This window comes from Perca flavescens, chromosome 23 (assembly GCF_004354835.1).
Source record: "Perca flavescens isolate YP-PL-M2 chromosome 23, PFLA_1.0, whole genome shotgun sequence".
In the NCBI taxonomy this organism is placed as follows: domain Eukaryota; kingdom Metazoa; phylum Chordata; class Actinopteri; order Perciformes; family Percidae; genus Perca; species Perca flavescens.
In genome coordinates this window covers 15,505,438-15,566,385 of record NC_041353.1, presented here as the reverse complement: position 1 = coordinate 15,566,385, position 60,948 = coordinate 15,505,438, and the positions used below count along the sequence as shown (strand labels likewise).

The 60,948-nt window shown below is 39.7% G+C and overlaps 2 protein-coding genes across 2 annotated transcripts in view; both read right to left on the bottom strand.

The window, feature by feature from the left end:
• Positions 1-4,146: 4,146 nt before the first annotated feature.
• tmem168a (transmembrane protein 168a) lies at positions 4,147-14,849 on the bottom strand. The gene is made up of 6 exons (XM_028570436.1): positions 14,772-14,849; positions 12,868-13,820; positions 12,429-12,704; positions 10,728-10,870; positions 7,732-8,009; positions 4,147-5,256 (listed from the first exon to the last, which is right to left on the bottom strand). Exons 2-6 carry the CDS (start codon positions 13,693-13,695, stop codon positions 4,706-4,708), a joined length of 2,076 nt encoding a protein of 691 aa, XP_028426237.1. The 5' UTR covers positions 13,696-13,820; positions 14,772-14,849; the 3' UTR covers positions 4,147-4,705.
• A 45,532-nt stretch (positions 14,850-60,381) lies between these two features.
• Positions 60,382-60,948, bottom strand: part of gpr85 (G protein-coupled receptor 85) — a 2,206-nt gene continuing 1,639 nt past the window's right edge. The window contains exon 1 of the mRNA XM_028571069.1: positions 60,382-60,948. This exon is cut by the window's right edge and continues 1,639 nt beyond it. The gene's annotated coding sequence lies outside the window, so the exon portion shown is untranslated.

Here is a 60,948-nt window from a genome sequence, read left to right as displayed (position 1 = left end):
GTGAATGTTGATCAGATCAAATCTTTTGCCTTCCAGTCCAAGTAGTTCTTGATTCAAGCTGGAAAAGCCTGACCATGCTCATATGCACCAGACATTTTGCAACAGATCAACATTTTTGGGAAAATGCTTATTTGCTTCGAGTCAAATATGTAGCTGGAGGCAGCTGGTTAGCTTAGCACAATTTGAAAATAAGCAGAAACAAGTCCCCTTTCCTTGTCCCATTGTAACACAATCTGCCAACCAGCACCTCTAAAGCTCACTATTTAGAACAATATGTCTTGTTAGTTTAATACTCACAAAAAACAGACTGCAAAAATGACAATTTGTCGTTTTACGGCTATTTCGTGACCAGGTTCAGCAACTTCCTGGGATCTCCGTGGTTGCCTGGCAACTGTAGATATACTGTCCAAGTAGATAAAACCAGGCTAGCTTTTTCAGCTACATACCATACAAGCAGTATGAGAGGTATTAATCTTCTCTTCTAATTCTCAGCAAGAAATCGAATAAGCCAATTTTCCAACACGTCAAACTATTCCTTGAACTATCCTTGAGCATTGTTCTCTGATAACCATAAGTAAGATACAGATCCATAATGGCATCCTGACAGGAAGTTAATCGTGTGCAGGTTCCTGCCAAATAATGTATAGTTTGCATCAGACACTTGTCTGATGCAAACTATTGGAGATGAAATGACCATGTGGGTCTGGGAGAAAGTGCTATGTTGAAAGAGAAGCGTGAGAGTGGGCAGATTTTGGCAGCCTCCTCCAAATCATTGTCTGCATAGTAGGGAGTGTTGCACGGTTAAACGGCCACTAAACGCATCCTCAGCCCTTGTAATTTGAGATAATGGCTTTGACATTTCAATGTCAGGCCTACTGCGAGCCACAGCAAGCAGGCCTGCTGTAAAACAGGGCACAATAGTTGAAACGGTGCTGCTGCTGAATCTGTAATCTCTCATCCCGTTATTGCTTCTGCTTGAGGAGAAACTAGTACTGGTTCTAGTACATTTAACTTAAAGAGTTGTAGTGGTGATGGAGGATGCCTAGGTTGAAAATGGCTGCACACTAAGCTCAATTAGCTTGAACATCCCAGAAAGTTAATTATCTCATATTAAACTAAGTTGTCCCTTCAGAGTTCAGACACCCTTATCCATAATAGTGAATAGACCAGTGGTTAAACACCAAACAACTGACACAAAACATGATTTAAGGAAGTTTAAATTGTATTTAAAAAGGCACAAAATTGCCACCCCCACACAATGCTTTCAGGTGAATTTGAATAAACAGTAATAGAGGAACAGCCGATGTATTTGCTGCTCCATTCTCTTTGCTAAGATGCAACTTGGGCTATAAAAGCACATTTATTCCCCCAAATAAATTGCAGGCAAGCGTCAGGCACATCACTTTGCCTGTATTAGGAGGTAATGCCCCATGACAGGCTGTAATTACCCACAGACGAGATACTCAGCTGTAGAGAAACAGGAAAAAAGAAAGGCAGTAGAGAACGTGTGTGCGGTTGTACGTAAGAATGCATTTGAGTTGATGGGTTTGTTTGAGAGTGTGTGCGGCAGGCTCTGACTCAGCACATCCTCATGGGCCTCAGAGGCGGCTGACTCTTTTATTACCTAATCCAGTTTAGGAGATGAATCCGGCCCGTAATCTAATATAACTGTTATATACATGAATCCCTGACTTTAGCTATAACCACAGCTTGCAGGCAGGGTATGCAGCAATGAAAAGAACGCCCACACAAGACAGCATTTATCTCTTTTTCACTAATTGCCACGGTGAATACTCATTTTATATCTCATACCTGCAATTTGACATTTACAGCACCTAAGCACAGCAAGTTAAGAGTGGTGAAAGGTTGCTCTGGTTCATGCCATTTTTCTCTTCTGCTCTCCCTGTTACGTGTTATAAATAAAAGCCGATATGAAACGTTGCATCGAATGTCAGCTTTCGTTTTTCCAAAGTCTCCCCCAAACCTTGCTCTGTGCCTAATAGCAGCCTTCAGGCATGAGCCAGGCCACAGCCCTGCTTTCTGAGACCCAGCAGCGCCTCGGACACACGTCCAGCCAGGCACCGGGACTAACCAAGGTGAAAGCTCAGTGAACAAATCCCTCAGAGATAGTGTGCCACGTATGGTTTCATTTTCCCTTCACACTCAGTTCACACTCCTAATATTTGCCAGGCAATGCTTGCGTTTCTACAGCCAGCCATGTTAAATGAGCCTGACTGATTGTCTACCACCATGTCTTGCTTTCTCATTTTTATCCCCCGTTTTTCTCTTCCATTTCCATGTACTGTTATCAAACTCGTTTGTATCTATATTCCCTCCTCATACAACTACATACATCAGACAGCAATGTTTAAATTGGTTTATTATCCAAGTTTAGTTTTGAAATTGTCAAGCATAACTTCAATGAGGCATAGGGGGAATTAACGTGGAAAAGGCCACTTGACCTAGGGCTGGGTGATATGGCCAACGTTTTCTATCCCGATATAGGTCATTTCATCTTGATAACCACATATATCACGATGTAGCATGTTTTCTGCTTACTCAATAAAGTATATATAAAATAACCACATGGTAAAGGCTTTTTTGTCAACTCCCGTTGAATTAAAAACTTGACAAATGAAAAGAGTATTTTCCCCATTTTATTAAGAACTTAATTGCAAAATGAACATCTGGTTTTTTCGACATCAAGGATAGAAACTATATTGAAAAATATATACAATAGAATTTTAATAATTTTGACAATATATATATCGTCATACGACCCAGCCCTAACTTGACCTCTTGGAAAAGTCACAGTGACACACACTTTAAGGCAGCAATCCACTCCAGAGATTAGGGTTGTGTGGGAGAGGGATCCAACACAGCTAATAAAGTAGGAAATAAAGGATGGTCAATATGACTTCTTAAGGTCAGTGCACCAATAAAAAGCATTGGCTGCTTCTTGATTTGTCGTTTTGCATGACACATCACTTTTTCACAGCATGGCAAGGACAACTTTGTTTGTACAGAGCACTGGAATGACTTCTTCGACTTGAATTAATTTGCACAATAAAGGGCCTGTGTCTAGAGATTACACACTGCCTCACAGCAGATGCATCTGTCTTGGTTCAATTCAGGAATAAATGCATATCTGAAATGTTTGAAAGTGACAAGGAAAAGATCCCACAGCAAGAGTGGCAGGTTGCCCTCGTGGTTAGACAGTTCCGTAAGCAGAGGGTCACAGAGTTCAGCCCCACAACAGTCAATGTTTTTGTCTATCCTGTTGAAAGAGTTTAGGAAGACACTGAGCCCATCCCTGCTCACACGGTGAAAGTGTAAGCTGAATCCCCAGATGTAAGTAAGAGGCTAGGAGATATATATATATATATATATATATATATATATATATATATATATATATATATATATATATATATATATATATATATATATATATATATATATATATATATATATATATATATATATATATATATATATATATATATATACATATATATATATATATATATATATATATATATATATATATATATATATATATATATATATATATATATATATATATATATATATATATATATATATATATATATATATATATATATATATATATATATATATATATATATATATATATATATATATATATATATATATATATATATATATATATATATATATATATATATATATATATATATATATATATATATATATATATATATATATATATATATATATATATATATATATATATATATATATATATATATATATATATATATATATATATATATATATATATATATATATATATATATATATATATATATATATATATATATATATATATATATATATATATATATATATATATATATATATATATATATATATATATATATATATATATATATATATATATATATATATATATATATATATATATATATATATATATATATATATATATATATATATATATATATATATATATATATATATATATATATATATATATATATATATATATATATATATATATATATATATATATATATATATACATACATACATACATACATACATACATACATACATATATATATATATATATATGTAGATATACACAAACAAACCAAAAAAAACAAAAAGAAATTAGGCATCTCCATTAAAGATGATACCACATCCATCCTTAAGGCACTTTAAGGCACTATCATATTGAAAAAAAAAATTACATGAAACCAGAAAAGCTTTCCAAAAAAATAATTATGATAATGGGAAAATAGTATTCAAAAACACAATATCACACAGTCCCAAAACAAAAACACACAATTTGGTCTTTTACCTCATCATATTTGAAGAAACGATAGGTGTGTACTTCATATGGATTCATCCACTGTTATTGTGGAATATTTTACCATTAAAAGAAGTTATTTTTTTTTTCACTCCCTCTTTTTGGGTTATACAATATAATATATTATTGAGCTGGTGTTTTGCTATGAAATTACCAGCACAACTGCTCTGCATCATAGCATTTAAACATGCAGAAATACATATGGGAGGAGTTGAACATGTGTGCATGTTTGTGTAGAGCATTATTTTTCCTTTCTATAAACGTACGTACCTACGCAGAAAAACAAACTTCCAGAGTCAAAATGTACATTTCAACTTCCCTTATTATCTAAGAGTGCACCAGTTTAATGCCTTGGCCAGTGTCCAATACAGCTGGTGGGAACCAAGCTAGTTTACATCTCCTGAAGCAGCGCAGAAACACACTACATAACCAGAACAGGTTGAGGCCACAGCACCAGTTGGAAAGGTGCACCATGGGATATGTAGCCTTTGGAAAGTGTGTCTTCCAATGCTTGGCCACATCACTTCCAGTGGGCAGGTGAAGCGTGTAGTCACTCCAGCGCTTGGACACGCCGTACGCAGCCGTCACAGTCCTTCCCTTTTCTGACCACTGGGTGTCGCTGTCTGGGTTGCAGTTGAACTCCACCCATTCGGAAGTGAAGTCCCCGAGGATGGGGGTGTCTCCAGCCTCTGGGTCCACCCGGGTGGCGGACAGCTCAGCACCCTGCACGGCTACATAGATGCCGTCCACCCTGCGTATCTCCTTCACCCACGGGAGGGAGTTTTCAGTATCCAAGACGAGGATGAGACGGGAGAAGTGGCCGGCGTTCTTCTCCTTCCACAACTCCAGCAACTGTGCCATGTGGAGGCTCTCACCTCCTGCAGGAGAGGAGGTTAGATAGTGAGATGGGAGAAGGGAGTGATAGAAAGAGGAATAGAGAAAGGCAAGTTCAGTGAGGTAGTGTTGCGGGACAAAAAGAGAGGGGAAAAGGAAGGGAGATAATGATAAATCATTGTTCAAGTCCATGCTGTATCCCTATGTTTTGTACTGTATATTAAAAGGTCTTTTTGAACTACATATTTGCATTTTTATGTTTTTAAATAAAACTCAAACTCTGCACCAAACTTGCTTATAGAGATTAACGGTGGTGGTTATAGGGTTACTGTCGTGTTCAAGGACATTTCAACAGGACACAGGCTGTTGATGGACACAGTGGCTTTGCAGGGATCAAACCTGTCAACTTTCACTTGCGGGACTGTCTGTCTAACTGCTGTCATCCCAACCACACACATTGCACAAAGATGCTGTTTTCCAGATGGCAGATCCAAAGTACAAAGGTCAGAGCCGTGGTACCTCGCCAACAGATGTACCAAAATTATTTCCTTTACCTCAAAATGATCATTTACTGCAAAGAAAAGTGCAAGGTAAGTAAATAAGAACGGAGGAGAAAAATGACTCATACTCTTGGCCACAGAGCAACTCCACCAAGGACTGATTTATATTTGGAGATGAAAATGGGCTCCTTCCACATGCCTAAAAATCTACAACAAGCCAATTCAGAGACACCGCTGTCACATTACTAAATGGCATGTATCCGCTGTAATAAACAGAGTAAAGACAAACTTCTTTCATGGATGACTGTATAATTTACAGTCTGGATTTCTGCCTAAACAAGCCCCCTTTTTCAAAAAGCACGCAATTATCCACCGAACACGTCCCTTAAGGATGGGGACACAGGAAGTGATTATCTTTTCAATGGGGATTTTTCTTCCTCTTGTTCGCAGCAGCACGCAGAGATAATGTGTCAAGTCATCGCTGAACAGAGGCGCTGGAGCTGACACGGTGTTAACCTTCTGTGATTCTCATTTCTGCGGAGGGAATGCTCGTGTCACAGCAGACCGTCTGAAACTTTCACAAAATCTTCTCCACTGGAAAAAAAACTTCTGTGCCGAGTCCTTCACAGCAATTTTCAATCTTTTGGCTTACTTGTCTGATCTGTGCAAATCGGAATCTGATTGACAGAGAGGAGGGGAAACCAAAGAATGGAAATCAGACTGTAATGCAAATTCAGTTTGCAGGGAGAATACAAGATCTACATAATGCCACCCGGCAGCAGCTCTGCAGTAAATACATCTTTTGTGTTAAATGTTGGTTGTATGGAACTCTGAGTCAAGTCTTTAGTTGATTACAAACTGTTAATTTGTGATAGCTACAAGCCAACTTTGAAGAGATTAAACTGATATACAACTCGCTGTTCATTGTGATGATTGACAGTGGCAAATTTTAATCTTTCTGAAGTTTACAAATACAGTTTTCACTTGAGGCAACGGAATGGCTCTCGTCATCCTGCAGGAAAGCTTTCTTAGATACATCTGCTGTGAAAGAATGCAACAGCAAAAGCTAAAATAAAATGATTTTTGTTCTACATGAAAGTTAAAGTCACTGTGCTTATCTCCTTTAGTGAATCAAGATACTCGGAACATTCAATGTTCAATAATAAATCATGATGAATATTAATAAAGCAGTGGCTTTTAGACAGCTGTTATCGTGTAATAATCCACGGGTTCCCAACCTTTTTTGTCTGATGTAACTCCACAGCTCTGTCCGATGAACTCAACTCCCCCTTCATGGACACCACCCGTCACATCCAAAATGTGTTCATTTAGATTCATTTTAAACTGGATGTTATTAACATTGTTCGTTATGCAAAAGTGGTCATGTTACAATATTTCTTCATTCAATTGAACTGTCAATGTTTAGGTCAGGTTTGTTCAAATTTGCATTTTACTACTAGCACTTGGGGTGACAGCAGGTAGACATTTCAGCCATTTATCCATTATTTTATTTTACACGATTTCAACTTTACAACCGTTTTATTTGTAACTTTAGGCTAACTTTATACTTCTCTACTTCTTTTCACACACTCTCGATCTTAACATTTTGTATGTTGCACCTCACTTAATAGGTTTATGTTTATATATATATATATATATATATATATATATATATATATATATATATATATATATATATATATATATATATATATATATATATATATAAAAAATAAGACTATTGTAATCTCATGTTACATATTGCTGTATGCACTTTAATGTTAGGCACATTGAGTTTATCTGGAATGAAAATGCTATGTAAATAAAATTGCCTTGCCTAGAATGATAAGCACATGGTGGTATTGCAGTAAAATAGAAAAAATAGCTGAAATAAGCATGAAGATTACCAGTCTATGTTTCAAGATTGCATCCCTAATACATTCACATTCACATTAACTGTGAAGACTGATCATTTTCCAGAAAGGGAAAGAAAAAAAAAAAACTTTGAGGGGATCTTACCGGCCAGAGCCCAAGCCCCAGTGCCTTTGTGTGTGTGCCCACTGTAGAAAATCAGATATGTGTCATGACGGGGCCCGTCTGCTGTACGAAGCTCCAGAAAGTTGCGTAGCTTTGACTGCACGGCCTCCAGCGTGACACCACTGGTGGAGTAGTCACAACCAAACGTCTGGATCATGTGGTGGGAGAAGAGGCGCTGCACGTTGTTCAGCATACCTGTTGAGCGCAGGTTCAGCTGTTGTACCTGCTCAGGTGGTAGGAGCGTGGGCTGGCCATCAGCACTGGATGGAAGAGAGAGATGAGAGCATGTGAGAAAAAAAAACAACATTCTTTTAAATCTACTCCGAGGGAGATTCAAGTTAGGTGGCTTGTCAGAAGCGGAGAGACAGGGCGCAAGCAAACAAGAGATGAACGAGTGAGAAGTTGATAGTTTGACACACCGGGGAGAGGAGAGAGGAGGAGTAGCAGTCTGCATCACCGGGGAGAGAGGAGACAGAGGGCAGACGATGAGAAGAGATCGGGAAAAGGAGATGGAAAGAGTGGGAGTGGTGGATCACTGTTTAAGGAAATGACATTAGCCTCAGGGATGTAAAGGAAGTCAAGAATGAAAGGAACGTCAGAAAATTAAAGCAGGGTGTCAAGAAAATGAGAATGGGAACTGAGGTTGTTGAGGGCAAAGTGATTTTATAAAAGTGTGTGTGACTGATAATAACAAGTGGATGATAACTAGAGGGGGCACCCACAAAGTCAAGGCTAGCAGCTACTCGGTGCACCCATACATTTCCTTTCTATCTCTGGACTTGATGTTATTCATGGCCAATCAGATGGCAAAGCCATACTTCACTCTTATAGACATCTGCAAGACACTGCCATCACATTATGCTGTGCACCCATTATCACCTTGAACCTCACGTTGAGGAGGAAAGGTCTCAATGCAGACACTCCTTGTGTTAAGCTAGCTTTCCATTTTATGTTCTTCTGTGTGCGTTTGGAGAGTCAGATAAACAAACAATCTTCTTCATATTTTGAAGTAAAGACAACATTTTTGGCATAACGTTAACGCCTGATATAAAGATACACTAAACTTGGTCAGAAAATGATATGCTGCAACTTTTGCATGGCTTGCCAAGCTCACCGTTCACCTAAACCCATCTAATCTTTTCAGATCTCGCCCAGGGGAGTGAAGGCTTGTAGTTTGAGAATTCAAAACACATCTTCCCCTGTTACACTCTCTCTTTCATCCTTAAAAAAAAAAAAAAATAAAAATCCTGTCCTTTTCTCCACATCTCTCTCAGAAATCCACCCCTCCTTCACAATTCCTCACCTTCCTTTGCTCCTTTTAGTTGTTTTTTTTTACCACCACCGCTCCTTACTGTTTACAATCTCAGCCCTCTCCTTGTGTTTTCTCTCCGTCACCCTCACAGTTTTACCCTACGTGCCTCTCCTTCACCCCTATCTCTCCAATCTCCCTGTGGGGCTCTCGTCATTGTGAAAACATGATCTGCAGCCATCAAACAGCCCATTATACACTGCTGCATTCTCATCAGGCTCTCAGTCCTCCCTATGGACCCTGCACATACAGCCTCACATACAGAGCGTCTACAGCTCCAATAGGACATGGGCTTGCATCCAAAATCACCTGGGGTTACACACTAAGGCTGGCCTCCCCTCTGAATGGAAAATCTAACATTCAGCTAAAACGTTCAATATACAGAGTGGTCATAAACATAAAAACCTGCCCAAAATCTTCAGGGGCCAGATTTAAAGACCTGCGAGGGGCTCTCGAAGATGGAGAAACAAATGTATAACTCATGGCTATAGCTCTCGCTGTTTAGGAGGAGGAGACGTGTCGGCATCATCAAAACTACCTAGTCTATTTCAAAAAACGCTTGGCCAACTAAGAGGGCACTGGGAGAGGCAGCAGAAGCAGCAGCAGCAGCTAATGGCTAACTGCTCCAGCTGAACAACTTAGTATGCTGCGGAGAGAGCACTGGAATAATCCCTTAAGGGCCCAAACATTAGCGGCATGTTTATGCATAGTTATTGGCCTATTTATCCAGTTGGTTTTGTGTTAACTGAGGTGGGAGTTGGAATGAGTGATCATATTTAGCAGTGCCTGTGATGCCATGAAAGGCTTCGACTTGGGGCAAGGGCGGTCCAGTGTGTGTTTATGTTAGTAAAGGAGATAAGATAGATAAGTGAGGTGTGTTTTGCTGCTATGTAGTCTATTTGTGTTATGATTGTGTTGAGTTGTTATACTTGTGACAGAGACCTAAAAAAAAAATATAAATCATTCAACAGATCTGAAAATGTTACTAATTTAGTCAATAGACAGTAGTGCTGAAAATATGAATAGACAGATTCATTAGTTGATTGACAGTTATTTTGATAAATCGATTAATCTTTGAAGTATTTTTTTGCAGCAAAAACACAAAATGTTCTTGATTATTTGTGGGCATTTGTCTTTCCTTTGTGTTATGTAATAGTAAACTGTATATATTTGGGTTTTGGACTTTTGGCCAGACAGGACAGAACCTTGGGCTTTATGGAATAGTGACAGGCATTTTCCACTATTTTCTGACATTTTACAGACAAGAGAGACAAATCATTTTTTAATCAGAAGATCACTTAACATTAAAAATAATTGTTCGTTGCAGCCCTAATTGACAGAAAATTAAATTACAACAATTTTGATAATTGATTGTTATCAAGCAAAAATGTCAAACCTTTTTACTTTTCAAATGAAAGGATTTTATTTTCTATTTCTCGGTTTATTTTTGTGGTTGTCAAGCTTTTGGGGGGCTTTTTGCCTTCAATATAAAGTAGAGAGATAGTGGATGGCATTTTGACTGTTAGACAAAACAAGCAATTTAAAGTTGTAACCTTGAGCATGAGAAATTGTGGTGTTCACTGCTACTGCTACTTTCAGTTAAAGTCTGTGCAAGTTTGTCTGTGTACGTCTGTATGCATCTCTATATTGCTGTGTCTCCGTTCAGTACCTGCAGTAAGCAGTAGGTATTACCAGGGCGTAGCCAACACAAGTTCCCCCAAGGCAGCTGCCCAGCTCGTGGAACAAGCCGTGGGTCAGAGACTCCAAAGGCAGCACCACCAGCAGAGCGCTGAGAAAAAGGCCGTTGGAAGGCTGCAAAAAGCAAAAGAACCAGAGTCACTTTCATTCATCACTTACAGCTTGTTTTGAAGCAATCAGACCCAGCTAATTGGTGGTGACACTTAGCAAGACAGTTATACAATACAGAACTAACACAGTGTTATTGTCGCAGGACAAAACATGACAGGATCTAACTAAATGGAGACACAAAGCAGCAGCCTAAACATACATCACACGGATCCGTTCAAAACAGAATATCTACTGCAGAGAATGAGCCTGCACTTTGTGGGTTGCCTTGGGTCAGTAGAATAAAACTATTATAATTCTGTCATCTACTTAAAGTGTCTTTTCTCTAGATCTTTACACACACACACACACACACACACACACACACACACACACACACACACACACACACACACACACACACACACACACACACACACACACACACACACACACACACACACACACACACACACACACACACACACACACACACACACACACACACACACACACACACAGAGAGAGAATTGATTTGCAGTAGTCAACCCCAAGCAATGAGAGTCGGGGGATATTTATGAGCAGCTCCGCACTTAACAGTGTTGCATTCACAAGCTGACTCCCGGTTAGAAAGGTTGTTTCTATGCAATTGCACAAAGGCACTATTCCGCTCTTCAGTTGCTCTACACTGATGCACTCAAATGTACTTCTTTGTACACAGATTTTTTAAAGATATAATACATACAATATTAGCAATAACAACAACTTCTAGGCTATATAAATTAAATGGAAATGGGTGGATCCAATGGAACACAACCAACTATTGTATGTCCTTAAACATTTGCATGGAGTTGAATCAACACCTCTCGGACTATGGTTAGTTCCAAAGGCTGTATTTATTGCTGAGACTTCGTTAAATTGTATTGACGTTGCCGTTATTTGGGGTGTGTGTAAGTTAAGTAGATTTAGGTGGTTGACCATATATAATACTGTATTTCAACAGCACGGGCAAATAAAAAGATACACAACATCAGAAACCACACACTAACTGTCTCATATGCGAGTGCAGACAGCTCCCACTTTCTCAGGCAAATTTGCAACTGACATCAACAATGTGCAGATCTTAAATTAGGACTCAGGCCCATGAGACTCTTACAAAGGTAAACGTCTAATAAGGCTAAATAAGTTATTGCTGCCCTTTATGCAAGTAGATAGGGATATTAAAGTGCTAATTAAATTGGTTCTGCATGAGAGCAGAAGTGCCTCCGCTTGGGGAGCAACTACTAACTACACACCGCCACTAGCATCCCTCTACAGAGTTTATAACATGGGTGTATGATATGTTTATAGAGGCCTTGTCATCAAACTCAAGTGCTGCAAAGTGAGGTAGAGTTAGAGCAGGACTCTTGCCATCATAAGACGTTTTCTATGTAATTCTTATATGACTATGATGATGCTTGCATAAAAAAAAAAAACAATAGGACAGTGAATGCCTTTTCATCTTTAGATGCTTTGCAAACTTGGCTATAATAGTTTCTAAATTCTGATGAGTTTAAGTAGCAGTAACCTCTTTAGTGTCTCCTACCTGCCAGGACACAGCCCCCAGTATGACCGTTGACAGCATACTAAAGAACACTAGCCGTTCTGAAATAAGGCAGAAGTGTCGGATGCCCCTGGAAGCCATAACTTTGTCGAGACTCCGGCTACTGGATCGCTGGGCCCGCCAGGCCTTCTGACATTCACTCAACTTGGTGTGGAAGCCCCATATTGTCATCAGCAGAATTATGTGGCAGATGAACCAGAAAAGGCCAAACAGGCAGAAGCCCGGGATCACCAGATACCAGAGCTCCAAGTGGCCAAGCTAAGTAAGGCAAGGGAAAAATGTCATTAAACACAGCCTTACAATTCAAAATAGAAAGAAATACAAAACACTGTATCGACATTCACAAATACTGTTTCAAAAGTCACACAGAAGCCCCTAAAGACTTACATAATGGAAATGTCAATTTTTTGCTTGAGTGTACCTTTAAGGCAGCCAGGACAAAAAAGGCCAGCTCAGTCAGACTCAGGGGCAGCAGGGACAGCATCCTCCACACCCTCCCCAGGGAGAGCACTGGTATCCAGCGCTCGCTGGGCCCCAGCACACTGAAGTAAACATCTAGCACAGGTTCGCACAGCAGCCTGCCCATGTAGCAGCCTAAAGCATAAGGGTTGGCTGGAATGCCTAAGGCCTGGAAAAACACAAGAGAAGTAACCAAGGCAAAACTGACAAGGTTAGGCAAGGCCAGGAGGGATTTCATCCTTAGGTCCACAATGAGAGCCCCCAGGGCCACCATCAAGCCTATTATGGCCACTGAATTGTGAAGAAGCATGGTAGTGCTGGCAATGCTAAATCCCAGAAGTTCCAGTAGCTCAGTTGCTGTTATCAAGGTGGGTTTGTAACGGATGGAGCTGCATATTCGCTCAGTTAAAGCCCATACTGCTTTCATGATTACGCTGGCTAACAGGAGATAGTTGGCGACCAGTTCCTTGACATTTAAATTCAAGGTGGTGCTGTTGAGGAAGCACTGAAGGCCGAGCAAAAAGCCAAACCACAAATGGAACAAGCTGAGACTGGCCTTCTCCATAGCAAAGTAGTAATGGAGGATGCTGGCTATCCCCATGACAAAGAGGCCCAGGATGAAGATGACCAGAATCATCGGTTCACTTGTCACCTCCCAGCGTACGTACATGCCAACGCATACCGCCACCAGGAGGTTGACGCTGGACAGGTAACCCAGGCAACGCACTGATGTAAACATGTCCACCTCCTTGGGTCCATCGACTGTCAGCTCCTCTTCTTCCCGAGCCATGGCTGATTTGTAAAAAAGCTTAATTAACAAAATACAGTCAATTTCTTCCAGTCACCTTCTCTAGACTTGCACACTTTTGCAAATGGAGGACTTCGCCTCTAGATGACATTCTCCAAAATCAGCCCCTGTGAACAATTCAAAAGGTAGAGTTACTCAAGTAACAGTGTGTCCATTAATCATCCAAACCAAACTATATATGTTACACTTCTTAGCTACTTAGCTTAGGGCTGGGCAATAGGGAGAAAATCAAATATCATGATATTCTTGACCAAATACCTCAATATCGATATTGCGGCGATATTCTAGGGTTGACAATTGGTGCTCTAACAAAATATCTTCACACTTAGATTTTAGATAAATAATCATCAGTAATGTGGACATAATGTCTAAGTGGGGAAAAGGCAAATAATAGAACAGCTAGAACAGTCTGGTAAGTTAAGAAAAGTACATCCCTTTACTGTAATGCAGCCTGTAAAACCAGGAAAAGACAACACTATGTCATATCACCATATTACAATGTCGAAAACCTAAGACGATATCTAGTCTCATATCACAATATCGATATAGCTAATATAGATATATTGCCCAGCCCTAACTTAGCTCCAGACGAATTTTAGTTAATACTGTTGTGAGCTTCATTCTTGTTTTATAACCGGTTTTTACGTTATTTACAAATTTCTGACCTTATAAAATGGCTTAATAGGAGGATACAAATGGGCTAAGGTTATAGTATTATATACTAGACGTAATGATAATTATAATAATAATGGTTAAAACAAAATACGCAGCAAAACAGTCGAGATAAACTTATAAAATTGCTAAACAACGTATCAACCAAATGAAACCGCGGCCCTGCTGTCAGTGTGTGACGATGTGGCAAATCGGGAACTTTGCTAACTTGCATGGCCTTCCTGCTGACTTTTCGTTAACGGTTAGCTAGCTAACTTGCCGGTTCACGTGTTAATGCTGTGTCTTTAACTGTCAAAAGAACAAGTAGAAGCCCATGCACAAACGTCCAAGTGAGAACTTTCTAAATGAACAGTAGATAATGTGTTTATCGTCAAAATGTTGCTTACATGTTGTTTGTTTGGATGACAGCAGCTATGCTTCCGGATTCCAAAGTACGGCGTCTCGCAAGTGTCAAAACACTCAAGCATTCGCTTTTCAGGCTGGGACTATCGACGTAATTTTAAACACGAATCACCGAAAACTTCACTTGACTTCAAGCAGTACAAACACAAAAAGCGTTACCTCGGTCCAACATTAATGCGGTGCCGGAAAAATTAAAGTCTTATTTCTTTTGATGAGGCTTCCTCCAGTTTTATAACATCCTGCTTTGTTGATTTCACGTGAAGAAAGTAGCCTATGCTGTATGAACAATAATCAGATTAGTTTATTGATATATTTCACAATACTGTATCTGCTTAGGTTTAAAGTCACATAGATTGGTATGATGTTCATGGAATATGTGATGATAAACTGCAGCTAACATTCTGCTACTGTACTTGAAAATTACACTTTAATTGCTTTGCATTTTTTATTTGCATTTGTTAAAAAAACCTATACAGATTTATATGAAAAATAAAATTATATTGGTATTAAATTGGCAGGCACAGTCATAATATATTTAAACATAAACATAATTATATTTCTTTCACCTTGTCATTTTGCAAGCGCAAACTTCTAATAGCAAAGGCATTATTTTTTACATGTTTGATAGATTGTGAAAAGTTCATCACTGTATTTGCTGTTTAGTGGGAAAAAAAATCCTGTTCTTCAGCTGATGAAAAGTCACACGGTGATAAATGACAGAAGGGAACTTAAAGTAAGCCTATCGCTTGGACTCTCCAGAAGAGGTAATTATCTTCACTGAAGTTTCTACCATCAAGCTCTGGACAGATTGCAAAAAAAAACACAAAATTGTCATCAATAATTTTCTTTCTATACACTGTTAGGCTTTGATTATGATATTTTTGATTAAAGAAACCTCATGATTTTACTAAGGAAATACAATATTCATGAATCAACATTTCAGAAATCTACAAAATAAGTCATAAATGCTGGCTGTTGGGTTACATGAGGAGCTTCAGTTTGACTACACTACTGATGTTTTTTTTTTGGTAAAAATGAATTGCCTGAAATATATTGTTGATATTATCCCTGTTTTGAGTGGATGAAACTTTAAAACACATTACATTGTTATTATTATTATTATTATTATTATTATAAAAAACTCACTGTTTCAGGAGTAGCATCTGGATAAATCAAATTGGCTCTGAAATTATTTGTTAAATGTTCACAATAGTAAAATTCCTGTTTGTGACTGTATATTCCTACCATTGAAAAACCTTTTGCTGGTTCCAATCCTGCAACTCGCACCACAAAAGTCTGTATCATGGGCTTTGTAGATTGAAATAAAGCCATTGGCCTCTTGGATCAGAAGCCTATTTACTGCATTACTGAGGAGAAGCCTGTTAAAAGGTTTATTTAGGATTTTCTACTGATGCAATGTGATAAATGTAACGATCAGGGGAATATCAAGAAGCAGGCTTACTCAATACCCTGAGGCTATACGAAAGCAACCCAATGCATGCATGTGTTGGCATTTTTTATGCTTGTGATTTTCTAAGTGTGTGTGTGTGTGTGTGTGTGTGTGTGTGTGTGTGTTTGTGTGTGTGTGTGTGTGTGTGTGTGTGTGTGTGTGTGTGTGTGTGTGTGTGTGTGTGTGTGTGTATGTGTGTGTGTGTGTGTGTGTGTGTGAGCGTGCTGCTTTGATCAGATGTTGACATAACTGGGAACACAGTGCTTTAGCCCCCTTGACTGCTTACGCTCACAGCCCTCTTTTCCTACAATGTTAATGGCTGAGAATAAGATGTAAACACTGAAATGCACAATGATATACAATATATTTGTCCTGAGCAACAATCTTTAAATTTTAATTTACCAGAAAAATGAAACTGAATCCATTTTGGATCGAGGATTCTCATGGAATATTGCTAATGCTAAAAGAGTATTGTGTTTTTTTCTTTTTTTTGTCCAGTAAAAGCTTGTGTAAAATCAAGGCAGATCAAGAGCGGTGATGTTGTACAAGAAGGGCAGCAATTTCATAATGTAAAATTCACACTTCTTTGCTTCCTGTTCCTGTTTAGAAATGAATGTGTTTAACACATAAATTGACAGGGAATGCAACAAATGGCAATAATACAAATGAGATGGTGCAACTCTTGTACTTCCTGGACAACAATGTCAGTTTCCTCTTGGGATTGGATTTTGTGGTGCAGCTACAGAAGTTTGTATGCCTGTATGTTTTTAAAGAGAACAAGAGTAGAGCTGATTAATTGATCCTAATCCAATCCCTATTACATCTATGCAGGAGTATTACAGTACCGTGCCTGTTGGTAATGTGGAAATGTAGTTCCTTTGGTCCCAAGATTACAATGAATCTATTGATACACCTGTGAACACACACCAGGAGTTGCAACTTTATTGCACAAAAGAAGAGGTCTACAGTATGTGTGTAAATGTATGTCCACTGAGATATAGAGCAGGTGGATAACATCACACTCATAAAGAGAAGGCAGCTACTTACAGAAGCTTTTAGTTGATGATAACCAAGAAGTCATTAGAGTTCTGTTAATTCCTTCCAACATCCATGTATTACCGGTAAAGAACAAGATAAGTTATACGAAGAAGAAGTCACCACATTTATTTAATTAGGGCCCTAACGTTGCATCCATGCATAATTGAAGAATCCAGTGTTCAAATAATTTCCCAAAACTGTGGTGTGTGTGCAGGCCCGGTATACTGAGCTATCACTAAGGAGAAGGGCACACAGCCTGATCAGAGCTCATGAATGGTGCAGATCTCGAGAAGGTTAAAGCGCTGAAAGGTCTTCATAAATACACAAACACACATACAGAGAGGGAGAGGAAGAGAGAGAGAGTTACATTTAAAATGAGGAGGTTTACATGAGGATATGAGTGAGAGTAAGAGAGAGAGAGGAGAGGGATACAGGAGACTAAAGGAGACAATTTCATCTGAATTATGCAGAGGCTACCTTCATTCTGATGTCAGACACACCTCCACATCACCTGCATGTGTCTGACTGTGCAACACTAGCAAATTCAAACACACACACACACACACACACACACACACACACACACACACACACACACACTATTGCCAGCCTGAATTATAAATATTAATTTACATTTGTATTCTAATGTCAAATCAGTATTCAGAAGCTGTTCGCTACTGTTTGGGTACGGAAAATACTTTTAAGGTTGAGGTTAGCGAAGGTTGAACACATGCACCACCCCAACCTCGACACCCTTAGTTGGTTCATTACATAGAGGACCCACCGCTTCCTGCATTTGGCACTGAATGTTGGCATCCAAAGCAAATCGCTTGCTGTAGAATCATCCAAGTACAAAGAGTCCTGTGCGAAAACATGAGCTGTGATTTGAAAAGCCTTCAAAGAGGGGAGGACAAAATGAAAAAAATAAATCTATTTCTACTCTTTGGGTCACTTGGGATTTTTATCTATCAGACTTTGTAAGCATCACTGAGCAAATGTCTGAGATGTACTGTAGCCACCTAATTACACACTAGTTTCTGCATCCTTCATCTCGACGGTGCATAGTTTGGTTCAGAGGAGTTGAGATAGAAGTCATTTTACAAAAAAGAGTCATCTTTGAATGTAGGTCATACATTATAAGGTGCAGCGGATGTTTGGCCTCACGTCCTTTGCCAGTCCGGTGATGTGGTGCATCAGCGTCGTCCTTTATGTGCTGTTACAGTGCAAGACACACGGCCGCCAGGAGAGGTCTGTTCAATCACAGTTTCATCTTCAGAGAAATCAATGTGATGAAGCGCTGCACCCAAAGTGGATGTTAGGAGAGGCAGACAGCATCAGAAGCCTAAATCAAAAGTCGACCGGTGCTTAGTATATCCATCAGGGCTGAAATGAATCTCGGAAATAAAGGCCTGTCACTTGAGTTCGAGGGAAAGTAATGGGTAAAGAGGTTGATGAGGAAGAGACAGAAGGAATAAATATAAGCAGATAAGGCCACAAGACTTGTTGACTTTTTCTTCTTCTGAAGGGGAAGCAAATGTTCTTCCTTTTGAAACAGATTCAAAGATAAAGCTTTATCGGATGGTAGTGTCAAAGCAATTATGACAGAGACAAGGAGAGAATAAGAACAAGAAGACAAAGGGTAATGCAGAAAAAATTTAAGAATAATGTTCGTAAGGGTCTGGGACTTTTTTTTTCTTCCTGGGAAGACAGGAGGCACATCTATATTGCACAGAGAGGATGTAAAAATAAATCCCCCTCTGCTGATTATTGCTTAAAGGAAGTAAAATTCACCACTCACAGTCACTTCCTGCTCAAAAGGCACACGATCTACGCGGGAGAAGGACAATGTCTCATCTGCCAAGACGTTGTGTCATTTTGCAGGGATCAATTCAAACAGCTATTACGCTGCTTTATCCCCTGACACGATGCCAGCATTGAAGATGAGACACACAGAGATGTCTTCATGTGACAGTAGTAGATGAGGAAATTATTTGGATGAAACAGGATTTCATATGTGAAAAGGTTTCTTTAATAAGAGGTTTCATAAGAAAGTGAAGGTTTGCTAGTTGCTCTCTATTGACGCTCTCAGCTTGATATTAGCTGACACCTGAAAAGTACAGAGACATTCTGCTTCTCTATGAACATGAACTTTGAATATAATGACCAGTTAAGGGCAATCACACGTTACCAATCTAATGTGGTCCTTTTCCTGAAATCGCAGAGTGAAGCCGCAATGACTATTTAATAACCCAACCTGTTCAGTCCCACTGTAATGCAACAATAAAAAGTCTGATTCATTAATTGTGTTGAAAGGGGAAAAGTTATGATATAAAATAAATAATTAATCTGTTTGTGCCATTGTGAGAAATACTGAAAGTCGCCTGTGCACCTCCTCCAAATGGATTTTCAGTCTGTGATCAGCGGTGCTGATGATAATGGCGTTGTTTATTAAGCACACACAGCTTCACAAATGAGGGATTTGACTTCTACCTCTATTGGCGAGCTTTAATGTGCTTGTGTTGTAATTTGCCTGGATTACTCAGCAGTTTGTCAAGTGTGAACGCAGTCCAGTTGCGCTCGCCTCCTCTCGGCAGATGGATATGAGACAAAGATTTGGCCACTTGATTTCCCTCTACTCTGTTCTGCAGTACACCCACACCAGCACAAAGTGGGCTTGCAGAGGAAGGTATGCCAGAGAATTGGAGTCTCACTGTGCTTTCTCAGGTTTAACAAATCAGCATCTGTTGGCCAGTCTGCCAGCCAAAAACCTACTGACTCCAACCTATATAACAGAAAGAGAGGAGGAAAGGGGGCTAAGGGCTGGGAAATAGAGAGGAATCATCACAGTGCTGAAATGTTATATACTGTAATGTAAGATAAAAAAAAAAGCACTGTACGTTTGGCCTAGGAGTGATTCTGCTTGACCTGTCTTGATTTAATTTTTTAGTTTTAGTTATACTAGCAGTTCTGAGGATGACAATGTTGGTTGGTCGTACCACCACTTGGATCCACATTGAAATATCTCAACAACTATTGGATGAATTGCCATGAAATGTGCAGATTTTCAGATGTTTCAGTTTCCAGAAGATGAAGCATAGTGACGTTTCGGCTAGCAACACTGTGAGATTGACAATACTTGATTGAAATGTGCTATAGATATTTAAGGTCCGGAGAGGATGAATTCTAATGACTGGTGATTCCTTAACTTATCATGTAGCGTCATCATCAGGTTCAATACTTTGTTTATGAAAAATTGTTATATTCTGTGTTTAGTGCTAATTGTAGCTGCTAAAACCAAATTATTTTAATTATTGATAATTCGGTAACTGTTAAAATCTCAGAAAAAGTGCATGTCTATCACAAGGTCCTAAAGCTGAAGGGGATGTCTTCAGATTGCTCATTTAGTCTGGTCACTATAACATAAGACAAAGACAAGCAGAAATCATCACAGCTGAGAAGCTACAATAGGCATATTTGCTTAAAAATGACTTAAACAATCAATTGATTATCAAAATAGTTGTTTCCGTCAATTGACTACTCAATTAATTCACTGTTTCAGCCCTTGTGTTAGCATGCTAAAAGGCCAAACAAAAATAGTGAACATAGTAAACATCACACCTGCTACACATCAGTATGTTAGCATTGTTACTGTGAGCATGTGAGCATGCTGACGTTAGCATTTACCTCAAAGCGTTGCTAAGTACAACCTCACAGAGATGCTAGCTTGGCTGTAGACTCTTGTTTGAATACAGTTGATGCTCAGAGTGACTGTAACTAGGTAAGCAGAGTCAGGCATCTGTATGTACAAATATAGTATTCTGTCATGTATTACTGAAAGAAAAATCTAGTCACATAAGGCCATATAGTTTAACACCCTTGAGCGCTTGCGGTTACCCCCGCAGTTCTCCCCACGCCACTGTTACACAAATCTTCCCAGGAAATGCTGTTTGCCCGATCATCTGAGGTGGGATAACTGAGCAATGAGTGACTCATATATTCATAAGAGTAAGTAATAAGTGTCGACACTCACACAGGATTTGTCTTGGTGTGAAGAGGGTTGGAGTCATATTCAGGACTGTTGATGAATATGGTTAGTGTTTTTGTCTGGCAGAAACCAAACAATTAGAACACATTATCTGCAAACAAATGTAAACATATGTTTATTGTTAGAGACATAGGCTACACAAATTGTTGTTTTTTGAATGTGAGTGCAAATGGTATGAAAATGCTGCTGTAAATGTTTCATCCACGACTAGTGGCGGCGTTAGGGTTAGGACACCTTCTGTGCACTAGCTGACGATTCACTTCTCGGAGTGCAACTTCACGGAAGATACGTGCAGTACTTATCATCATCTCTCTGTCTCTCTCTATCACACACTCTTTTATTGTGTCACTCGCAGACACTCGCATCTCGCGCTTCAAATCATTGGCTCACTCTCTCCATCTTTAATATAGCACACGTATACATGCGCTTACACAGTGTCAAGGTGAGTGAGTTAAGCACTTTCATGCATCATTAGAGCACAGACATAAAGAGAGAGAGATGCCCTATTGGCCTGAAAATTACTTCTAAAATGCAATAGATTATTATTAAGGACATTTGGTGTAGGTGTGTGCACACAGTATAAGCCTGTTCTAGATATGAGAATTAGTAAATGAGTGTGAGCAGGCCTGTGTTAGGTAATTAGTAGTCATTAATTCACTAAAGCTAGATGCATCTTGGTAACATTCAACTGACAGGAACCTTCTATACTAAAATGATGATGAAATGTAGGTGACAAAATAACCTGCCCAGACACAGGTGCAACAGTAGTTTATAACGACTACACTCCTGGCAGAGGTTACTCACACACCTAAATGCAAGTGAGCAACCGTTAACGTGATCACGTGATTGCTTGCCCTGATCTGACAGGTCAAAATGTCTGCTGTGAAAATGGCCTGACTGAGGTATTTTTTTTAAATACATTCTGTACATACAAATTCTGCTGTCACTTGATGTTCTCCTATCCACATCCATATGAATTTAAAATAAACCACTGGTACAGCAATCCTTGTACAAGTGTGTCCTTATATCCAGCATATAATAAGTTATAGCTTGGAAGTTACATAAACTGATTGTTACCACTGTACAGTACAGTACAAAACACACACACGCACGCACGCACACACATACACACACACACACACACACACACACACACACACACACACACACACACACACACACCTAGACCGAAATCATTTCATGGACAGCACCTGTGTAATCTGCTGTGGTACAGAAATAGTCCTCTCTGCTGTAGCCATGGAACATCAAGTTCCATCAAATCAGTGATGAACTCAGTTATACAACATGAGACACTACCACTGATGTACAGCTACATATAGAATTATCTTGTTGCATTGCTGTGAACAAATGCCAATAATGTCTATATTTGTTGACAATTGTATCTTCTTTTGATATGATCTATCAATTAAATGAGATGTGTTGTCATGTAGTCATGGAGATGTCAATCAAACCCAGTCTGTACATGCACACACAGCCCTGAGAAGCCATTTAAGTAAAAACACCTGTGTGGGAGAACAGAGTAATCAATATGCCTATAGTATTTTGAGGATTTAACCGTATGTATTAAATGTCAGCCCTACTGACTCCAGAGTCTGACAGCCAAATAAAATATGCACCTCACTTGCACACTCAGGTACAACACAATGACAGGAACGTAATATCTAGAAATTACAGGCTATACTGAAGCATTTGAAATACAATGTAAATAATAGCTATTGACTCAAAAGCTACATAGGATTAATATGTTCCATCAGCTCTCCCATCAGCATTTCTCTAATCTAAAAGTGCTACAGAAAATGAGCTTTTAAGGCGCTCTTAATTCCAGACGTGTGCTTTGCTTGAACCTTGCGGCTCACATGTCATCAAGCAGTTACTTTTAAAAACAAGATTAATGTTAGTTGACTTATATCAAGGGAGTTTAGTCCCCTTTGCTGAGTCTAAACATTCCAACACATGCGTATAGTGCATCATTTTCCAATTTTTGTGGAAAGTCATTATAAACATCAAGACCAAAATGCTTACTGCTCTATTTAGGCCTTACATCATGAAGATTCAGAGAGAATGCTTAATAAGGTAATTAGGCTTGGCAACGGGCTATTGAGTGTTATTATTTCATAAGAGGACTAACATTTTAAAGAAGCCAAATTACTAGATGTGTGCTGTCTGATACAGTATGTAGCTATCATCTGCAGACAGGCAGCTGGGTTGTAAATAAATGCAAGAAATTCCTCATGCTTCCCCACATGTTTTTTGGATTGAATCAAAAAAACACTTTAATTGTTGTTTAATTGTCTGTTCCCGGTTGTATGCATTCATGCAGGTACTGTATGCATAATTTAAAGTCCTACATGATACCGGTGTGCAACCTCCTTTCCTCTGAGTCACCAGCACATCATAAAATGCTCAGATGTGCTGTCAGAGCCATTTGCGGTGACACACGGAACTGTACTGAGTCATTCGCATTATAAAAGGCACGGCAATCACCACAGAGAGAGGGAGAGAGCAAGGGACATGTTGAGTCGTCGCCACGGCAACCTTCTATCACGTAAAACCTTCCTGAAACAGCTGTTGTGATATTGTGTGATTAAGCATGTGTTTTAGTCATCGTGAGCTCTCAGCCTAATAGCAAGAGGTAGAGGGAAGGGTGAGGAGGAGGAGGATGGAGGAAAAAGTAGGAAACATTTTTTTGTGTCAACTGCAAGATCCCTTCTCTTGGACTAGATTAGGGGAACACTTAAAAGAGAACAGGGATTTTGCCAGAGTGTGACAGAAAGAGAGGGATGGGGGCGTCTGGAAGAAAAGAAAAGCAAAGAAATAAAAGAAAAATATATGACAAGCCCCGAAGCTATATGAGGATTTATTATTCATTTTATTATTTATTATATATTATAAGTCCAACACAAGTGAGCAAATATGAAACTGCAGTTAAAAAAGAACGCTTGGTGTATTACCTCATATACTGAAGGTACTTTGAATATTACATTCCACTGTATTGCTGAGTCGGAGCATTCAGGAAAATGCACAAACCAAATATTAGTCTGCATAAAAATAGCTTGGGAGGCTTTGAGAGAGAGAGAGAGAGAGAGAGAGAGAGAAAGAGAGAGAGAGAGAGAGAGAGAGAGAGGTTGCATTAACAGCCCATTATGAAAAGTCTTTTCTGGAGGGTGAAACAGTAAAATCAAGCCTCACCATTATTCAGTGTTTGGTTTCCCTCTTTCTCTCTGTATCTCCATTTTCCAGCAGATCTATTACTGGCACGGTTCATCTGCTGCAGAGTTTACAGTCGTAAAACAGCACAGTGTTTATTCAGACCCGGATTTCTTACTTTTCAGGAGAAGCTTCCATTATATATAATGAACCAGCAAGATACACAAGTTTGCCCCCCCATCCACGACAAAAAAGGAACATAAGCATTATACTGTGCTGCTTCATTGACAAACTCTTGACTGATGAATTAGGAGTGATTGCATGAAAAAGAGCAGTTTATTTCTTTTAACTTTTTGATGAAACCTTTTCAATTGGACACAAATGGCCAAGGGCATTACGGCTGGCTCCAGTTGTGGGTTTCTAACGTGATCATGTTTTTTGGGTGCCAAATGAAATAGGCATATCAAAAACTGTAAAGTCACTGTGTGTCAGTGCTGGATAAGGTCTGGCTACATCACATATAAATCCTGGGTTAGGAGAAAAAAACGCTCTGGCTTGTTTGCATTTCTTTAAACCAATCACAACCGTCTTGGGTGGCATTAAGCTCCGGACAAAGCGATGGTGCCTCTCAAATAGTCTCAGGAAGGAACTTGTTTTTCTTATTTGCTTTTTTGCACATTAGCACTTAGGGAGGCGAGCACTGGAATGGCTAATTCCCTGAAAAAGAAAACGCCACATAAAATATTAAACAAAGTTAACAGATCACACAATACAGTCTCTTACCAGTGTATTGCTGTATGTACTCTGTCCACAGCAAACCCCACCAATCGGTCCAGAAAGTTAGGCATCATAGCTCTCCATCTATTGTTGCCAAATGTTTTTGGTGATCTATATACGATGGAGAACTGGCCAGCAGCTATATTTACATCAATGTCTTTATCTTGCCCAGTGTACCCCCTTGACTGCTGGGTTTTCACCTGGTCCTCTGTTATCGCGAGTGGGACACAACATAAACCATGGCATTTTTACAACATGTCTCTGTGTTTAATGTTACCCCCCTCTGGCTCACTGAAGACAATAGGCCATGCTTCGAAAATAATACTATTCCCATAACCAGTTGGCAAACATGCTAGCACATCCCTGTTAAATAGTAAATGCCGTAAAAACATATTCTTTGTAAATCTTTACAATCATTTACCAAAAGAACCAAGTAGGGACTTCCTTATTGCATGATTCCAAACTTTTGAAAAACTTGCCATTTTTAGCATGTAGCTTGCTAGCTCAGAGGTTGTTGTTGTTGTACTGAAGGGATTTTGAGAACGGTGACTCACAGATAGCGGAAGTGGAGGGGCAAAGCCTGACATCCGGCAAGGTTTGGGTTAGGTTACATCTCGTTACTTATAAGGTGAGTCACCTCTTCATTGATAATGAATTATTAAGTAGATTATTGTTCCGTCATATTTATTCACTACAACGTCACATTGCAGCAGGGTTCAAATAACCGTCTGTGTTGACGCTTGCGCAGTATGCCCTTGTTCTCCTTCGGTGGCTACGATCTAGCATCTACCCTGTTTCACGGCAGACATTTTGACATGGCATGTTAGCGAAATTAATGTTGGTTCAATTTCCATCCAATTCCTTTTGGTTTCAGGGGGTGCTTTAATTTAATTGTTACAAATTCCTACAAAGTCAAGTAAAAACGTCTGGTGTGAAAAAGGCATGTTTAAAAGGTCATTTGATGAAGCTGTTATGTTAACTTTGCTGTTTAGTTATTAGCAAAGTAATGTAATTGCTTTTTCAATTAGTAATTTATATTGAGTGAGGCAATCATATTTTGCTTATTTCGCTTATTTCGTAGAAAAGCATTTAAGATGAGCTATTGACAAAAGTATATAATTTTAGTATTGTTACCACAACTCATGTATTGTATTGGCACAGATACGATACCCTGTTGTCTGCATTTGGGTCCAGCTACCAACTCTACTCTAACTTTATACTTTTCTACCCAACCCCATATTTTTCTTTTTCTGCTCTGTGCTTTATCATCTTTCCCACTGCCCTCACCTCCTCCACCATCATTCATCCCAGTTTCTACTCTCCCATCCCGGGCACTCATCCATACGTCCCTCTCTTCTTCTTCACAGCCAGAGATCCAGTGTTTGATAATGACATATCAATCTGTAATGTACTCTGGTCATGATTCACCCACAGATGGCTGGGAGAAATACACTTTTTCTCTCCCCCACAGCACCCCAGTTACCAATAAAGAACTGTCCGAGGCTGTGAAGCGGTGCTCTTTCTTGTGGGGGGATATTGAAATTAGGAGATTTTGATGTTGTGGAGCGGGGTACAGAGGCGCTGGCGACTCACTCATAATTTGGAATTGGGGCTTCTAATAAGTCATGATGGTATGCAGTGCCCAGGAAAGACACACTGGGACATGGTGGGAGCTGGATTTCCTGCTGGTGAGCATTTAAATAGGCATACATAAGAAATGAAAACCTGGCACATGTTGCTGGGACTTTAAGAATTAGTTATTCTGGGAGTATGTTTTGAGCACTGACCCTGGAGGAATAAGGGATGCCCTGAATGTAAAGAAGGAGAGGCTTTTGGGTAAAAGAGGAAATAATCCCAACGGCAGTGACAATGACTGTGGATGACTGTGATGAAGAGAAGTTTGTGTTGAGGCTATCAAGGGGGAAATGAAGCATGATGGGAGACGATGAAAGGCTGAAGAGAAGATATAGTGATAGCAGGGAAGCAGGAAGCAGCACAGGCCCAGCTCTGACGGCGATAAAGATGACACTAAGAGGAAGAGGAGGCTGAAACGAAAAGACATTGACTATCACCAGTTTAGCACATTTCACTACTGGTGGCTATTTTATAATTATTTTGTTATAGCCTAAACAGCAGACTACTTCTTACATTTTTAAGGTGCTAGAGAGCAGGAAGAAGATGAAGACAGGAAGCCACACGGCACGCATTAGAACTGACAACTGCTAATGGTCATCTGCTCTCTGTCACTTCTGATGTAGCTGCTGCACAGTTTCACACCAGATTGTTATGGTACTAATAGTATTATAATGACCTCAATATGCCTGAAGATTGTTTACCCGCCTGTGGGTGGGCTGACACTGTGGGAGTTTAACAAAATATAGCAAAAAATGTATAGTATCCCTTACAAGCCCCCCAAGACACTATTGTATCACTGCTACCCTGCTGCTGCTGCTGCTTCCACTACCTTAAAAATGTGGTTCTTCTTGTTTTTCTACAATAAATTTGCAGTTTCTTACTTTATGTCTACACATTTATTATGATTAACCACTTCCTTTCTGTTGTGTGCATTCAAATTGTGACAAATAGACCAACTGTCCCAATGCAGATATACCAGCTGGTAGTCATAAGCAACTCAAACCACTACTGTATGTAAGGCAATGCTGCAAGTCAGCTACAGTGCAAGTTTAGGCTCAGGGGTCATCAATCAACATGGTAAAGTTGAGGCTATTATACAGTAAAAACCCCAGTATGGTTAGACGTGTACATTCAGTTTACATAAAAACATATAAATTCCCATTGCTTGCCTCACCAGATTGTGGGAAGACAGCCCTGTGGCACGCCTGATAAGTGTATTAGAGGGAAGCAGATAAGGGTGTGAACCTTTGTTTCATTTCCATATGTGATGATACATTGTCATTTAGGGGGAGGACAGGAAGTCTTGACTTGTTCATTAGGTGACATGCCAAGACTTAATGACAGTGCACAGTAAGCCATACATTAAACACATTTATGGAAATGAGCATAAGCTCATTAATCATATTTGCCGAGAAGAACAGAGACCTCACTTGACACGCAGCATTACCGTTTCCTTCTGTACATGCAGAAAAAGTTGGCTAAAAACCTTTCTTGTGCAGTCCTAGCTTCTTGGAGTTATTCAACTCAATTTGTGGATGGTTTACATTAAATCTTTATTACTCTAAAAGCTGTGTGTGTGCACCGGTATGAGAGAGGCAGAAGGGAAGGAAAGGATAATGCTAGAGAAGATCTACTATATGCTTCAGACTGCAGAAAGCTGCATTAAGTTGGTCTCGTGGCAAGCACTCTGCAGTGATGTAGTTGGACCAGACTGTAGCAGGCAAACTAACAAACGACTCAACCAATGCACAATCCAGACCACTTAGCTCTGACAGCCTGAAATCCTCCCATTATGGCTGCGAAGCTCTCGTTTAGCTTCAGGAACAATGTGGGCCGTATCACTGGAAGATTTCCCAGGCGACCGCTATCACGCTAACATTCTGAACTGGGGTTTTTGCTGTGAATGCGGCTCCAGTATGGCAGCCCTTTCTCATCACATTGTTAAAGCTGATATAATTTCTAGCAAACATAAAGGTTCACAGAGGGCGTAGGCTGGCAGCACTAATTGGTGGATACCCGTCTGTTTGTTCTGGAAGCGTCTGTGATAATAGAAGTGAATTCAAAGGGGGGATGGTAGGGGAGAGAGAGAGAGAGAGAGAGAGAGAGAGAGAGAGAGAGAGAGAGAGAGAGAGAGAAATTGGTAGGAGTGGTGGACGTGGGTTGAAACAAAAGCATGTGTCACAGTCTTTTCTGTCTGTTGACTGCGATAAGCATGTTTAGGTCGAAGACCTCGGAACTAGCTGAAAAAGGCCGGACATAGCAGTTGCAGCAATTCAGCTCTCTGTGTGTTTTCTTCTCCACCATAATATTGTTGTATCAAGTCTTGTTTCTCATAGTTGTAAAGAAAAATAAAACACTATATATATATACAGTATATATATATATATATATATATATATATATATATACAATATAATATTGTGCGTGTATCCTTGATAAAAACATCCATTTCTTTTCACACTGTGTAAATCCACCATTACACCCCAATGAGCCTCAAACCCAAAAGCTGAAAACTTGATTGTGATAAGGACTGTTTTCAAAGACTTTTTTAAGTAGCTGTTATATTAAAGACATAGTTCAAAATTTTTTGAAATTCCCTTAATCTCCTTTTTTGGTGAGAGTTAGACCCCATTTACATGTAGTCACTTAATGGGTCCTGGGATCAGATAGCTTTATGCTAAGCTAACCAGCTAGTTTGAGCAAATACAGTCATGACTGGTCTTGATACTTGCTACAAAAAAAGTGAAGAAGCATATTTTTTCAAAATGTTGAACTATACCTTTTAGTGAAGCTGATCAGTGAAGTTACAGCATTAAACTGTAGTTGTTAATATACAGAGAATGAGAATTATAAAGAATCAGGGAATTTGCTCTTTATTGCTCTTTGTCTCAAGGTAAGAAAAATGTTCTTTGAACTGTGTGTGTGTATTCATCTTCTTCCATGCCTGCAGTGCTACTGCTATGACATCTCAGTCACATCTAGTTTTAGACTTTCTATTTGCTTTAGTGCCGGCCAGTGCCCCGGGGTTGAGGGAGAAGGAATAACAGCCCACGCAGTCAAAGTTCAGCAGAACAAAAACCATTTGGGTTAAAGTGATACTGTGAAAATTCTGTTGGCTTTTTTGCAGCATTGTACCACCACCAAACTACAAAGCGTGCAGCCCATAGGTGGGGGCCAGCCCCTTTTCTCTGAACAGAAACCGAAAGAGGAAGAGAGAGAGGAAGGAGAGGGAGGAATGAATTTCCTTAAAAGCTTTGAATCCATTTTTTTTTTATTTATTTTTTTTTATCCCTCGGCAATGTAGTTCATAGATGGTTCATTTCCAGAGAAATCTGAATAATGGTTTTGGACAGCATCAATTGAGACCGCACACTGGAGAGCATGAGTCCACCAAACTCAATTACCAACTGTTCAGAAAATGTTCTGTATCAGTAAGTAGTGATAGTAGGACACAAGATGGAAATGGTTACAAATCTCTTTGCTGGCTTACTTTCCAACGATCCTGCCAGAGATTGGAAGTGAAATCACATTTCTCATCACTCATTTTATCAAAATAAATATTCAATTTGCATGTGGAAAGAAAATTGCTTAACGTGCAGAGAAATGTTTTAAGCTCTTCTACAGTACCTTTCTCCTGACAGCTGTTTGATTTGTTTTTCCAAGCAGAAGCATCATTGAACTTACTGAGGGGAAAGCATCTCATGTGATTTTACTGATTCCAGAGCAGTAACTGTTTTGCTGATGTGTGTGTATTTGTTTGCACATGTGCTTTTATGTTCATGTGATACGGGTATTTTCAACCTTGTGTGCAAACAGTGAATCTTGCTGTTGCAAACATTCCCCATTGTGCTTCAATGTCGTTAGGGAATAGCAGTGGCAGATTGTTCTGATGAGCCTGAGGATACTGTGTTGTCTGCAGATGTGCCGCATCGAATGCAAATGAGGTTCCATTGCAAGAAGCTGTAAGTCCATTTTGTAAAACTATTTAGGAAGGTTCACCATTTGTGAAATGTGAAGGATCCTGTTTGACAGGGATTTAACATTGAGTCCATTGTGGGTTCAGTATAAAGATATACTGTAAGAACCAGAGTGCATTTAAAGTACCGGTATATGATCTTGTGTCAGACTTTGGCGAAGGCGCATATTTACATCTTATCTTAAAGAGCTCCACAAAAAGCCTGTTTGGAAATAATGAATAAAAGCTGGAAATATCTTTGTTAAGCCTTTTCAGGTAATGTATTAAGTTATCTTAAGGGAGGCAAAGTGATAGATTCATTCTTTAGTGTAATGTTCCTTCCTTGGGAAAAAGAAGCTCCATAAAATATTCAATATACCAACTAGATTGAATTACATTGCATTTTCCATGGAGACATAAATAATAGCTGCAAACTTGTCACGTTTCGGTGAAATTTGCCGCAATAAATGAAAAATATGGCCCCTGCGTGATTTATATGGAACTGACAAGCTTTTTATTTGGGGGGGAGCGGGGGATCCATGCTCCACCTGGGCAAATCAGACACACCTGCACTTGCTGCAGGATCGTGCTTGACCATATGTTCTATGACGCAAATTATCTATTGATTGCTGTTGTTTTAATGTTGTTTAACTGAGCCACAGAATGTTAGCTTCTCGAGCGAAACTTTAGCTTTGTTTGCCCCAGCTACAGCAGCGAACAATTAAAAATGGTGCGTGGCGAAGCCTAGCTTGTAATCGTTCTCATTTTCCATGGTTCGCTTCTCAAAGCACTGTAGCCAACAGCATGTGATGTGAGTCAAAACACCCACAGCTGTTATCTTCTACGTTAAACAACGGTGGCATCTTGACACGAGTGAATTCTCCAGGAAAGCAGCCCGTTTTATCACATTTGCTCACCGGCTACTGTGCCCTGACCACATCTTCTGTCATTTATCCAGCTACATGAATTACTATCTATTCCTAACCCTATAGTACTTTATTTAGAATGTAAACTCTCCCCAACAAAATGGGAGAGACGGAGAGGAGAGAGAGGCAATTCAGTTTTATCATCTCAAACCAGGTTTGACATCATTTAACAATGGCTACTGTCGGGATATGTTTTGTACCTTAGCTATTTTATAAAACAAGATGTCACTTAAGTCAAAAAATGTGCACTTCAGCGGCTGTGTTTTACAGTTAACCATGACATATTTTAAAGCTGCATCGGATTTGTTTAGATGAGTAATGTGGAACACTGCAGTAAAAACTGTTCCAAAAAGCATAAGTAGGCTACATCTCTAAGTAAAAAAAGAAAGCAAAAAAATGTAATGGTCAAATAAATCCCATATTGGATTATTTCATGCTTTCACTGTTCATAATTACCTCTTCTGGTTTGGGGAACTATGCTAGAGGAAAAGCAAAGATGTTTTCAACAAATAAACCATTGCCTTGAGGTATTCTAAAGAATCTTTGAGGTTATGAAGTTGAATATTTGAAGTTCCTTCTGACCTATTTTGATGTTTCTTTACCTGGCTGTTGGTGTGACTGTTTGCAGATTTTCCCTCGCTCTCATGGTGAATCACAGTGGTTACAATAATGGGGACTGACATTGTTCAAAACCATTGTTCTGAATATAGTTATGTTGATGATTTATGCATCAGAAAAACAAACCCCACACACATGAAAAAGCACACAGACCCACACACATATGAACATGATACAGTAGCTGAGGGAGATGTGGGTAGCCACAAAGAATCACTTTGTGACAATTTATGATTTAAGTTACAGTTGGGCTCCACCTGTCACAGCAGAGAAACAGCGCAGCGTTATCTCCCACTAGGCTCTGGGGAGAAGGACTTACAGCAGATGGATGGGCTGATACAGGAGGGATCTGGTTCATAGGATGGGTTTCTATATGGGGGCTGAGAATATAGGTCAGTAACACATTTACACTCTTTTATAATTCTCAAAATTACGACTCCCACTCTCCCATCACGATCACTTTGTTGCCAAGGTGATGAATCAGAAAACGGGATAAACAAGAACAGCAAAACATTTTCAACTCAGCAGAGAAAGAAACTATTTTTGATTGCCTTTTGTATTGAAGTTTTGCAAGACACAGACAATTGTGGAATAGACGAATCATGTTGGTTATTGATACCAAAACAACAACAACCCTGTTTAGTTTCTGCCAAGGAAAGAAGAAAAGACAATTCTTCATTTAAAATTTTTCATTTAAAAACAGTGTCACAATAAATCTCACCCTCTCCTCCTGCGCGCTGCAGGAGGAGGCTGTTTTTGCCGGCTACTCGCTGTGGCACTGGACTTGTTTATGCTGTACTGTGTGTTGTGCTCACTACAGGAAAAAAGGAGGATAAGTGAAGATATGGAGAGAAGGAGACAGAAATGAGAGAAGGGTGTTGACAGAGAGTGCAAAGTGGACGAGAGAGAGGATAGGCAGAGGGGGCCATGCTACAGTGTTCTGGCTATTTTCCAAGGGCAGTGTTGCTTCTAGTGAACAAACAAAATACTGGTCTCAGCTAAATATAACGGCTGTTTCCTATAGTGCACGAGCCTTTGGAGAGGTGGTGGAGGCATGAGAGGGAGGATGTGTGTATGAAGGGGGGGCGGGGCGGGGGCGGTGTGGGAGGGGTGAATGTGTGTGCAATGCTCCCTGACCTGCAAGAGGCTACCTGAAGCAGAGTGTGGCGTTAATAACACGGAGGTCGGGATCTGCTCCCCTCTTGGGTTTTCCTCAAGCATCACACCTTTCTCTTCTTCCTCCCTGTGTCACTCTGTCCCCTCTTCTGCTATCTCTGTGCTGAAATGAGCAGACGTTCCCCTCTCCTGTCCCCTGTGTTAGTTTATCATGCATGACAAACAGCACAGATGACTCCCTCCTTCCCCTCATACCAAATATCTTTCATTTTCTCCCCCAGACTCCCTTTACATCGCCTACAATGAACTACCGCCACCGCCGCCGATGGACATTAATAATTTACAGGGCAGCCAATGCGGCAGGAGAATGGAAATTAAACATAGGTTTTAGCCCATGCATGAGAGGCGGGAAGCCAGCCATGCGTGGCCTGCCTAGTTTGTGTAAGTGTGTGTGTGTGTGGCTGTTGTGTTAATATTTCCACCATCCCACACTACACACACACACACACACACACACACACACACACACACACACACACACACGTTTTATTATTACAGCAAAAGATATTGCAATTTATCTCCCCGCAGGTATTTGTTCGAGACCAGGAGCAATGCTGGCAGTGGCTGCTTTCTCAATTGGTGATTATCTTCAATGAGGTTACTGTGGTCTGTAGACAAACGCTCACAATATATATTTTCATTTCGCCTGGAAAGCAAACCACTAATAATTTACTCCGGTGTGCATCTGTGTACGCACATTTTGTGTACTATATGAGCACATCCTTACAGTCTTGCCCACGCATGTTTGTATGTTTTCTCTGAGCTGTTTTTCTGTGAAGCAAAGACTTCTAGAATTTTCAAAAGAACACAACATGAGAAGGGAGGAAGCCTATAGTTGGCTTGGAGGCTGAACAGTACAATACGTAGAGGCTTTGCCTGACTAAAGCTCAGCACCACTCCTCATCACACAGCTCCACTCCATGTGGTAGGGAAACCTTCAGGTGAGCCACAAAGCCGATGAAGTTTCAGCGCCATTAGCAGCACAAATCAAATACAATTCCCTCCAGGAGAAGATGAACCAGGAATGACAAACTTATTTAGCATTGCTGCCTGTCCGGTTTCACTTTACCGTCAGCTCAGCAGCAAGCCAGCTCAATATTTCCCCCCAATTTACACAGTAAAAAACCACCAAAGGAAAATAAACACGCTGCTTTCGAGGCGTTATCAAGCACAACACTTGGGTAATTTGTCAGAATCGAATCACCAGATGGCATTCACTGTGAATGTGTTGATCAGAGTTAAATTGAGCCCAGGAAATGTTCCTGGCAGGCTGCCGCCACTGGAAAGTCTAAATTAATCACGGGTAGGAAATTCACACCTCCTGAGTATGTCAACCACTTCCTGTCTTTAGACAAATACGCAGGGAGACAGACAGACAACCCGCCACCCTCCGGCTGCCTATGACAAGCTATGCAAATTGACATTCCTGTGTGTATAATAGACTTAATGATGAAATACTAATGGTATTTTGAGCTGCCATCTCTCCTTTTGATGTGCTCTGAGTAGACAGTGCAGAACCTGTGACCTCCAGGTGTGAACGATGATATTTAGAGGAACAACGCTAACCTGCCTCAGAGCCTGACATCCTAAAAAACTGGATGGAACAAATGTCTCTAGAAAAAAAAATTGTCCTGAACAGTTTATCTCAGGCGTTTTCAGACTGTTTCATTTGTCACATTTTCAAGATAAAATCCACTGATGTGTGTTGGTATAGTTCATGACTCCTAACACTTACTGGATTATCATTTTTCTTTCAACTCACGATCCTATTTATTCACTGTATTTATTTATTTATTTATCCTATTTATTCACAATTGACTACGAGGTTACTCAGCAAAGGTTCTACATCTCATTCTGTTACCACAAGCTGTATCCATCCTTGTCCACATTACCACAGACATTCTCATGATGATGCAGCTTAACATTTACGCCATGTAACCCTTTCTATAAGACAGCCAGGATGCCTGCAAAGGGAAATCGCTTCATGCACACATCCTTGGGGATGCATTTGTGATGTGAAGCACTTTGTGAGCTTAAAGCGCCTTTCTATTAAAAGCCGCGCTGCAACAATATAAATGTCTTAAATTTCTCATTCCTCTTCATTTTGTAGGCTAATATAAAAAAAAAAAAAAATTGTTCCTGGAAATTTGAGTATTCGGTAAATGCCTACACCCAACTGTGATCGACCAATCATATCTTAGCTTATTGTAAGATACCTAGGCACAGGTTCATCAAACTTTGGATTTCCTCAAAATTCCAAAGTAGTGTGTATGGGTTACTCTTTTTTAAAGATTATTTTTTGGGGCATTTTCAGCCTTTATTTTGACAGGAAAGCTGAAGACATGAAAGGGGGAGAGAGGGAGGAATGACTTGCAGCGAAGAGCCACAGGTTGTAGTTGAACCCTGGCCCGCTGCGTTGAGGAGTAAACCTCTATATATGGGCACCTGCTCTACCAGCTGAGCTATACAGGCGCCTGTAAATAGGTTACTATTAAGGTCAAGACTAGGAATCTCAAGAGTTTGGCGGGTGGTGTCTTTTTTGAAGCCTCTCCCAAAACAAAAACACAAGCAATTTGTTTTTAGGAATGTACTTCTCTTATTCACATTTCCTTTTACAGGGGCCGTGTTTTAAAATGAGTCAGTTGGAAACTTTTTAACTCACCAAATTTGCTAGCTTGCAACAGCTTATAATTATGTGTGTACATACTGTATATACCCTCATACGGGTTTGTGCTGTCCATCTGCCTTTGTGCCAGCCTACCTAATGTGTTCATAAACCATCTACTTTTGTCACTGAGGGTTAAAGAAAATATTTAGTTTGTCCACCGGTGAAGAAAGCCACGGACGCTCAACTTTATTATTATTTATATTTATTTGAAAATACTGTAAGTCTACTGTATGTCATGTATCATCAAGTGTATGTTTCTTAAAAAGTTTAAACATATGGTGAGCATGTAATGATTTAAATAAATTTCCTTGCAAATCAGTTGATTTTTTCAGACAACTCAATCATATCGAGAAATAAATAATAAATAATGAGATTATCTCAACACATTTGCAGAGCATTTTACAGATCCTAAGAAAAATATATAACATCTAAATCTAAGACTAAATGCTTTCGATGGCTTGCTCATCAGAGTGGCATCTTGGAGACTAACACAACGGTTAGGTGGCGTGTGTGACATTGCCGGGCGCAGGTTAGTGCGTGGGTGCAGTTGACAGCTGCCCACACACTGCAGTAAAAGCCAAATGCTCTCTCTCTTTCTCTCTCTCTCTCTCTCTCTCTCTCTCTCTCTCTCTCTCTCTCTCTCTCTTTCCTGTTTATTTCAGGAGCAATTTTACATTACGAGTTGCAGCCTGACAAGGTGAGGCATCTGTACAAATTAGCGAGGTAGGAAATATATATACATAACAGATTAAGAACAGGAACATAAATAGATGGGTGCAGGTATAAATAGATAATGCCAAATAAATGTACTTGCATGAAACAAGAAAAGATGAGTAGTCAATCTGTTAGAGCCAATTTGCAGTGGTTGTGATGTTGTTCTTTCCACCAGAAGCAAATTAGTTCGGAAAATCCAGTGATGCTGAAGTGTGTGTGTATTCATGTTGAAGGTGGTTGTTGTGGAAAGGTTAAAACAGCTAACGTGGTACAACACATATATGGCTCATAATATATTAAAACAACAGCTTTATCTTCAATATAATGATAACTCCATGATTTGTCTAAACATAGCTGCCTATAAACTATGAATATTTCATAAGATTTGAATGGCTCTCCAGCTATTTTAATTGAGTTGCATCAGCCAAAAAGGAAAGCATGCAATGCAAAAGCTTATTAGAATTCCATTCTCTGTTATAAGAGAGTCTATTAAAGTAAACAAGGACTCATAACCTTCATGCTGTCTTACTCTGATATCTTCTTGTTGAGCATTCTCCGTAATGCCAGCCTCATTCTGTCTCTCCGCAGGTCTTTGGCCTTGGCCTCTGTTGTCAGTTGTGTGGAGAATAACACACGCTTGGCTTCGTTTCATAATTCATTTTGGGAAAAACAGGTGTCTGGCCTCGTGTTCAACCCCCACAATGGGGTGGCTGCTGCCTCCAGGCAGAGTCACCGCGCTTCCATCATCTCTCTTTCGCTCTCTCTCTCTCTCTCTCTCTCACACACACACACACACACACACACACACACACACACCTAGGGATCACTGCCAGCATGCACACTCATATGCAAATATGTAGGCTAATAATATTTTGTAATATTATACATATCTACACAAGAACCCACAAACATATTTCCCGTCTGGCACTTGGCCATATATTTCTGGCAACAAAGCTTATTCCAACAAATAAATACATTTTAATTACCTGGGCTCATCGTATAGTAAACAAACCTATGCAATTATATTAAAAGAAAGAGATATATAAGGCCACAATAAAGTTTTATAAATGTTAAGATGTGAATAGAAATATTCCATATCATCTTAGTTTGTGTATTTTATGGCTTTGGAATAATCCATAACTGTATATCACAGCATACAATATACAATACAAACCACACGTGTCATGTAACAAATGCCAATACTAAGGGTGTGACGAGATCTCGTTTTACGAGATCTCGCGAGATTAAAACGTGACGAGATTTCTCGTCGAGGTGAAAAGTTGTCTCGTAAGGCGATGTGATTGCCTATTACTATTGAAGATCCCCCTGCCACTTTTAAATCATTTGTGTGGCAACCTTTTGGTTTTCCTCTTGGAAATAATAAACGCGAAAAGAGTGACAGACAAGACGAAACGCAATATGTAAACATTGTAAGAAAAAATGCCAGATATACCGCGCGGCTAACACGAGCACTATGCAAAAACACTTACAGCACCACCACAGCTCTCTACTAACTATTGCACGACGAAAACATTAAAAGGGCAAACAACTCTAAAAGCCTTTGCATCTCTGCCGCCGGTAAGTGCAAGAGCCACGGCAATAACGAGGGACATAGGCGTTTTCATTGCAGCTCATATGAGGCCATTTTCTGTGGTGGAAAATGTCGGATTTTGGCGACTCCTCCACACACTGAAAACGAGGTACGTCATCCCATCACGCGCGCATTTAACTCGCACTGTAGTCCCAAACCTCTACAAAGAAGCCAAGGTCAGTTGAATAAAAAAACTATTTTCCATTCATATATTTCATCATTGAGGATTTCTTTAAATTTTTTTTAAAAATCTCGTCTCGTCTCGTTCTCGTGAACCCAATCTCGTGATGTGTCTCGTCTCGTGGAGTAAGCGTCTCGTCACACCCCTAGCCAATACCCATGATGGGAAGCACATTTCTTCGAGACTGTAAATAAAATCCCTGGTAGAGAGACAGGCCAAGTACATGCATTTCATCTTCATCCATAATGCATTACCAGATGTTAGTTTATATTGGTTTCCAAGTATCTGCAAGGACTCTGTGGAGATTGCAACATCCCTGTGGTTTTTGGAGTCATTTACTCTTCTCCTCAGTGGCGGCACACAACCGCTCGGAGCACAGTATCTATTAGCTGCCAGAATCACCACTGAGAACATTCTTGTTTGGACAATTTATGATTTTCAGCATTAGTTCTGTAGCGTAACATTGGCGTCAGTTTTACAATTCTCTTTGTCTTTTTCCCTTTGTGAAAAACAGAGATTAAAGTGAGAAGTAGAGCAGTGTGCTTGTGCAACATTGCTGGGAGTAAGGAGTGCTAAGGAGAAGCATCCTGACAGTATCAAAATGTTCCTTAACCAGCCAGACAGCGAGATGTTGGCACACTGCTGTCTTGTTTTTAAAAGAGTTTTTGTCTTTAAAAGGAGGGATGGGGTGGGGTGCGTTGGGTGGGGGATGACACTGTGAACACGGAAGATCTGTGAAGACAAAGCCCGCGGTGACAGTGTGTTATTCTAGGCGAGCTTCGCTGAATCCATTTGAACGCCCACTCAGACACCTACAGGCTGGCTCATCCATAGCCAGATCAGGTCCCGCACCCAATCCATTACCTGCTGCTTGAAATGGATGGCGGCAGATTCCCTCGCTAGGGCCGCCATTATCAAAGAGAAATGGAGGAAAAGAGGGACAGGGAGAGATGGAGGGATAAACAAAAGAGTGGCTAGGTTATAAAGGATGACAGGAAGAGAGACCAACGCATGGAGGGAAGGAAGATGAGAGTGAGAAGGAGAGAAAGATGGATTGGTAGATTCTGGAACACAGGAAAAACTGGAACTAAAGAGAATGGCAAAGAAATAGAGCAATATTAAACCAAAATCCTTTGGTTTAAGAATGTTTGATCTACCATGTAAGTGTTTTTTTTTTATTTTTTTTATTCAGATACTAGGATTTGGAGTCATTATGAATTAATAAATGTGACATTCAGCATGTCCCCTGTACTGTATGACAGTTAAGCTATATGGATATATTAGAAAGGATTGTAGATGATACTGTATGTGCTTATATATTATATTGACCTCAAAATACCATGCCTTCATCATCAACACTTTGCTGTCTGAACACACTGAACCACTTTCCCAGACGTAATAAACCAAACTCCCACGCAGCTGCTCTGACAGAGAGAAGCTCCAGTATTAGCTGTGTTCCCTTGCGGTGCTCCCCTTTAATCTGTGTCTGGCCAACTGTCTCTGCAAGTTCAGGTAGTAGCTTGCCACTGAACAAAGTGGATCAAATGAAGGGGGTAAATTAAATTAATTTTAAGAAGTAATGGTGATAGAGTCCCTTGCCCATCTTTTCAGCCTTTTGAAGGGAGATATAAATGGGTTTGAATCCGTAGTACCTTTATGCAAGACAAGGATAGGGTCTGTCTCTCTCCCTCGCTCGAGTTGCCATCCTCTGTCTTTTTCTCCAATCCCTTCCCCTTGACTGCCCATGTCACATGGGATTATGGCCACATGCACCACTGGATGTTTTTGTCGCAGAAAGACACTCGCAGTTACAGAAGAAAAAAATACTTGGCTCATACTTTCCCCTGTTTGCATGTCGAGACAGCAGTTTTTGTTGTTTCCGTTTTAGAGCTGTGTGATGGAGCAATTATGTTGATGGAAATGTCCACTTTGCGATAACAGCAATTAACAGGCCACCTGATCCGTGTGTTTTGGGTTTAAACAGCTCTATAGGATTGCTATTATTAGTACCACTTTCAGACAGCGTGAGGATGCATACTAACTCTTCATATTTTTATAAATGTTAATGTAAAAGACTTGGGCTTTGAGCAATCTAAGGAAACTGAAGATTGAAATGGATGGATAGAAATATAAAGTTGTAATGCAGCTTGCGTGCTATAAAAATCCCATTCACATGGTTCACTAAAGGCCTGAATACTTCATCATGCTTTCTCTTAACGAAACATTTGCTTGTTTTCCAACTGAGCTACCTTCAACCTTACCTCAGTGCAACTGTACAAAGTGCGGGTGTGGGGGGAGGGAACATAGCATGTGCTCATCATGACTGCAGGTTGTTAGTATAGTGTTACTATTATTACACTGGGCCAGATGTAAAGTTAAAATTTGCTTAGCTGTGTTGCAAGCTCTGAAAAGCAAGAATGTAAACCTACTCAATGGCAGATATGTCATCATGTAGCGATGCAGGTTATAAAGTAGTGTTTAATGGTTGGACAATGGGAGGTTTCAGAGCTGGAGGTTTCAAGCCTGTGCATGTCCTCATGTATTTCTTTAATTATGTAAATTTTAGCACTTCAGTAGAGTAACCACAGTAATGGATAAAAAAAAAAGATAAATGGCATTTTTGGCCTGCCAGCAACAGATACAGAAATTATGGAATAATGAGGCTGGAGGGGATGGGTGGCTGACAAGGGTATATTAATTGTGTCCTAATTAGCCTCTATGCTTTGAATGCTTAAAACTAGCGTATAACTATGTGAACCGAGAGGTCGCAAAACACTTTATCAGCAATTCTTGAAAGAAAATCTTGATGTGCAAGTTTTATATGCAGTATGAGAGAGTGCTACTTTGCCCCTCTCTCCCTATCTATAGTGCTCTTTCTATACCAAAGCTTGCCTTTGTCATTAATTGGCTTGGAGCGGATAATTAGCTTACATCTCATCATTGCCACAATGACTTATTTACCCCAAAATAACAAGAGAAGACAGACATGTCTTATTAAGTTTGACAGCCCAGGGAGCTCAAGGTCTGTTATTTATTTGTCATATAATTTAACACAAAAGTGGTACATGCATGAATAAAAGAGGTTTGGGGATAGGTTAAGGTTCTAAAATGGTTTATTTTTCTTGCAGGATCTTATTCAGGCCCCTCCCCATGGTATATCTTGAGGAGACAGTGTGCAGGCTTCTGACAAGAAGCTAGGGTACATGTGGTTTCAATTGCCACTACACTATCTCTAGACACGTAAAAAATACTTAAACATTGGCCCTTGGCTGGCGAATAAAGCTATCAGACCTGAATATATGCTGTCAAAGGCGAAAAAGCGAAGGCCAAGCCCTGAGATTGTACAGGCCAATTCAATTACTCCGGGCCGTTATCTAATGGAGAATGAACTAACCAGGCAAAGGGTTACTTTGGGATGGCTCTGCTGACGACTGCCTCTTGTCTACATGATCTAATTTACTAAGACACACAGCTATTGATTGGCTTCTGCATGCCAACGGAGGAAAACCTTTTTAGATGCACTTTTGCAGTTTGCCATCTGGCAGAGGCTGAATAATAAGCTATTGGCGAGCAGGCATAAACATTAAAAGACATGCACACATACATGCACAAGCACACGCACACACATAGGTGTGCACATGGTGTGAGGTCATTTTCTTATCGCTATAAGCCACGATGACCAAATTGGCAGCGGCTTCAACTACATGGGTCAATAAGCACAATCAATAGCCTCAACTGTGAGAAAAGAGAGGGGAAAAAAACTGATTTGTGCATTTCTCTAACTGCGACCTCTCTATCTGTGGTCAAATAAGAGGGTCAAAGGGTGAGCACTCACAACAAAACCCTATCAACATTATGCATTCATCACCACAATATTTTGCTTACTGTCTCCCTCCTGCACACCATCCTTTTCCGTCCCTCCCTCTCCTATCCACTGCTAGCTCAAAGCTGTGGACACAACAGTCTTATCTAGCATTGCCTTGCTGTCAGCGTGAGTGTTTTATTTTGGGCTTTATCTTGAGCAGGGGCCGGGCCAGAGCTCGTGGGTCTGAACTCGAGCCGGTGCACCAGGAGATAAGGGAGACAGGGACACTGTAACCTGCATGTCTGTGGTCAGGGTGGGAATGGATGGAGCCCGCTCCACAATCAAACAGCTTCCTCTTCGCGCTTGATGGATCGGATCAGGATCACACAGCTGTGGAAGCAGCCTTACAAGTCTCTTTAAAGGCACAGTTTGTTTGAAAAGGCCAAGGGAAGTTTTTTTTGGAGCCTGCAGATATACTCTACCAAAATAGTGCTATGCTGTGGTGAAGAGTTTAATACCATCACAGATCTGGATACAGGATAGATTCCTTTTTAAATCTGGAGTATTAGCAGAAATTTTACATCAAAGTTGTGCCTATTTTCTGAAAACATGTTTCGTTTTTTAAGTTTAATTTTTTTATAACAGGGTCTGTTACAATGTGAATACATTCAAATTCTGAAATACTTATATTTCCATTGCCTAGCCTCCCTTTCAGAATTCACAATTTTCTAGAGTAAACCCCTTTCCTGCACAGCAATTGCCCAATCATAGCTCAGCAAGCATAACTACTGTAGGCTAATATGCCAAAGCGGTTTGCATAGGGCTCTTGAAAGAGTGATTAAGAGTTGGTTTACAAAGGGTTTGGAGGGTGGTTTATTTTCTTCACCTTTCCAAAATCAAGCACATAAGAGTAAAAGTAAAAGTAATGGACTAACCAGCTATCAATATTATTTTTGGGGGGTTGCAGGTTATGTGAAAAAAGCCTGGTTCAGGACTGTAACTTTCACTCGATGTGTGAGAGCTGGTCCACCCTGGTCTCACGCCAGGTTGTAAAATAGTCACGTTATTTTGATTTATTGATTTGTGTACAGGTCACGATTTTGACGTTCATTACGTGCACAGGTCACAATTTTCGAACCTGCTCTGGGGGACGCAACAACGGAGAAATGAGGCGCCATTTGCCGTCCACAACGACAGGACAGACCGCCACATGTGGGACTCGATTCCCGGGCGCATCCCCAGGCGCAGGGGCACACAACAACGGGGAAACGAAATGCCACATGCTGGCCACAAAAACGGGACGGGCCATCACTCGCGGGCCGCGATCCCCGGGCGCAGGAGCACACAACAACGGGGAAATGAAACGCCACAACAACGGGACGGTTGTGGTTAGGAAAAGAATAACAGGGAAAGGAATGGTCACACGCAGGACACGCCGACAACAGCGAGACGGTTGTGGTTAGGAAGAGAATAATGCGGAAAGGGATCACGGAATATGCTTCCCATTGAAATACATTGCTTGCCACGAATCAATAGATTCAATAACGTGACCATATCACGAACTGCCATGAGACCAGGCTGCTTGAGCATACTTTTTCATACATACATTACAGTAACTGTTCTGTTCTGCGCTATGCAGCAACCCTGGCCAAAATCATTACTCAAGATAATGTTATTTGGCCAAACTCATCAGTTAGTGATCATTGTCAAAGCCTCTTCTCTTGTAAAAGTGAAATATACCTTTGGAAAATGTGAACAATAAAGCATAAATCTAACCTCTTGCTTGTAAATTTTGCCATAGTAATAAAGCATCAAAACAGAGTTATGTTAGAACAGAATACCATTTTTATTTCTGTTAAAATAATCCACTATAATACAGCATTTCCCTTACATTTTTCCTTATACTACTGTAAATCTGCAATACAAGAACAATGCTTTTATTTCCATGTCTTCTACATGGATCATCAACTGGTAAAGATGCTGACCTGGAATATGTAGTCTTAGCCTTAGTCCTGTATCAAGATAACATGTATGTAGCCATCAAGTGCATATTTATGACCCTTTTACTGGGTTCTTGTTTTTAAATGAGGCAGCCTGAGACATGGTTATCAACCAGCTCATGGGGCCAGGAGCTAACGTTAGCTAGCTAGCTTAGGGTGACCAAATGTCCTCTTTTGCCCGGACTTGTCCACTTTTTACCTACTGTCCGGGGCGTCCGGGGGGGTTTTATAAATTCATTAACATGTCCGGTTTTCACTGTTTTTCATGGGACCATTAAGCGTGTACTAAATTGACTGGCACTTTGCTCAACACAATACTACGGTAGGCTACTTTGTAATTCCCGAGAGGCTGCCTTGTGAGCGGCTCTGCGACGCGCACATACACAGGGACCAGGGCAGACAGCGGAGCAGCATTACACACAAAATGCCGAAGCGTTTCCTGCTAAAGATTTCCCACCGTGGTCAGAAAACACAGGGGAGACACTTTGTTTCTCTCACTATGACTCTAGAGTCATGTCACTCTCACTTCTCCCCCGCTCTATATTACCCACTCCACACACACACACACACACGCCGTCTCGACACACACACTAGCGCACAAGTATAAACATCAGTCCACTTACAACCATAAAACCAGACTAGTGCAGCTTCACAGTTGAACTGCAAAAAAAAGGCCCACATACCGTCCCGGTCGGGACCGGACAAGTGGGAGGCGGAGTGCACCGTGTGCAAAGCTGGCACATATGTTACAGTGTCTTTATTATTTATGTTATTACATTGAAAAGGTGTTAAGAGATATTTTGTTGAAGCTGGATTTTATAACACAGAAGAGGTCATATTTAGAACATTATTTCATATTATTTATTTATTTTAAAAGAGAGCTATTATTTTGTTACATGTTGTTACAGATTTTATTTTATTACAGAAGTTATTTTTGCACAATTGAGGCATAATAAAGCATGTTCATTAACCTCTGAGAATCACCACTGTCTGGATTTGTCTCGAGGCCAGGCCGAGTGTCCTCTTTTTTGGAAATCAAAATATGGTCACTTCTAAGCTAGCTAGAGCTGATCAAATCTGTGTCACCAACTAGAAATGAGAAAATGACTTTTGTCTGCCTCGGAAGAATTTCAAGTGGTAAATCTGCCACTATTATCATTGTTAGGTGCATCATTTGTGATGCATTAGAGGTGTACTGTAGCAACAGTAAGGGGATGAGGTTTAGCAAAGGGTCACTTGTGGAGCTAAATAACTAAATACCAAAAGTCCAAACGAACAGTATAGACAAGCCCATTGATATGAGACCAGCAACATATACAAGAATGCAGCATGATCACAATAATCTAGACTTGCATGTATCACACAACATTGATAAACCGTGGAGGTCTGAAGATTGTTTTGTACTAATGAAGTACAGGCCTGTCTCTGGACAGCAAGAGAAGAGAAAGAGAGGCCAAGTCAAAAGAGAAAAGTCCATGGAGACACTAAGGCAGCCTCAGCTTATAGCTTGCACAACACAATGCAGTAAGACTGCAGATGAGAATATGTCTGTCTGACGGGGGTAGGGTGGGGTAGGGAGGCAGAGAGAAAGATGGAGAGGGAGAGAAACCAGATGAGCCTAGTCAGAAATACTCAAGCTCTCTCCCACTGATCGACACACTACCTCAGCCTGACAGTTTCATTTTCAAAGCCATTGTGTGCCAATGTGCCAATGCGCATTATCAGCCACTGCCTGTTTGAGTATCCACCCTGCTCTCCTGATAAAAACCTGAGCTGCAAAGAAATAGAATGCCATCCCTGAGGCTTTTGAGATTCACATATTTCCTTAAACAATTTTCAACAAACACTTGCTTTAATTACCCTGTCCCATGACTGAATTGTCACAAGCTATCACTTCGTAAGCCAACATGACATCTCCCTTTGTCCACGCTCTGTGATTGCATTTGCATTACCTTGGTGGATTTTTCCCCAACTGGTAGCTGTCATTTCAATCCAGATGACTCAATTATGCATCGGCTTATTTTCACTGTTTGCTCAGTGGGTTCGAGTAAGGACAGACAGCTTACAATCAGAAAGCATGCACACAACTGACAGTACTGACGCCTCGTTGAACCACTTCACGGTTCCCAGAGAAGTACCAGGTAGAAGCAATGCAAATCTAAACCAACTAGGGAAGCATTTCCCCCCATTTAGCCCAGGGCTCATTATATATCTAAACTATCAGTCTACAATATACTGTACAAAAAGCCACAAAGCTGTGTAGCTCTAGTTCTATCTCTAGGTTCTTTAAGCTCAGTTTATGAGACTGGCTGGGGAAAAACTAATGCTATGCACTTTCCTACTCTTACATTATATAGATACTGGAACCTAGCTTCCCAATGCAACTCTGCCAAATTAGTCCAGTTTAAATTATAGCTGATAGTGAAAACAAAATTAAAAGTTAAAATGTATTACCCAAAATCACCATTATAATGATCCATTACTATTCAGCGCTCCTTTAATTAAACTAGAATGTCTTCTGATATTACCATTTTTTTCACTTCGTCTGTCTAGATAAAGCAATGCAGCTACAGGTCCTGAGACCTGTTGTCTGAAACAGCCGTTTAGCTGTCTGAAACTTTTCCCGAAAGGTTTCAGTTCGGTGACAGCATTGGCAAAGGAATGCAATTTTGCTGTGAAAAACCTGTCACTGTTGCTGCCTCTCTTACCAGTGTGTATGACAGGTAGGTTGGTATTTTGCGTTTGGGTATTTTCTTGTGGACTTTAACTCCTTTGGGAATGTGCAGGCTGCAGCTACTCAGCTTGGTCAGATTTAGGTCAGGGTTTATCTCCATTTCCTCAAAAAGCCTTCATTTTTCACTCAAGCCTCTCTGCATTTTCATCTAATTCTTGTGAAAAAAAAAAGAAATACAGAAATGTTTGCAAATACACACAAGCACAGTGAAGGGACACTGTTTTTGTTCCAGTATGTGTTCCTTTCCTTTCTTCTGTTTAGGCTGATTTACCAAGGGCATGTTTAATTTCAGCACTGCCATAGGCCATGCTAATACATATTTATATCTGGAAGCTTCCCAGTTGCGCTGCTGTAGGCTCTTATTAGCCACTGTGCAACACCAGTGGGACAATTAGGTTACCCATCAGTGAGGACTTTGTCTTTATACCACTGACTCTTTTATCTCATGTTTGTTAGGAAAGGACGTGCTGTTGTGCATTTCCAACAATGTGTGGTGATTTGAGGATAACAACATTTCAAATTTCAGCGAAAAGATGGCAGGCTTCAAACTGATTTTCAATTGTTGCTAAGCAACAACATGAGCCATAACCAGCACAACCCCTGTCTGGTGCTTAAAACAGGTCCCTTGTGTACATATAAAACGTGGTGTGTTGCTCACGTGAATATTAGTTGTGATGGGTTCAAACACACCAGCTTTTTCAACCAGCCAGATGTTACAGAGGATTCAAACTAGCAACGTCTCTGTCTGTAGGTCCAGTGACAACTATGCGAAATTTAATTCAAATGTTTTTGATGCTTCACAATTGATCTCTGATGCAACATGTTTTTACTGCAACCACAGAAGCTTTATCTGCAGGACACTCCTACAATATTATGCATGTATTATCCAGTCACCTCCATGTCAGGGAACAATGAGATCAGAGCTCTGGATGAGTAGGTAATCATATCAGTGACACACCACAGCCCTCAGCTGCAGAGCAAGCTGCTGATGGAACTGATTATATTAACACTACAACCCCCCCTCCCCCCAGTATTTTGTGTAATGTTTCCTCTCTAATCTCATACATACTAAGTGTATGAATATATACTACTATGCACTAGAAGCACCTGTCCCATTATGTGTATATGAGGGTATGGTTTGTGGAAGGGTATGGCGTGTGCGTATGAATGTATACTTCTAGGCACCAGAAGGAGTAGCACTTCAATTTCGTTGTGACAATGTTTTACAATGTTTTACCATGACAAATAAATGATTCTGATTCTGATTCTAATACAAGTTTCATCGTCAGCCGCCTTCGCTTTGGCAAATTTCCACTCATCATCACATACTGCTGTTACCTAACACATGGCTGGAATACAGTAGTTTTGTACTTCTTGGAGGATAAACAACACTGAAATAGTGTGAAGCCCTGCTAACAACCCTTAAAGGCTGCAATGTTCATTACACCCCACTGTATGAAAGAATTAGAGGGAAGCAGATTACTGAGCTAATTTTAAAGCTAATTTGTGCAACAAAGTTCTTTTGGCTGACACTTTGTCATGCAATGTTTTGTGATTATAGTGCAGCAACATGTGCGCTATTGCTATAGCAAACAAAAGCTAAGCCAATTTCAATTCAGACTCGCCACTTTGTGTTGAAACATCTAGCTCTTGACCAAAGTGTTGGATAGACAGATGAACCGACTGGCTAGCATTGCCATCATTAGGCTCTGCCACATAGCAGCACACTGCACGACATGTCAAAAGACTAAAGTCTCAGATCTAGATGAAATGTGATATAAAAAAATAAATGAGAAAGCATCACTATGTTCTTTTATCCCTCCACACCAAGATCAATCTTCCGCTGTCCATTCACCAAAATGAATGGCATGTTCACTTTTTTGCATGCTGCTAGCGCTGATGTGATCCAGTGTTCATTGAACTAATTGGAGTGAATTTCGGATCTAATTTAGCCAGAGAAAGCTCCTGTTAACAGTTAGTTAACTGGTCAGGGAAGAGCCAATGAAAGTGCCCTAGGAAGAAACATAACTGCACTTTGTTTGACATAGTCCAACAGTTGTGACTAGTGTAACATTCTACATCAGGCTTTGAATTCAAAAAGAGACATTGCAATTAATGTAGTTTAAAAACATAAGGACAGAAAGCAAAAACAATATCTTAATGGTCATTTCCACCAAGGTTTAACCGATATAAGAGCACAAATAAAGAGAAAACTGTGTGGCATTAATGTGGGCTTAAACAAGTTCCCCAGACATTGACAACCTTGTGGTTTTGCTTTGATCCAAAATATGACAAAACATCTTGTGATCCATAATGCAAAAATATATGGACTTAAGTTGTTAATGCACCATTTTAAACTGAGGAGGGATCTAGAGAGGTTGACAGTTATTCATTGCCCAAACTCCATTCTCCCTGACAGTATGATGCTATTAGCCTGAGAAAGAAACCTGTATGTTTTTAGTTTACTTGCATTGATTTATACCAATTTCTGCATAGTTTTTACTTGTTTTAAGGAACATGCAAGTCATGTCTGCTCTTTTAATGACTTCCAAATACTTTATCTTGCATGCCAGTGAACGAGCCAAACCATAGTCAACAACAGCAGAAACCCAGGTATTCAAAATTAAATAAATAATCAGATATTGTGAAATAAATAATCATATGATAACATAGACAAATTAGATAACATAACATGTGAAATGATCCAATACATTTGTAGAACTCAGCTCACTATTATGAAATGTTATTTCATCCTGCTTATTTTCACAATAAGAGTTTATCGCAGGTCATTTTATTTCAATTCTCTTGCTTCCATGTCATTCAGATTGAAGCAACAGCCAGTAGTATTATGAAATAAAACAGCCATTGAAAAAAATGGCATTGTTAAAAAGGACGTTTTCAGATGAAAGTAAAAAGAATAAACTCTATTATTATATAGTATATGTCATATTATATTGCCAGACATATATATTTTATCATTTCATACTGATATGGTAATTCTTTCAATAAATAACGGTGACAAGGTTTCATAATAACAACCCTTACTGAATCCCCTGTTACAGTATAGATGAGTGGATCACTTGAAGCTATTGGAAAGCTAATAACTGATTTTGTTCTTCCTGGTATGAAAAGATTGCACAAGACTTATGCAATGGTCAAGTACATTCACTCATCTAAGTGTATTATTTGAGGTCAGGAGGCTGCAGTCTATCCCAACATGCTGTTTCAATACTGCATAAACAGCACAATAATGTGCTTTTTTTTATGCCGAACCCGGCCATGCATGCACGGCTCTGTAACAAAGGTTATATAATGCGTAATTGCAGAGCAGCAATCTAATGTTTAAAGATGCATCCCCACTATGTTAAGTCATGGCTATGCTAACTCATGTTGTAACCAGGAAGCTGTGAGTGGAAGGAAAAAAATCCTGGCAAGGAAAACCTTTTAGGAGTTATTTCGCAAACAGGACAGTGCATAAATGTCAGCAGAAGACTGTGGAGAGAGGCTGCCTGGCTTTAGAGGACTTTGAACATTTGCTGTTTTTAGCTGCTTCTCTCCTGAGCCTCAGGCAACACTGTAAAGTAACATCTTCTAAGAACTAATCTTAAACTAAAGACGCAGTGAGGAAGAGATGACGAGAAGTTCCTTCTGTGCACTGGTCTCCCAGAATGTTTGTCGTAGCTTTGTATCTTCATGCTAAATAACAAAGTCTAATAAAAAAACAGCGATGTGCAGTTAATATTCTTACATCTTGAGACCAAAAATGACCCCTTTTTTGTGTTTCCCCGAGGTACATGGATGGAGAAAAGGCTCAGCAGGGAAGCAAAACATAATTTAAACTCAAGTGGATGATAGATTTGGTATAAAACAAATCACAAGGGAGGTGACTTACAGTTCACTGTACCTACGCCTGAATAACCATGTTGATAAATGGATGTTCATCCCGGGGCAGCACAGGTCAAAACAGATGACAGCTCATATCTGCCTTCATGGTGTGGCTGGGATTTTAAAACATAAGTGTAATGGTGTGGGGACTGCTCTTATGGTTTTAATGGGCCGCATTTACAACATAATCCAATTATAGAATGACATCATTAAACAAAACAAACAGCAATGTACAAGTAAAATAATAAGTAGAATAATCTGCGTATCACATACAAAGCACAACACTATTCATTGTATATTCAATTTCAGGTGTGTACAGCAAACACAAGCAGAGTGTAATTTAAGCCATACCAACGCTGAATTCCTGTTCACACACATATCATGTAAACCCCAAAAGCAGATCCAATAGTGCTGAGATTTACTTGCAGGTTTTCTGTTGCATTATGTGATGTGTCTGAAAGCATTTTGCCCACAGGGACCGAATGGCTGGAGGAATGGCTGCAGTGATTCAGAAGTAAACTTTCACAGCACTGCGCTTTGAGGGGCCATGTGCTCTTGTTGGTGACTAATGATGATGGCTCTGGGCTGCTTTTGTCAGGGCCTTTTTGTCCTGTTTCAAGACTATGTCACTGCTTTCCTAACACCATACAGAGATGCAAAATGCACCAGGGACTGTTCAATGCACAGCAAGCAGGTACACCTTGTCTCAATTAACATGTGGTGCTTGGTAACACTGTAGATTGTGCCATGTAAGATACATCAGGATATATGACATCAATTGTAAATACACGATAAACCATGCTGCAAAGCATTGATTTATACAGTATGCACTATGTAAGAACTAGAATATGGTAAGCCTGTAAAATGTGCAAATATCAACAGTGTAATCAGTCTCTGAGAAGAAAGCTAATATATCTATGCAGCAAATATAATTCTTCAAGAGGAAAATGGAATCCCTTGGACACTGAAGGTAGATAATTACTTTTTCACTGTGACCTTGTTGGTAGTAGAAATAAAAAAAATATTAGGCAAGCTGCTGGGCCACTTTGTTCCATAACATCATGTTAGAGGTTTGTGAGTACAACAGGGAAAAAATGAAAAAGAAATTATTATGTTTCCCAGCCTAAAGGTACAAGATAGTGGATACATTTAGAGATGATGCCTGCAGATATGCATCCATAGAAAGTTCAAATAAAGTCCCAAGGGGAGTGGATACTCACCTGAGCACTACCCTTGATGTTAATGTTACTTGCACAGGCAAACAATAGTACAACAGCACAGCAACAGCAAATAATGAACACATTCAAATAATGGCAACATTCGGTTCTTGCCTATATAGCCAAATTAAATCCTTATCCAACACAAAAAAAGTCTTTTTTTTGTGCAGTGCAGAAAATGTTTGATTTGATACAGCAAGTTATCTCTATAATTAACACAAAGAAGGATGAATCATCCTGTTCCCACACGCACTGAAAGATAACAGAAACATTCTCTGAGTCAAATATACATACTCTTGCGCAATTGATATGAAACACAAAACAAGCAGAAATGTCCATCTCAACAATTCATTTGATCCTGTATTCAGAGGCCAAACTCAGCCAGTGGGATGATGTAAGTGTTTGTTGTATAATTCGGTGTTTCCAAGGCAACTTCATTTAGCAGATTTTCCTAGAGGTGATCTACCTTATTTGCAAGAAAACTACTTAAAAAAATGACACTGCATTGCAAATATGGGTTTTATGTGTGTGTGTGTGTGTGTGTGTGTGTGTGTGTGTGTGTGTATATAAAACAACAAATGGACAACAGAAGTGCAGGTGACACGACTATCACTCAAGTCAGGTATCATCAATCAGCACTGCTTGACAAATTAAGATGGATGCCAAAAATGTGGTTGCATCATCACATTGATTTTGTTCCACAAATGGGGCATAAATGCAGTGAGTTTTGAAATTCTCAGGTTCGAAATTGCCGCCTGTCACCTTCTCAAGGCCCCTTTTTCAGCCAGTTATTACACCAGCGATCACACACACATCCATCCATTACCTGTCACCTATGTAAATACGGTGAATTAAGAATTCCCAAAGCATTCATTCTCCCCTCTCCCTCTCTGCCTGAGAAAGAAAGATGAAGAGTTGTGTTTCTCCTGCTCGGTCTCCCTTCAGTTCTAATATCATAAACGACAGAGACACGGGCAGAGGGGAGGAGGAGGCGAGAGCTCGCTAGACTGAGCCTTTGTGAGCATGACGGGCCTGACTCACGAGAATGAGATGTTTCCAAAAATAAAGGAGGGAGAGAGAGAGAGAGAGAGAGAGAGAGAGTGCTGAACAGGCTGGAACACAAGAAAACGAGTGGATTAACTCCCTACCCACCCACCCCACGCCCACCGACACCCCCTCCTCCCGTTTCCAAAAGCCCCTGCATTCATCACAAAACATGCCGAATTAGTGGGAACAAATCGTCTGTATAAACACCCCTAAACATTTTCCCCAATTGCCTTGGATGAAAAAAATTATAAATAAATAAGTAATGATACTATCCTCAGAACAACATTATAAAAGCTTGATCCAAGCTTTAAAAAAGATCTCTGAATGCATGTATAAATTCTCTTTAATATTTATTGTCTTTGCTCCTCTGGGGGCAATTGTGCCCCACTGTGAGCAGATGTAAGCAGCTGGTTGCGTGTTGTAAATAGGCACCATAATGTACATGTTTGGCTTTTCATCATGACAGATTGCCCTCCGCAAATACAGTGTGATGAGAATATGGTCGTCTCAGCCTCCTTGCTGCGAATCATAATACTCTGAAAGCCCCTATAAGCCACATAGCAGCTTGTGAATATTTTAGTGTGTTAGGAAAATGTTTGCAGTGCCTGCTAGTTTTGTCAGTTTTATCCTACAAGCTTGATCTAATTTGAGTGGAATAAAAGGACTAGGCTGCTCATTGGTGGAGAGGCGTTTTTCACCACCAGCAACCTAAATCATCACAACACTCAATTTTCATGTGACCCAAATATTTTTTTTCCTTTCTGCTGACTACTGTAGGTACTTCATTCAGATCTCCTTATTTCAGACTCTGGGTGTGTGTGTGTGTGTGTGTGTGTGTGTGTGTGTGTGTGTGTGTGTAGTACCTGGTGGATAAGACGATTATCTCAATGCAACTCTCAATGAGACACAGCGAGTGAGAGACCAGTTGGCTCGCAATTGGTCAGCCTTCCCAAATCGGGGGTATTGAAGAATGGATGCACAAAAGCCACCCAAATCACACTCATTATGAGGCAAAGAACGGTTATAAAGATACTAAAAATGATGACGCTGATAATTTGTCATCCAGCACATTGATTCCCCAATCAGGACTCGGACAGCCCGACAGGGTATCATGGGACCCTTTAATCTAGCATGAAAGACACGGGTAATCCTTGTTGGAGGATTACTCTCGACCAGTACTCCGTGCTTAAGTACTAACCCACCAATTGTGATCTATCCGTGGCTCCCTCACTCATCCTAAGTCTTAGCAGCCAAGGGGACGTGATTACTCTTGACTCCCACCGCAACCAAGAGGATTTAACAGTAAAGAAACAGAACCTATGTGAGTTTACATCCTGACCTGTTCTCCAAACACACTGCAGCAGCAGTTTACGCTGCTCAAACCATCCATTCACAGCAGGATAACATTATTCTGCAACATTTACATTCCTATAAACAGCTCAATCCTGCATGGTTTGTTCTGCACAACACAATGTGCACAATGTACCTACAGATATCACAACATTGTTGACTTTTCCCCCCACCATTTCTGTGCAGCCGTGATAACAACACATTTGCAGGAATAACCACAAACATGTAAGCCACTTGTAGCCCTGCATGTGTCCTGCATTATCACAACAGCAGCTCCTTTTCAGGATCCAACAACAGAGCAAAAACAGTGTAGCAGTTGTATAAGAAGCAGGGATGCTGCAGCAGGATCAGTTTCACATTTTGGGAATATGCCGATTCACTTTTTTGCAAATAGTTACTAGATGTCCGTCATGTCTGTAATGGAAATATGAAGCTGCTGCCAGCAGCCAGTTAGCTTAGCAACGGGAGGGAAACAGATAGCCTGGCTCTGTCCAGAGGTAACAAAACCCGCCTACCAGCACCTCTTAACACGTTCTGTTCTTGGGACTAGCTGCCAGCCAATTAGCGAAGACTCCAGGAAGAAACAGTCCAACACATAACCCTCCATCAAACAATGCTTCATTTGTTGTACAGATAAAACAAATGGTAGTGTTATTTGTGAGTTTCAAAGGTGCTTGAAGGTGGATTTTGTTTCCTTAAGACAGAGCCATGCTAGCTGTTCCCCACAATTTTCAGTCTTTGTGCTAAGCTAAGTTAGCCAACTGCTGTCGGTAGCTTCATTACTAGCGTACAGACATGACAATGGTATCAATCTTCTCATTTAATTCTTGGCATGAAAGCGAATGAGCATATTTCCCCAAAATGGTAACTATTCCTTTAAACCAAGTACTTTTTTTTGTTCATTCTGCAGCACCACAAATACACAATCATGCCTAACAAATTACATTCTGCAACTTATTTGATAAAATCTATCATCTAGTACCTTAATCTATCAATTCTACTACGATAGCAACACCAAAATAAGCAGCTGTAACATTTTAGTGTATAGAACATTTGAAGACTTCCGCATAGCCCACAGTTACCTTCTGTTACAGGTGTGACGCCAAAAAATAGAAGAACCCAGACTAAAAATTTGCTCCTAGCTAATTTCCTGAGAAATGATCCAACCGCTGAATCTTACATTTCAGGAGAGAGAGAAAAAATACTGTTTAAATATGCAGGACGGAACCTTTGAAGCTCCATCCGCAATTTAATCAGTTAATATTTAAAGCAGGGATATTCTTTATAGACATTTGCATGGTGGGCTGCAGAAGTTTTGAGAGTGCAGGGTGGGAGAGGTGTTTGAAATGAAGACATAAAGAATCTTTATCCACTTGCAAATTTCTATCAGGCATCCCGTTGATCATTGGTATTCAGAGGCCTGCACTGCCTGTAATAGCTTGTCAGACAATAAATGCAGCAAAAAAAATTTCACAGGGCTTCCCCCCTCCAGGGAATGGAAATTATCATTATGCTGTGTTTTATTGGAGCTTCTCTCCTCCTGGATCTTTACCTAATGCCATCTTAGTCTTCATTATTTGGGGCGGCATACTGTATTGTCAGACCATATAATGCAGTAGGGGATTCACACATATTGAGATTCTTTGACGTGTATGTTGAAATTCTGCACTCTGCATTCAACTGTGTTTGTCCATTTTAAAATCACTTTTTTGAAAGAACCAGAAAGGATTTGCTTACATTGTGAAATGACAGAATTTTTTTTATAATAGCAACAATGGATTATGAGTGGACAAAGAGCAGGGCAGAGTTAAGCTCTAACAGCAGCAAAGAAAACCTGACAATAATAGTGAGATGTTAGTAACACCTACAAATGTAGACACACAATTGTGATCCTTGCATTATCATTAATTTCACCATGACCAATTTGCTGAAGCACATTAACCATAAAGCTGCAAAGCCATTAAAGAGAAAACTACTGCAGCTCTGCACTTTGATGACTGTTAACCATGTAATCTGCTGAAAAGAGGACTATTTGGCTTCACAGCCTGTTGTGACACACTGATAGTGGATTGACCTGCTGTGAGTGAGGACAAACACGAATTCATGAAACCTGCAGCCCCACGCATGCACGCACGCACGCACAAACACACACACACACACACACACACTCATGGGGTCACTAAACCACAATCCTGCACAAACACACATACATTTTTTTTACACACAAAGAGCAGAATAAATCATTTTACCAAACATCTCAAACGCCACAAAATACATTGTAAGTAAATGTCATTTCATAAAACAAAATGAACGTCCCGGAGAAATTTTACAAAGCATATTGAACCGTTGTATTCCCAGCTTTGTTTTCAAACGGTCACACAATAATACACATATGCAGAGTAGGGGTGATACCAACACAGAAAGCAATTCAACCTTTATCCTGAGTAGCTTGTCAGGAGATTGAGTCATCCACTCCATTCCATTCAATGCAGCTTTTTTTATATTTGAGTGCTTCTCGGCACATACCCTTACTGCACTTTAATTAAGGTTTGGTGTACATTATACAAATAGAAAATGCTTAAGAATGCAGAAAGGCTCACATTAGTTGAGCTTTTTTTCCCCTCAAATCTAGAAAAAAGCCTGTTTCCCAGTCAACAGATGGTATTTACTCAAATTATAGACAGCAAATCAGGGCTAGGGTGAGATGCTTTTTTTCAGAGCCCATTGGCAGTCCATTAAAAAACTCAAATTGTGTGCACAAATCCACCGAGATACAAGAGAGTGACATGGAATTAGGGATGGTTGTGTTATTCATTGGCAGCCAAAAATCCAATAGAAAAGTCTTCTGATCTTTAAATGAAAAGTATCTACAGCAAAGCATTATAATTGCCTCACAAAAACGGTCAGTTTTTTGCTTTCTTCCGTGATCTAAACTAAAAGTGCAAAGAACCAATTCCAGTCAGATGGTACACATTTCTAATTGCTTTGATTATGAACAATATGTTTCTCCATGTTTCTCAGGAGACATGTTGCCTCAGAGGGGAAAAAGAGTCCAATGTTAGATCTACCAGAATGAACCGCTCTTTACCTCTGCCTGTCATCTTCCCTCAGATGTTGAGAGGGACAGAATTACTGGGTCATTTGAATGAACATGCGAGGAAATGGGCCAGTGCTCAAAAGTGACACAGTTTGTGATTTGCATATGCCGAATGAGGCTAAAATATAAGTAATACATTAATTCCTGCTCTCAGTCTCAAATAGCACAGCCCCAATTACAGATTAAACCCCACAGAATGTAATTTTAGAGTTCATCTTCAATTGCCTCATTCAATAATCTCAAGAAGCCTTGTACAGGTTTCCTGATTCCAGAAAAAGACATTGTGTAAAACCAGACCAGAGCATTTCCTGATATATTGCTGGAACATTCCTTTAAATTTCAATAAATACTCTCATAACAAATGACTTGGCCCTTTTGGATCCAAATTGGAATGATCAATGTCCAGAATAAAACAGTAATTGCCAACGTTGTGATGAAAATGGATCCCTAATAGACATTTCACCTCGGGTGTTTACAAGCCATTTTAGCATCATGATTTGTGTTTGCAGGCACCTTAGATCTGGTCTTTACTTATTTCAATGATTTAAAGGGGGAAATAAAATAGGACAGTGGAACACATTTTGGTTAAAAAGCAAAAAGCTACAATAATGTCTGAATCATACAAAATTGGCATTTACAAATATTGTATTATTCAGTTTGCACTCTATTCTTGCAGGTGCACATATTAGCTTTCAGACGTTGTCAACATACTGTAATCACAGTCTATTACAGGGAAAAACCACTCAATTTAAGAATAAACATGCCTTGGACTTGTGAGCGTTATTAGCCTCAGTTTTACACTCTAATGCTGTTCAACAACAAGGGATATAATAGATAAATTTTTTTACATTCCACTATTTATTTTAACAAAAAAAGTTATAATTTGGTAACATTAACTAATTACAAGGCATTATGAGATATTTGAGGTGGCAAATTTCTTCCAAAATGAGTTATGCATTTGTTCACATTTCCATAGTTCCATTTTCAGTGCAGCTGAACATCAATGTGACCTTAAAAATGAGGGAATGGGACAAAACACTATGTCATGTATGGCTGCAGGGCTCAGTGCAAGGGTATTCATTAATCCAGAGTGGTTTGCCAGTATTCCATATTGGACCCGCATAAATTCCATCTGAAATTCAGTGGTATTCCCCTTTAACACAGAATTAAAAACTGCAAGGGCACGTGTGCCCAGGGTTATACTGTAGTCATGGAGATTATTCCCATTAAATGTCAAACATGCTTCTCATTCAATTACAAGGTTTGGCATATCTTCTGTTTTGACAGGCTGTCCCAAGGACTCACATGACACAAAAGATTGTGTTCCAGAGAAGACGCATTTAAACATTTTATCACCTTCTCATATAAAGAGACACAAATGGCACATAGAAAATCTTGTAGAAATACCAACCATTAGTTATTTAAATACAAAATATGGACATTATAACATTTCAGCAGTGGCATTCAAATATTTAGCAATCACAATGTAAAGATTTAACCACTTTGAGTGTTAATAAAGCCTTACAAAAGAATGTTCTAGAGATGAAAATGTAAATCTTTGACCTGCAAGTGGATGTTGGCAAATTCATTACTTGACCAAGCACCATTTAAAAACACTACCATGACTGCACCAATTCTGAGGGGTAGTGCAGCTCTCTTCCAGCTGTTATTGTTGGCCATAAAGAATGATCTCCACCCAATGACATAAACATGGATAAAAACAAATGTTGTAAAATGGAAACTTTTTTATTTTCAAAAAGCAACAGATTACACAGTTAACTTTCAGCAAATGCAATCCTAACTGAAACTGTACTCACTTTCGGGACTTCAAAATGAAAGACTCACATACTTACACACAATCTATCTATAATATACAAAAAAAAGAATACATAATAAATATTAAAATGGCCACAAGAGAAAAAAGTAAGTCATTGAAAACAATCAGTAGAGAGCAAATGTAGGGAAAGTAGAAACAAGACGGTGTGCCTTAAATGTCTATTTTTTTTTTTTTTTACATTTTTTACAAATTGTGCAAGATTTCATACTAAGGCTCTGGTCTTGAAGTGACTGTTGTCTGATCCACACAGCAGCACACACGCTCTGAAACGCACACACATGCACCCACTGACACACACACGCACGTGCACACACACTCCCTGTGCTCTGAGCACTCTGTGGGGTGTAGCAAACCATTGCAGAATAAAAATGGGCTGCTCAGTGTATGGCCTGTGATGCTCATGGGAGTGGACCAGCTTTTAAAAAAATGGACATGCACTTCACATTGATGTGAAAAAGAAAACAAAACTCCCCTTGCATCTAAGAACGACTTTTTAGGAGTGAATGAAATAAATAAAAAATAACCCAACAACCAAGAAACATGACAATATCATAACCATTAAGGCAAGAACACCCGGAGTGGCATCAGCAATACGGTAACAATATGATAGTGTTGTTAGGTACATGGATATGATGAAACATTTAACTACTTTTTAAATGTCTTTTTTAATTTTTGTTCTTAAAAGCAATGTTTTTTTTTTTAAATCCAAACACCATTTAATCTTTTTTTCCTCTTTTTTTTGTAAAAGGTGATAAGAAAATAACAATGCCAGACACTAGGGACATATGGATCATAAAACTACAAGAAATAATTTCTAGTTTTAAGTTGCAACTTCAAAACCACACATTGTAAATCCCCATCGTTAAGCCCCCGCCCGGTAAATGAAAAAGATATCACTTACATTAAAACCATTTTATCCTCTTGTGATGGTGTATTCCAACAGTTTTGCTTTACTTACAGCGATTGTGTAGTCTGTTGCAAATTAAAGCATTCATTGTTTAGTTTGGAATAAAAAGAACAAAAAAAAGTTGTCCTTGCAATGCAACTGGCAACTGTTGACCAAAAAAAAAAAGCATCTTTACATCTTCTTTTTAGTGCAACTCTTAAAATGTAAAACATTTCCAATGATTGCTTGAGAGGTATCGTTTCTTTGTTTTTTGTTCTTGTTTCTTTTTCTTTTCATGTTTATGTATTTCACACCTCACAGAATAACGCATCTTCAAAAAAATCCAAAGCAAGAGGGTTTGTTT

Coding starts and splice junctions, on each gene's coding strand:
- tmem168a (XM_028570436.1), bottom strand. CDS start 13,695: ATGGCTCGGGAAGAAGAGGAGCTGACAGTCGATGGACCCAAGGAGGTG. Junction 10,871..12,428: donor TGGGGGCTGTGTCCTGGCAG/GTAGGAGACACT, acceptor TGCTTTTTGCAG/CCTTCCAACGGCCTTTTTCT. Junction 8,010..10,727: donor ATACCTACTGCTTACTGCAG/GTACTGAACGGA, acceptor TCTTCCATCCAG/TGCTGATGGCCAGCCCACGC.